Source organism: Elaeis guineensis, chromosome 13 (assembly GCF_000442705.2).
Source record: "Elaeis guineensis isolate ETL-2024a chromosome 13, EG11, whole genome shotgun sequence".
NCBI classification, from domain to species: Eukaryota; Viridiplantae; Streptophyta; class Magnoliopsida; order Arecales; family Arecaceae; genus Elaeis; species Elaeis guineensis.
Window position 1 is genome coordinate 77785148 of NC_026005.2, and position 51305 is coordinate 77836452.

At 38.1% G+C, this 51305-nt stretch overlaps 3 protein-coding genes across 3 annotated transcripts; 1 reads left to right on the top strand and 2 right to left on the bottom strand.

The window, feature by feature from the left end:
- The first annotated feature begins 19438 nt into the window (after positions 1-19438).
- LOC105055836 (uncharacterized) lies at positions 19439-28259 on the top strand. The gene is made up of 17 exons (XM_010937833.4): positions 19439-19813; positions 20578-20940; positions 21024-21164; positions 21655-21787; positions 21898-22011; positions 22115-22188; positions 22297-22371; positions 22492-22584; positions 22719-22779; positions 22887-23219; positions 24378-24504; positions 24584-24683; positions 25366-25435; positions 25520-25672; positions 26288-26383; positions 26545-26867; positions 27700-28259. The coding sequence occupies exons 1-17, from the start codon at positions 19727-19729 to the stop codon at positions 27961-27963; spliced, it is 2607 nt and encodes an 868-aa protein (XP_010936135.2). The 5' UTR covers positions 19439-19726; the 3' UTR covers positions 27964-28259.
- Positions 28260-29283: 1024 nt separating this feature from the next.
- On the bottom strand, positions 29284-30376 carry LOC105055835 (pathogenesis-related thaumatin-like protein 3.5). The gene is made up of 2 exons (XM_010937832.4): positions 30218-30376; positions 29284-30141 (listed from the first exon to the last, which is right to left on the bottom strand). Exons 1-2 carry the CDS (start codon positions 30270-30272, stop codon positions 29417-29419), a joined length of 780 nt encoding a protein of 259 aa, XP_010936134.2. The 5' UTR covers positions 30273-30376; the 3' UTR covers positions 29284-29416.
- Positions 30377-33511: 3135 nt separating this feature from the next.
- LOC105055834 (probable 1-acyl-sn-glycerol-3-phosphate acyltransferase 5) lies at positions 33512-40643 on the bottom strand. The gene is made up of 4 exons (XM_010937830.4): positions 40506-40643; positions 37770-38577; positions 37340-37470; positions 33512-34020 (listed from the first exon to the last, which is right to left on the bottom strand). Exons 2-4 carry the CDS (start codon positions 38393-38395, stop codon positions 33578-33580), a joined length of 1200 nt encoding a protein of 399 aa, XP_010936132.1. The 5' UTR covers positions 38396-38577; positions 40506-40643; the 3' UTR covers positions 33512-33577.
- Positions 40644-51305: the final 10662 nt, after the last annotated feature.

Genomic DNA, 51305 nt, shown 5'->3' on the forward strand with positions numbered 1-51305 from the left:
AAGGATAAATAGAGTATCATAGTATCTGATCAGAGAATTGAAAAAATTTAAATTGTAATTATGCAAGGTTTTATGAATTATATTTGAAATTAATTATTATGGATGTTAAGGTTGTAATATTTATTTTGGCCTTGCATATTCTTTAGGGCTTGCTCTAAGGAGTGTGTGGCCATCACGTATCCGACCTGGGTATTGGGTTCGGGGCGTGACAGAATGGTATCAGAGCATAGGTTAGGATCATTAGGGATTATGATATAAGTGATTGGAATATGACAGAATAATATCAGAGCTTAGGTTGAGATCACCAGAGATTATAAAGAAATATTAAAACTTTATGTAAGATCAATAGGATGTGACAGAGTGGCATTTGAGCTTAGAGCTTAGGTTACGTTTATTCGGAGATAATGATACAGGTGATTAGGATATGACAGAACAGTACTAGAGCCCAAGTTTAAGGTCACTAGGGATTGTCATATAAGTGATATCAAAACTTGGGATTATAATCACTAGAGTATGATTGATAATATCAGAGTTTAAGATTTTGATCATTAAAGGTATGATAGAATGATATTAGAGTTTAGGTTATGATCACTAGAAAATATGATTTAAGTGGATTTAAGTTTAAGGTTATAATTATTCAGAATTGTAATTCTAGTGATATCTGAACTTAGGTTATGATCATGAGGAACATGATAGATATAAAAGAGAAGATTCAATATTTAGATTTCAAATCAATAGATATTAAGATGAAATTTATGCATAAGTGGCATATGTTATCTATAATAGAATTGATGAGTTATATCTTAGATTTCAATTAGTAAGGTTGACCTAAGTATGAAAAGAGTTGACCTTGAAATGAAGTGGAAGGTATTGATAAGTTATGTTGAATATACTAGATAATTTTGGAATGTAAAACTTATATGATTGAAGATCATGATATATTTTTTTTTTTTTAATTTCGATGATAATTGTCTGAGCATTATGAATTTTGGACTTATCAAAGAAAGTTAATTAGGATATGGTCCAAGAAGAAATTTCATCATATGAGAGAGAAATATTTTTGAGCATTAAACCTATAAGAGGATTATATATGAAACTCAATGAAAAATATACTTGAACTTTATTATGAGAATATGAGATATATATCTTGGTGAAATTTTTAATTATTCAAAATATCATATTCGGATGTGATTTTTTTTTTTTTTTATCTTTCAAGTTGCATTGAATTTCAAGTCAAAAGTTTATTTTTCTAAGTGGATCAAAAGTATTTTGATATTGTTGTTAAATTAAAGAAGAAAATTTATTGTGTCAGAGAATGATATACAGATTATGATGAAATCTTTTAATAATTCATATTACTATCTTTGGATTAGATTTTTTTGGTGATTATTGAAGATGGTGAAGTGTATTAATTATTCAAGTCAAAGTTCGAATTTTTTTAAATTAAATTAAGACATCTTGCTAATGTTAAATTTTGAATGACTTATATAAGGGACAAGATTTTGTATGGATTTATCGATTAATATTAAGGGTTGTGATGAAGAGAGCTCTATAAGAAATAATCAAGTTGATACTACTTAAGGATGTTGGCTTGAGTTCTTCTAGTTTGTCAAGTTAAAATTAATTCTTTTAAAAAGGAAGATTGATTTAGAATTATCTAAATGATTGTAAGGTAAATCTAAGGTTAACTCCAATTAATTCTAGACATGTTGGATTCTTGAAGAGTGATGAAACTTATGCAATGATTTCAAATATAGGAAGTGGATCAAGATTTAATTTTTATATGCTATACCCAAAGGTAGTAAAGATAAAGAAACTTAAAATTTTACCCTAAGTCTTATATGAAATTTGAAGGTTGGATCTATCCTGGATTGATACAAGGATATTTTATCTCTGATAGACTTATATAATTTGATAAATTAAGGTCAGAGTGCGCAGCAAAAGCATGGTGGGTTAAATTGATTAGAAATATTAATTCTTTAATTTTGAAGATATTATGGAATACATTAGTTGTTAATAAAGAATAATTTTTAATCTGATCATAGTCGGATAATTTTTGTTAGTAGGTTGCTTCATTATAGATAATGCCAAGAAAGTTTAGATATCTCAAGTTTATTAATAGCTTGATAGTTCTGATATTAGTTCAAACTTAGAATGTCCTAACATAGATCTCATATTTTTAAAATTTAATATTATTACTCAAACTGATATAGAAGATTGAGATTTTTCTTAAGACGAGAGTCTATATATAAAATTTATTGAAAGGTCAAGTGAAGAAAGAAATCGATGATTGTGAAGAGTGTCCGATGTTTGACCTTTATTTATTTTTCTATCAAGGATACTTTGAGATAATTATGAATTTCGAGTGAAATGTATTAGACAAATAATGGTAGTATATTAATACAAGTCCAAAATGTTACAGTTCTTCAAAAAGTTGAGAAATCAATAAGAAGGGATGAGTTTAAGATTTCAAATAATTTTTGTTATAACAAGATCATGAGAAATAAATAATATATATGATATTATCGTAAGCTTGAGAATGACATGAAGAATGTATACTTTGAAATAGATATCTCAAACGACATAATCTAATTTCGAGGACGAAATTATTTTAAGGAGGGGAGAATGTAATAACCCAGATTTAAAAAAATAAATAAATAAAAAATAGAGGAGGAAGACTCCTAGCCGGAGTCTTCTTCCTTCCCGTCTCCGGCAAAATCGGATCGATAGAGTCCGATTAGGGGTAGGAAATCACCTCTATAAAATCCTCTTTCCCTCCCTTATGTCTCTACAATTGGTTTTGGAGAGATTTTTCCAAGAGGATCCGCGGGTTCTTAGATGGGAAAAAGGGGTTCGCCGGAGCTTTTCTCAACCGCCGGAGCAAGATAAGCCCCTCCCCTTCTTCCTCTCCCTCTTCCCTTTCTCCCCTGGCCCAAAGCCTCACCGCCGGCCACCGTCTTTGTCGAAAATCAGTAGCGAAAGAATCCCCTGTTTTCTGAATCTTTCTTTGATTTTTTGTCGGTCGAACCTTGCCGCCGGCCGTCCATTGCCCACCGTCGCCTCCATCTGTTGTCGGATCTTCGGCCAAGCCGTCGGAGCCCGAGCCACCAAGCGGGGGGGGGGAGGACCTCACGGTCTTCCCCTGTTTCAGCCAAGGGAGGCCGCGGGAAGAAAAGAAGAAGGAAGAAGAAGAAGAAAAGAAAAGAAAAGAAAAAGAAAAAAGAAAAAGAAAAAGAAAAGAAAAAGAAAAAAAGAAAAGAAAAAAAAAGAAAAAAGAGAAAGAGAAAAATAAAAATAAAAATAAAATAAAAAGAAGAAGAAGAGAGAAAAATCTTTCCTCTCTCCTCTCTCTACTTTCTCTCTCTAGTTTCTCTCTCTAGATTTTCTTTCTATTTTCTCTCTCTAGATCTTTCTCTCTTTTTGTGAATTTTATCTCTCTAGAATCTTTCTACTCTCTCTGATTGCATCACAAACTCTAGGATATATTTGAATTAAAAATATGATGAATTGAGATTGCTCTGAAATTCGTGCAGTAGATCTGATCCCAGTCCGATCCTATTCGAAATTTGTAACACTTGATTCATATTAAGTCACCCTGATAGGACCTCTGATGATCTCGATCATGAGTGCCTCATCGAAAGGATACGAAGATTTCTCTCTCCACTTTCTCTCTCTAGAATTTTCTCTCTCTTCATGGATTTTCTCTCTCTAGAATTTTTATGGATCAGTGGAGGATCCAGATACTTAGATAAATCCTAATTTTGGTTAATCCTAAGAGAGGTCCTCGATTTGTGTTATTAAGATCGATTATCGATAATTTTCTCCATATATGATCTTTATATTTGATCAGGGTTATGAAGAGATGATTGTCTGCAAATGATATCGAGTAGAATATTTTGTTAAAGAATTCATAAATCAAAGAAGAACATTGATTTTTGTGCTTGGATCAGTCACCGGTAAAGGTAAGAATCTCTGTACATGATCACTATTATATATATGCTATTTTACTGTTGGTCTTGCATTATTGGTTTTGCATTGTCGGATTTGAGATCGATGAATTTATTATATCTGAGATACTGTTATTTGATTTTGAGCATGAGTATGTTATGTTAATATATATGTATCATAGATTGATGGCATGATTATATGGATATGACATATCTAAATTGATCATAATGCAAGACAGAATTGATTGATGAATACAACACATAATGATTAAATGAAAAGAAAGAGATATATGGTATGGACTAGCCTTGTCATGTGGAATAGCCCGCCAGGAGCTTATGCCTGGGACAGTCCGCTAGGAGCTTATGCCTGGGACAGCCCCCACTGGCTTACAGGTGGATCAGCCGGCTAGGAGCTCATGCCTGGGACAGCCCGCCAGGAGCTTATGCCTGGGACAGCCTCTCACGGGCTTTGGTACGTGGGACAGCCGGCCAGGAGCTCATCCTGAGACAGTCTTGAAAGACTTTTTTAAGTGGATTCGATCCGGATGATGACTGAGGTATAGACTTGGATAGTCCAGAGCCAGAAAGAAAATGTTAAAAATCATGTGATTATGAAAAGAGAAATGAAAGATAAGGCATGAAACAATTGTTGAACAAAAGTGTTTTACCTGTTAACATATGATGATGCATCTATTTTGACAAGACAGCAAATTTATGAATGTTTGCATTATTCTGGACATTGAACATGAGATTTTATATTTTATTGCTATTCTTTATTTTCAGACTATATTACTATATCAGTGTGATATGGAAATTCTTACTGGGCTGTAAAGCTCACACCCCTTCATCTTTCTTTTTCTTCTCAGAGTTACAGGATGACTTAGATTGGCTATGGCTTGGATTTACGGGTGAGCAGAAGGATAAATAGAGTGTCATAGTATCTGATCAGAGAATTGAAGAAATTTAAATTGTAATTATGCAAGGTTTTATGAATTATATTTGAAATTAATTATTATGGATGTTAAGGTTGTAATATTTATTTTGGCCTTGCATATTCTTTAGGGCTTGCTCTAAGGAGTGTGTGGCCATCACGTATCCGACCTGGGTATTGGGTTCGGGGTGTGACAGAAGAGCTGTGAAGCAACTTGCCCCCCCCCAAGTACAGGTGCACCCGATATATCTCGAATAATAAAAGCTACTACAGCCCGATGAGATAGAATGGATGCATCGAAATTTATTTTGGTTGCTCCATAAGGAGGGGATACCAAAACAATATTAGAAATAACATGATTTGGTTGAGAAACAGGGAGCACCTTTGTACCTGTTAGGTTAAAGCCTATGTGAAGAAGCCCAGCAGCTGCCAGGCCCGACCCAGACCCACACGCGTGGGCCGACCCAGCAGACATGCAGGTGCAGTGTACTGCAGCTTACCATATTCTCGCAGTCCACGATGGGTGCGTAGACCGAGCGCTCGTTTTCAGAGCGTTTCTCACGGTCCATGATGGACCGACGTCCATTTTCTTGACGTTTCTCGCAGTTGTCAGAGTAATTTATGGACCAATGGCACGATTGGATGGCTCCTATTTATCTCGATGATGATCCAACGGCTGATGATGATTTCAGGGCTGTTTCAGGTATTTTCTGTGCTCGTTTTTCATCCATTCGATGGGGATCTAACGACAGGCTTCAGTGTTTCAATACAACAATGAAACGGAGTCCTATTTTGATGCGATTTGGCCTGGTTCCGAGCTCTATTTAATAGAGATCTCGGTGGAGGTTCTAAATACGTCGACTGCACAGAGAGATTTGAGAGCAGCAAACAGTAAGTGCATCTAGAGCGATGCGAGACTCTTTGAGAGAAAAAGTGTGTTTTTCTTATAAAAGAGAGTTTGTGTGAGCTTCTTATTTTTTTTTTCAATTTTGTACTTCTTTATACCGTGGATTATTAATAGAAGAACATTGAGGAGGTTTTGTCCATAGATGTAGGCCAACGATCAGGTCGAACCACGTAAATCTGATGTACTTTCTTTTCTCTTATTTTTATTGCTTGATTATCTCCTCTATTTTGTGCTCTACGTTTATTCTAGTTATCTTTCCTCTACAAAACGATCTTATTTTCACCGTGTTTGTGTACTGTGTGGATCGAGGTATGCTCGATTACCCCTCGGCCAATCCTTTCAGTTTGGTATCAGAGCCAGGAGATTCTTTTGTAGCTGATTTGATTTGAAACAATAGTGAACAAGGTGATGATAATAAAATATGAGATACCGAGATTTGATGGGTCAAACTTTGTATTTTGGAAGATGAAGATGCAGGCGGTATTGATCAAGGATGGTTGTGAAATTGCTTTGCAAAGAAAAGAACACAAATCTCAAGAGATGACGGATGGGCAATATGAGGAGAAAGACAAGCTGGCAATGGCGAACCTCTATTTGGCATTGGATGATTCGGTATTGCTCAATATCGAGGTCAAGACTACCGCAAAAAGGGTTTAGAAAAAAATAAAGAACCTCTATGAAGAGAAATCTTTGGTAAATAAAATCTATTTAAGATGGTAATTATACAATCTAAAGATGAAGAACAAGGCATCAGTTCAAGAGTACTTGGGTGTATTCAATTCCACTGTGAGCAAGCTTGTGGCCCTAGATGTTAGAATTGAAGATAAAGAGAAGGCTAGCATTCTACTTTATTTTATGCTGGAGTTTTGGGATAATCTTATTATGAACTTGAGTCATGTTGAAACCCTCAAGATGGAGTCAGTTGTTGCATCATTGCTTACAGAAGAGATGAGACGAAAATCTAGTCGAGAAAACTTTTCAGGGGAGGTCATGATAGTATGGGGCAGGCCTTTCGAGAGGGAACATGGTGATCGAGGGAAGATAAGATCCAAATCCAAGAGCAAGAAGAAGATGAAATACTGGAATTATGAAAAATTAAAGCATGTAAAGAAAAATTGCTGGGCTAAAGGAGTTGATATAAAATTTGAATCGAAAATCTTCTAAGGCAATATAGTAGAAAGTGAAATTGGTTCGGCTACTTCAAATGATGAGGATGCATTGATGGCATTGGAGAGATCCGAGCTCGCAGGTTATTGGATTTTGGATTCGGGGGCATCTTTTTACATGACTCCTTTTAAGGAGTAGTTTCATACATACAAATCATGGGATGGAAGAGTTATCTATTTGGATAACAATACAACTTGTCCTATGATTAGAGTGGGAGATGTTCGGATCAAGATGTTTGATGGTTTAGTTCAAACAGTTTCTAATATATGGCATGTTCATGCACTTCGCAAGAGTTTACTGTCACTTAAATAGTTTTGTAAGCAAGGCTTAAAGTTTGTCAGAGACGAAGAACAATTGAAGGTATCCAAAGGATGTTTGGTCATGATAAAGAGAGTACAAATAAGTGATCTTTATAAATTGATGGGCGAGACTCAAATGAGAGAGGCGGTAGTAGCAAGTACAAAGATGGTGTCTCCGACGGTTTGGCATCGATATTTGGAACATATGAGCGAGCGTGGGCTACAATTATTATCAAATAAGGAGCTTCTTTCGGGGTGCAAGTCAACGCCATTAGAATTTTGTGAAGATTGCATCTATAGTAAATAAAGAAGGATCTCTTTTTCTTCATCACAGCAACGGAGTAAGAAATTTTTTGAGCTAATCCACTTAGATACTTGGGAGTCGCTTGATAGATCCTTGGACGGATGTTCCTACTACGTCTTCTTCATTGATGACTATTTTCGAAAGGCTTGGATATATATTCTAAAGCGAAAATCCGACATCTTTGAAATCTTCAAGAAATTCAAGATTTTGGTGGAAAATAAAAAAGATTTGAAAATTAAATGCCTACGTTCTAATAATGGAAGAGAATATTGCTCCAAAAAATTTGAAGAGTTTTATGGTGAGCATAAAATTTGATGATAACTTACGGTTCCTGGGGCACCATAGTAAAATGATGTGGCAGAGAGATTTAATAGAACACTCATGGATAGGATCCGTAGTATGATGAGTACTGCAAAACTTGACAAGAGATTTTGGGCAAAGGTTGTAAGCACGGCTTGTTACTTAATCAATCGAGCACCAACAAAATCTCTTGGATTGGAAATTTCAGAAGAACTTTGGAGCAGCAAGCCAGTAAATTATTCATATTTTCGTGTCTTTGGATGTGATACATATATGGAGATTTCAAAAGAAAAGAGGATAAAATTGGATAGAAACTCTAGGAGGTGCATCTTTCTTGGCTATACTAAAGGAGTGAAGGGATATCGGTTGTGGGATCCTACTACCTACAAGATCATTGTTAGTTGAGACATTATTTTCAATAAAGAATCTTTTCAAGGAACCAAAGAAAAGCAAGATGATGAAGCCATTACTTCTATTGAGTTCTTTGATGCAGACGATGAGGCGCAAGCAGAGCAAGCACAGGTGAACGATGAGATAGTTGATGATGGATCGGATGCAGAGTCTTCACAATCATCTGAGGATGCTATCTTATTGGAAGAGCCACCAACGGAGTCTGAGCGGTCTAGGAGGGTCATTAGACCTCCTGTCAGGTATGATGATTATGTCACTTCTTTCATTTTTTTCGCTAACCATATTTGTGCTTATGTTGCTTTGGCAGAGGAGGATGAGCCAACTTCATACAGGGAGATGTGTGAGTCCACCAATGCTGGAAAGTGGTATTGTGCTATAGAGGAGAAGATGGAGTCACTTTGGAAGAACAAGACTTAGGAGCTTGTAGTTCTACTAGAGGGGAGGAGTCCGATCAAATGTCAGTGGGTCTATAAAGTGAAGAAGGATACAGATGGAAATGTGAAGAGGTTCAAAGCGTATTTAGTGGTGAAAGATTATGCTCAAAAGTCAGAAATTGATTTTGATGAGATCCTCACTGGTGGTTTGTCTTACTACTATCGGATTGTTTTGGCGATCACGGCAGTCATGAATTTGGAGCTGGAGCAGATTGATGTAAAGACGACTTTCTTACATAGTGACTTGGAGGAGGAGATCTATATGGTGCAACTTAAAAGTTTTATTGAAAAAGACAAGGAAGAGTTGGTTTGTCGGCTAAACAAATCATTGTAGTCTCAAACAGGCGCCGAGATGTTGGTACAAGCGATTTGATTCTTTTATTGTAAGTTTGAAATTTGATCAACTGGAGGTAGATCATTGTGCATATTTCTACGGTTATGATGATGGAAGTTTTTGTATCTTACTATTGTATATTGATGATATGGTGGTTGTAGGGAATAGCAAGAGTCGGATATCAGATCTGAAAACTCAGGTGGCTGGGGAGTTTGAGATGAAGGACTTAAGAGCCATAAACTAAATAATCAGGATGAAGGTGCTACGAGAGAGGAAGGATAGAAATATTTGACTTTCACAAAAGAGATATGTTGAGAAAGTTCTGTGGCGCTTCAATATGCAGAATGCAAAGTCAGTGTCTACTATGTTTTCTATTAAGTTGAAACTGTCAGCAAAACAATCACCCAGCATGGAAGCAAAAAAGGCTAACATTGCCTGAGTACCATACTCATCAGCAGTAGGGAGCCTTATGTTTGCCATGGTATACACAAGATTAGACATTGCACAAGCAATGGGAGTTATGAGCGGGTATATGATGAATCCAGATAGCGATCATTGGATAGCAATAAAGTAGATCCTCCGATATCTGAGAGAAACGACTGATTATTCACTCTGTTATGGTTTAGTAGGTTTGGAGTGCATTGGGTATGTTGATTCTGATTTTGCAGATGATCAGGACAAGAGGAGATCTACCATAGGCTATGTATTCTCTATGGGCGGCGGTGCTATAAGCTAGGAATCTAAGCTTTGGTCAGTGGTGATATTATCAACGATAGATGTAGAGTATATTGCAGTGGCACACGCATATAAAAAAGCTATATCTAGCTCAAGACGCTTCTTAGAGACTTTAAGGTGAAGCAGGATATGATGCTGGTGAATTGTGATAGTCAAAACATATTGCACTTGACAAAAAATCCAGTGTTTCACTCTCGAACGAAGCATATTGATATTCGCTATCACTTTGTGAGAGATGTGGTTGATGATGGTCTAGTCTCATTGTTGAAAATTCATACTGATGCAAATCCAGTAGATGTGTTGACGAAGTCGGTGATTCGAGAGAAGTTCAATTGGAGCAAAGCTTCTTTCGATCTTGGAGCTACATGAGGAATGGAAGGTTGGCAAGGCTTCCAGGGATGACGTTCTTTGAAGTTCGGCACATATCTTCAAGTGGGAGAATTGTTAGGTTGAAGCCTATGTGAAGAAGCCCAGCAGCCGCCAGGCCCGACCCAGACCCACGTGCGCAGGCCGGCCCAGCAAATGCGTGGGTGCAGTGTACTGCAGCTTACCGCGTTCTCGCGGTCCGCGGTGGGCGCATGGATCAAGCACCCATTTTTAGGATGTTTCTTGTGGTCTATGGTGGAGTGGCGCCCGTTTCTCTGACGTTTCTCACAATTTTCAGGGTGATTTGTGGACCGATGGCACGATCAGACGGCTCCTGTTTGTCCCGATGATGATCCAACGACTGATGATGATTTCAGGGCTGTTTCAGGTGTTTTCTACGCTCATTTTTCGTCTGTTCGATGGAGATCTGACAGCAGGCTTTAGAGTTCCAATACAACAATGAAATGGAGTCCTATTTTCATGTGATTTAGTTTGATTCCGAGCTCTATTTAATAGGAGCCTCGGCAGAGGTTTAAATATGCCGACTGCACAAAGAGATTTAAGAACAGCAAACAATGAGTGCATCTAGAACGACGTGAGACTCTTTTGAGAGAAAATGTGTTTTTCTTGTAAAAGAGATGTGTGAGCTTCTTATTTTCTTCTCCAATTTTGTACTTTTTTATATCGTGAATTATTAATAGAAGAATATTGAGAAGATCTTGTCCATGGACGTAGGCCAACGATCAGGCCGAACCACGTAAATTTGGTGTACTTTCTTTTATTTTATTTTTATTGCTTGATTATGTTTTCTAATTTGCGTTCTACATTTATTCTTTTTATCTTTTCTCTACAAAACGATCTTGTTTCTGTCATGCTTGTGTATCGTGTGGATCAAGGTGTGCTCGATTACCCCTCAGCCAATTCTTTCGGTACCCATACAGAGACTGCGATCTTTGCAACAAGTGGAGTGTAGTAAAAGACATAGATTGGGCTTTCCGTACCAGATTTGATGCAGAGATCATATTAGAGTTGAACAACCTATGATTCCAAGATTGCCAAAATAGCCAAGAGACGTATGCCATGAGAGACTTCAATCCTTCCTCTATCCGGTCATCTGACAAAAAATCAAACAATGCCGGCAAGGAAATAGGAATGAAATTTACCAGACAACTATTACTCAATGACTGCCAGCGGTTCCAAGCAAACACACAATTTATAATCACGTGCTCAATGTCTTCCACAGCTGCTGGGCATAGGTCACAATAAGAGGCCATTACCCCAATGATGCTGTGGTGGGCCAATGTGCTTTTGCAAAGGAAGCCTTCTCCATTGAAGTTACCAAAGAAAAGTTTAATTCTTGGTCGCACCATTAATTTCCAGAGCCAAGCAAAGTAAGGCAAAGCCGAGGATGAGCTAATGGCTAAGAATCTATAGAAATCTTTAAACTTGAGTAGGGATGACTTAGACGAGGCCCATACTAACTGATCTGACCAAGATCCCGAGGGGATAGGAATAGTAAGAATACGATGGATAAGATCTGATGAAAATAGATTAGACATCACAGCAGTATTCCAAGTTCGATTGCTGTCAATAAGATCCGCAACTTAATTTGAGATTGTAATCTATAGCATCAACAAGATGCATTGCATGATGAGAGCTGCTCCGTTGAGGTTAGGCGGTAGAACAGAGAATGAGGACCATCTTCACAGGTCCTCTTCAGCTTCTTTTAAGTTGGATGGTGGTCTACGTTACTGGAATCTGCAGGCCAACTTGACCCAATTACGCGCGTTTAGTTGGACAAAGGTGGCAGGGTCGTGCCAGGTCGACCCTCTCTCTCTCTCTCACACACGCACAAGTCACTGAAATGGGTTTATGAATATAATCTACTGAGCTAGAGAGCAGTTCCGAATGGGACCGATTGCTCATAGATGACCACTTTGGACAACCAAAACAACATGAGATGTCCGCGCGCTTCTAGAAAAAGTGCTGACAACCGAAGAAATGGATAAAAATGGCTGAGGTTATTAAATGAGCATCACTTCTTTGCACAAACAGTGAAACTTACATTCATATTACTCAACGTTCTTGGATATATGCATGTTGCCAATGCCCGGCCATTCCCTGCTGTATGAGATAACGTTTGCATTGTAAATTCACAGAATGGCTTAAGGTCCATATATAGGTACCGCTGAACTAAAGATGGAGGAAAAATAAAGAAAAAGGAAAAAGAGATTCAAAGCAAAGATTCGAAGATATATATTTCTTTCATTGATGCCTTATGCATATATTGTTATACTAAATGCATCTTGTGTTGATATCGTAAACTAGTGGTGTAATTACAAAGCTCATGTACTAGAACATTCTAGATTTCTCGTTACTATCCTCTCAAATTTCATTTTTTGTTACACAATTTTTAATAATAACCTATTGTGAAGAAATTTTTTTAAGCTACATGAGAGTTCATTTGCTCACGCAAGCCCTTTAAAAAGGATCTTTGACCATCATGCAAAGGCTTACGCTCGTGAAGGTAGCAGTTGGAAACTGGCATGGTTTTCTCCTCGTTGGCGTTGCTCAGACAAACTTGCTTCAAGCAAGTTAAGATTATTTAACGCAAAAAAAATAAATAAATAAATCTCAAACTACATGGTTCGCCCGTGGGGTAACAGAAAATTGTATAGTACTTTGGTGGGCGCTACCTTGATTCTGTCACAGGGATGAACTTGATGCGGATTAGAAGTGATCTACAGGTAGTAGATCGAACTCACTTCATCAGCTTTGTCAACCACTCTCCGCTAGCTCCTCCGTCTGCAACCCTTTTGGTTGGCCATCAGAAGCTCCGGGGTAGCTCGCCATCCTGCAAACCAATAATTAATGTAGCCTTCCAACGACGACTTTTGGAAAAGCTCTCTCACTTCTCGAACCACTCTTATGTGATGTAGGTCCCAAGCAGGAGGCCTGAGGGAGGGGAACAAGGCATATGCATGGGCCCTTGCTTTTGATTAGGTCACCGGCCAGGATTCCCTGGTGGAATATAGATATTTTCATAAAGCTGGCACTAGACATGTCAAAGGGAAGCCTTAGAAAAGAAGTAGCTTCATGACACCCTTTGTCATTATTGCCTTCAGGATCACGGCTATTTGAGCTACGCGCTCAACATTATTAAATTGATAGAAATTATAATAGGAAACCTTTCTCAGTGGATGCTCCTTTTACCTAATCCAATTGTCGTATGGTCATTGGTGATTCAATCGGGGAGGCGAAAAAATTTTCTTAATCCATGAATCTCTCAAAAAGAATTTAGAAAGAGATAAAAAAATTGGCAAAAGTAAAGTTTGAATCCTCTTTTTTGTCATTGATAATTTAAAAATTAGAGAATATAATCTCTATTTTTAATAATGAGATTTATTCTTGCACAATTTATATTAAATTTCTCTTTTATTTTAAATAAAATTAGCTTTTTAAAAATCTATATGATTGATAAAAATAAATAAATAAATAAAAATTTTATAGAAGATAAATCTTGACTCGTATATCAATTTTGTTTTTCATCAATCCACTTAACTTTTTTCAAATTAAAAGATACGTTCAATCAAAATTTTTCTTGAAAAACTTTGGTTTAACTTGTCCATTTCGAAATCCAAATGATAAAATTTGGATCTAATCATTAATTGCACAACTCCCATTAGGAGGGAGGATGCCACATTATAGATTTCGAAAAATTATCTGATATTTTTTTAAAAAAAAGATCATCATTTTAATAGAGCATCTTATAATCAAGTTATGATTCCTGAAAATTTGATATGAGATTCAATTTCTTGATGTGATGGATCTCACTTTCAGATTTTGTCTGATCCTCTCTATAGCATCTAAAGTAGTCACCATAGTGAATCTAGTAATCCTTTTAGATCAATCAAGTGCATTGTAATAAGTGGGTTGGTCTTTGAAATTGCATTCAAATTAAAGCATGCTCTAAAGATAAGGATACCTCCATCTATATTACAAAGTTAAGAAGTTATGATATATTTCTCGATGTAAATTACAAAAAAAAAAACCTTAGATTAGGGATAAATTATACTTATACTCAATAATTTGAAAAATATACACTTACACCTTTGAGGTTTATTTTTATCCAACATTTTAACATATAACTGAACAGAACATTAATTAAACCGTCAACTTTAAATAGGATACAAATATCACATCAAAAAATTTTAAAAGTAACTAAAATAACTTTAAGTGATGACAACCACCTAAGAACATAAAAAATATATATCCTCCTCCTTTTTTAAGAATAATTTTAATTTTTTATATGCTATAAGATTTCACTAACATCGTTAATTTTAATTAGGTGTAAGTACAGATTTTATGAACTATTTGATGTAAGTGTAATAAATCTAAACTTCAAAAAAAAAAATTTATAATTTACTCTATTTTTTAATGTCTCATTCCATGTCATAATAGTGTCATTTTGATAAAAAGATTTCAAATGAAAGATGAAGCATAAGTCTATGCTTCTTAGGACATGTGTTCTCTTGAAGCCATTTTTTTTAACTATTGTTTGATATTATTTTTATTTTATTTTTTTAAAAAAATAAAAAATAAAAAATTATTATATCTTATTTTAAAATTTAAAATATAAATATATAAAATATAATTAGTTATTTTAAAAAATATAAATATGATAATGACTGCAAAGATGGTGACACTTGTAGCAAAGATTATGGAAACCATAATGGTGATGATGGTTATAGTCATGGTGGAGTATTGATGTTATAGTAGTTGTAACGATGATAGTAGTGATTATATGGTAGACTCCATGGGAGCGGCAACTACATGATGGAGGTGGTGCAAAAAAGTTCGGATGATGGTGTTGGCAATGACGGTGTGACGAAGATAATGATAGTGTAGATAATGGTGGTGGTGAAAATAATAGTGATAGTGGTGGAGATCTTATAGCAGCAGTGATAGCAACGATGATGATGGTAGAAATAATGGTAGCAACAATAATAATGTTAGTAGTCGATGGTATTAGTGATGGTGGCAAAAGATACAAGTTTTATTTTTTTTAAAAAAAAAGTGAATGCAATTCAATCTAGAAAAAATAATTTTTGATTTTGTTTTCGGACCATATTCGGCCATTTTCTTAATGGATAAAGTTGTTCATATCAAATTTGATAATCTTCATAAATTAAAAATTTCTTATTTTATTTCATAAAAATAATTAAAAAATAAAATATAAAAATAATAATATTAGATATATTATTTTATTTTTATTTTTCTTGTTGATTCTTTAAAACATCTTGAGATCACTTTTGCCAAAGAAAAAAAAAAACATCTTGAGATCACAACGTTTCTACGGTCATCAATTTTAAGACTACAACATGCCATGTTGATTCGTTAGGTCGAACATGCTGCGGAGAAACTTTGTACGGTTAGCTGATCCAAACATCATCCTTTTGGACTGTTGCCGCACTTTTCACAGATCACCATCAACAGAAAAAGCTTAGCCTATCTGGCACTAACTACTGAGGTAATAATGATTTTCAAAATTTCCAACTAACCGGAGGATCTTTTAAGCTAAAATATTAAGAAGGGTTTTTTTCTAAAAATACCCTTATAAAAATTTAAATTTATGTAATTTTCTTCTAAAACCACTAATTACATCTGTACCCTCGTCAAACTTTATTTTTGCACGAATGGTTCTAATATAACGATTCCGTTAATAAAATCCATAATTATTTCAATTTAAAATTAAGTAAAATTTTAAAATTATATTTTCATCATTGAAGGCCGTTTCTGGTCGCTATTTCCTTCTTCCCTATGTTATCGTGGTTTCCTTCTCCCCTCTGTTTCCGTGATCCTTTAAACAGCTATCCCCAGGCCCCAAGTAGAAAAGACCTTGAGAACTAATCCACATGATATCGAAATCAAATTAGAAATACGAACCTACCTTACCAATTTTCTCCATTTTCTGAGATCTATAAAATTTTCTTGGCAGTGTCCCTTTTAATACCTCAGTAAGCTTTGAAATGATGAACCCCTGATCATGCTCATCTCATCCTTTTAAGAAGAATCATCTACTTCTAACCCCCCCCAAAAAAAAAAATCATCTATGGCGCCTGAAAATTTGAGATCACACTTGTCCATCAGAACAAAGTTGCGTTCTCCACCAAATCATCCCACTCAAAATAATATTTTATCACAATTACTAACATGGAACTGACTCCTCTTTGAGAGCCGCTCCATCTTAAGAAGGTACAATTTAATCAAGCTTATCTTTCTCACCATCATCTACCTCATAGTCTGCATCAACTCGACACCAAGACTGATGCCTCCATTTTGATCCTGATTTTGATTTGGATCGTGAACCAAACATGTCCCGTGCTTCTAACCATTTGCATTAAATTATACCATACCGGGCTTTTGATTGTGATCTAATCCCAGAATTCGCTTCAAGAAATGATTTAAGCTCATGATGTTTTCATGTGTTTGTAAGGCAATTAGTCATTGTCCATGAGATGATTACAAGCTGGAGGCCTCTATCATTAATTCTTGCCATCAAATTGCCGCGGGAATCCAATTCTCTGATTTCCCAAAATACTCGCGGCCGATGAGAATGTGAGTGCGTTATCGGTGACCGACCGTTATATTGCTATATCGGTATCACGGCATGTAGCATTGAAGCCTCGTTGTGTCTGTAAAGAAAAGCAAAAAAAAAAAAGCCTTTATGTGTTTCTCCAGGGCAAGGGAACCCGCAGTATAAATGTGAAACCAATTGACGGTGTATATTCCCAGAATATCCTTATAAGGATAAAAAAGAAGTCCGGAAACAGTGAAGTGAACTCAATAACTTGCCATACTTGGATAATATTTAAACGTCCACGAGTACCGGCATGTGGAGGATGTTATTTTTCCAACACCTCCTGAGGTGCAATACAGCAATAAGATAAATTATAATAAATAAAATATTTAAATAATAATTATTTTTATATATAAAGTAATGAATTGTAATTATAATTAAGCAAAAACTTCCGCCATTAACATCGGATTCATTAATACTAATATCCATATCATGAACGGAAAATTCCGTACAAGTTGAACCTGCGTGTAAAATCTTCCATCACCCATGTTAGCCCTGTACGACGTGCACGGCAGTTTTTCCAATAATTTTTAAAATATAATAAGATAACGTAACATAATAAGTAATGGACTCTAATGATACTTGAGTATATTAATATAACATTTTTTTTGTCACAATTGTAATGTGGTATGTATGTGTGTTTGGATCCATTTGAAGATGCTTGCATGTTTTTTTTTCAGTTAAGATGCACTAGGTTATATCAAGCAAACGACTTCTTCCTTTTTTTTTTTGACAGAAAATCGAGGAAATAAATTACTCATAACCTAGTCGAAAAGCTAATCAGGCTTTGATGCATTACTCATATAATTATATATCTAACTAGAACGGGGTAGCCGAGCCACTGGATCGAAAGCATTTCAGTCCAGAAAGATTTTTGCTCGGGACTTTCCAAAGTGTCTCCATAAACTTTATTATAAAATTGCTTACCAAGACCCAACCCACACGCACTACGTTTTTTTTTTTTTTCCTTTTCTTTGGAAGAAGCACTATTCTGCCGACTTAAGCACCCGCGCGCTCCCAGACACTTCTCCACGAATAACGAAGCATTGTGCTTAAGTATTAACCAGCTAATTTTAGATTAATTAGTGCATGGAGGTAAATGGAACAACTGGAAGGAGGAGAGGAAAGGGAGTCGGTAGGGAAGCAAGTAGCACGGCAAATAAAGATGTGGTTTTCCTTGGAAGGGTGGGATTGGAGCAATACCAAACTTTTGCAAGGAGTTCTCTTTGCCCCTCCCACTCAGTCAGGAATTGTTTTAACAGTCATCCGGTCATTTCAAGCAGATTACATTTTTTTTATTATCTATGTTTTTTTTTAAAGGCTCCTGAGAATGGAAATGGAAAACACCCTTGAACTTATTGAAATTTGCATATATGCCGACTTTCAAATTAAAGACCAAGAGTGGTAGTAGATCTGTCCTAACAAGTTGCTGGTGGGTTTTAAAAAATTTGAAAGCTTTGCTACAAAATTACGACCTAATCCCACGAGTGGCTCCACGTAGAAAATATTGATGACACATCAATAGGCGAAATCGGACATCTTGAGCTACTCCATCTTATCCTTTTCCTTATTTATTGATTTGATAATGTGATGCTATTCATAAATATAACATCCAAGCTATGTTGTGCACTAGATTGTGAAGAAAAGAGCAAATATTAGTGAGTTCCGTTTTTGCGACTGGATGTTTGGCTGTTTTCGAATGCCAAAAATTTTTGTTCTTATCTTTTTTTTTTTTTTCAAAATTTTGTGACGCCGATTTTTGTAGAACCTCATAAATAATTCAAGATAGTTATGACCGTAAAAGAATAAAAATCAACTATGAAGAAACAATTAAAGAACATGACTTGGTAAACAAAAATGTTTTAATTTATTTTTATCATATTCCCTTGGTAAGGAATGGTTATTGCTTACTATTTTCTTTAATTGCTTCAAGGAGGAGAAGACAAAGTAGCTGACTAACGTTGATGAATTTTTTTGATAATCATAATGCATGTTAATAATATCTAGTCAAGTAATTGATGATGTCAACACGGTGTTCATAACATATGTTGTAAAATTTTGTTTATCTGTGTTAGTTGAATAACTGATAACATTAGGTTTGAAAGAAACATCTTTAGAGGGTTTGATATAAGGTTTAAATTTATTTAATTCTTAATAAATTGATCTCCAATACTAGCTGACTATCGACCCACCAACTACAACAACCCAAAAGAAATATCAACTTTTTTTTTTTAATGTAATAGGACATGGCATTTTGATATAGTTGTATTTAAAAAATTATATTACATGATAGAGGCACTTGCATTGGACTAACTATTAATCAAATAGACCATTACAAGCAACACCCCCTTAGAAACCAAGCAAAAATCTATACACATAGCAGGGGACCACTAGGAGCACCATGGGTGGTGTGGCTGTAGATAAAATCCAAACAAATATCCTATTATTGCACTAATCTTGCCTGCAGTTTAGATTTTGAAATTGTAAAAAAAAATAAATAAAATTGAAATTTTTAATTTTTATTTTTCAGCAAAAAGGAAAAGAAGTGACCGTATCGCATGCTCACGCACACTCTCTCTCCTCCTCTCTGAATAGACTAAAAACTTCTTTTATAAGTCCACTGGATTTTCTTCATCCAATTCCTCCTTTCCTCTCCCTTCCCTCTTTTCCTCTCCTCGGCTCGCCAAAATCTCTGACCTCCGCCTCTCGCCGCCGGAGCGTCGCGGATTGAATCCCAGCGCCGAATGGGACTCCGATCCGCTCTCAAGGTGGGAATTTGACGCGATCTCCGATGGGTTTGTGCCGCATGGAGGCCTAGGGTGGAGGCAGTGGCGGAGGAGCTGCTTGACGAGAAGATGAAGAGAGGGCGGCGGCTTCATTTGGAGCAGCGGATCTCGGCGGAGTTCCTGGTGTTTTGATGGAAGCGGTTCTGAGGTCCTCTGAGTCGATTTATGGAGGTGAAGCCCTCGCGTCCCTGTGGGGTGTGGTCGGGGGCGGCATTTCCGGTGCTGGCTCGATGTTTGATGGTCGCGATCGAGGTAAGTCCTCTCTGATCCGTTGCCTTGGAGCGGAGGGATGTTATTTCGAGTTTTTTTTGAATGTTGTCGGGGCGCTGATATTATTGGCGAGAGGAATTTGGATAAAGTGGGGAAATTGGAGAGACTCGTTGGCGTGCTAGGGCGTTTGCGTGTTTGATAGCAAGTCTAATGGTTTATGCAGATCTGGTGATAGGGACGGCGAAATTAGGGACTCTGTGGTTTAGGGTTTACTATTTTGCTCCCGTTTTTTCCGAAAAGTTTGAACTTTGATGCGGTTTCTTTTCAGTTACTGGTGGTGGAATTGTTACGAGAGGTCGTTTTTCGTTGTTTTCTGCAGTTTTTGAACCCTTCATGAGGTTTCTCATTTCGTTGCTTTTGAGTTTCGGATCGATCTTTTTTTGTTGCTTTTGAGTTTCGGATCGATCTTTTCCCTTCTTTGTTTCCTGTTTATCTGTTGTCTTTTTTGTACAAATCGACAGTTTTTTTTTTTTGTTTTTTAAATATTTTTTCTCACACTTACGCCTCATATCCGAAGGAGAGATCCCGGCCATCCTTTGATTGATGATGTTCGATGGTCGATCCATTTTGATTAATGGAAAGATCAGCTACTTCTGTTTACCACTTAGACTGGATTATTTCTGTTTCCACCTTGTGTGTAATTTTCTTTTTCCTTGTTTTTCTCTTTCCAGGCTTTAGCTTCAGGTCTACTGTATCCTATAATATCAATCGGATCTTAACATGTGCTTCCTTCTTTTCTGCATTAGATTGTGTTGCTTCTGACATGGGTTGGAGGGACTTACGCCAATTCTGAAGACAATAAGCCATTGCATTGGCATGGTCCTGAAGTAGGGGACAAAGATGTTTATCTCACACACTCATGCATCCATGATCAAATACTCCATGAGAGGCGGCGTCCTGGTCGCAAGGAGTACTCTGTCACTCCTCAGGTTTATGAGGAATCTGGTTTAACGAGACACCAACATCGGAGAGGAAGATCTTTGCTTGGATTGTCATCATCATCTTTGCTGGACAAAGATGTCCAGCAGCCCATCAGGATATATCTAAATTATGATGCTGTTGGACACTCTCCTGATAGAGATTGCCGAAATGTCGGAGACATTGTGAAGGTGTGCTTATAGTAATGTTATAAACTGTACACTTAAAGCATCACACTGTTTTTATATGGTAACATCAGATGGTCATGTCTCAGCTTGGTGAGCCTGCTGCAACATCAGTTCCTGGCACCCCTGTGTGCAATGCTCACGGAGATCCACCAGTTTTTGGGGACTGCTGGTATAACTGTACCCTGGAAGACATAACAGGGGAGGATAAAAAACAACGTCTTCGCAAGGTATCATTTCTACCCTTCCGCTGCTTCTGGCTATATTGTTGTTATTGTCATGAGATTGTTCACTGTTTGTACTTGTGTATCATCTGTTGACTTCCATATATATGGAAACATTTAAGTGGTTAATGTTGAAAGTGGAAGCTGTGTATATTGAAATGTGCATGGTGCTCCTCATCCAAGCCTCTAAAATTGTTTGAGAAAACAGACCTGTGTTCTACTACAGTTTTAAAAATGTTGTGTTGGAATAAAAATATATACTTTATGGAAATGCTTCATCTCCCGCAAACCTCCCTGAAATGGCTGCAACAAATGGTTTTCTGCGAACAATCAAGAGCAAAATTGCCACTTCGCCTCAAATTAACTATTGTGCCAAAAACTAGGTTTACCTTCTTTTTGGGAGGTTCCAGGTCATGCGATATGTATTTAGCTCTTACCTGGGAGGCTGGAATGACTCTCAATTTAAGGTTTAACACCTCAAAATGGTGCTGATCAGGCATTAGGGCAAACAGCCGAGTGGTTCAAAAGAGCTTTAGCTGTTGAACCTGTCAAGGGGAACTTGCGGTTAAGTGGATATTCTGCATGTGGTCAAGATGGTGGGGTGCAGCTTCCTCATGAGTATGTTGAAGGTACTTCTGCTACATGTACTTTTTGCTGGTTTAGTTTCTGTTAAAATGCTTGGCGTCTAGTTCCTTTTCTGCAAGTTTGACATTAAGAAAGAAGATTTTCTATTATGCAGATGGTGTTGCTGATGCTGACCTTGTTCTCTTAGTAACCACCAGACCTACAACTGGTAACACTCTTGCATGGGCAGTCGCATGCGAGCGTGATCAATGGGGTCGTGCAATTGCAGGTGTTTTATGAGTCAGAATATGCTCCACATAGATTTGGTTGCTATTAGTACCATCTATTACATTATCCTCTTTGAAATAATTATGATCTTGCATTATTTATAGGGCATGTGAATGTTGCTCCTCGTCATTTGACAGCAGAAGCTGAAAGTTTACTTTCAGCTACTCTGATTCATGAGGTTGGTAATCTACACATATATACATACATACATGTGTGTGTGTGGATTAATCCATGTAGTGAGATGTTGGCACTCACTACTCGTCTGGTGGCAATTTTTTCGTTGCAGGTCATGCATGTTTTAGGTTTTGATCCTCATGCGTTTGCACATTTTCGTGATGAAAGAAAAAGAAGGCGTAGTCAGGTAGTTGCCTTGTAGCTCGTGGTTTTCTTTCCTGAATTCTGTATTTGTTTTAACTAAACTGGATGAGAATGAGGGCCACATATCATGACTGTCAACTTTTTATCAATGTGCACCGTTCAGGTCACTGTGCAGGCTATGGATGAAAAGCTCGGACGGATGGTTACTCGTGTGGTTCTTCCCCATGTTGTCATGTACTCTAGGCATCATTATGGAGTAAGTTGTTGAAATTGCAACAAAACATGAAAACTTATTGTGAATCCATGGGTTAACACACACACAGTTGTTTCCTGGAAACTGGGAAGCATTTCTGCTGTCATGTGAACTCGATGATTGTGCTTTTGTGCCAGGCATATTCTGAAAACTTTACTGGCTTAGAGTTGGAAGATGGAGGAGGGCGGGGAACTTCAGGTAGTTACTTTTATGCAAGAAATGCAGGACTAGTGAATTTACCATATAATAGTGGTTCCATTTGATACATCATTGTCATTAATTAATATTGTGTGCTTTGTGGGAAGGTTCACATTGGGAGAAGAGACTTTTAATGAATGAGATCATGACTGGGTCTGTCGATACAAGATCAGTCGTTTCAAAGATGACTTTGGCTTTATTAGAGGATAGCGGATGGTACCAGGCTAACTATAGCATGGCAGACCGCCTTGATTGGGGTCGAAATCAGGGGACAGAATTTGTTACCTCGCCTTGCAATCTTTGGAAGGGGGCATACCATTGCAACACTACCCAATTGTCAGGCTGTACATATAACAGGGAGGCAGAAGGGTACTGTCCTATTGTCAGCTATAGTGGGGACCTGCCGCAATGGGCTCGATATTTTCCCCAGGCCAACAAAGGTGGCTTCTCTTTCTATTTGTGACCTTTCTTTAAAACATTGAACATCAAAATATATGCTTTATTTGTTGATGACATTATATTTTGATATGATTGCATGGCTCCGGTTACTTTCATTTACATTAATCCAGTGATATAGATTTTCTTTCGCCAATCTTTGTTTTAAATTTAATATTTCTTGGTCTGCTATATTTGATGATAATATTTAATTTAAATGTATGAAGTCTGATATCTTTCTTTTGCATGGTTATAATTGATACAGATTTAAATTGACAAGGCCAATGAATTTTGATTTAAACTTATGTTGGAAGCAGTACTTATGTCTTGGAGAAGGAAATTTTAACTTGTTCCTGGACTATTTATGTTTAACCAGGTTATTTTTATCATTCCTCAATGGAACTTATTGATTTTCTGCCCTTAGAAAATATAGCAAGGTAGCAGCTGTTTTTGCTTATCAAATTATCTCTCCTAATAATGGAATAGACTTACTAGTTATACTTGTAATTTGAAGTCTGGATAATATTTTAGTGATCTTGATCAATCAGTTTACTCAGCAGTCAAAAGACAATGTCAAACAACTGGGCACCATGACTACTGGCTTCCCAAAGAACTATTCCGGGGAAAATGTTATAAAAAGAGTGCTCTTTCTTTCTTTTTTTTTTTTTGTCCAAATTGTAGGTGTAGCTTGCTGCTTAGTTATTGCGACATGCTTTGAACTCCATGTGCAAAGAATGTGGTTTGGCTTAGCACAATCCATGGGTTTGGGCATTGGTCTCTTGCATTGTAGGTTGTAGACTATACTGAAGGTTTTTTAGTTGACCATTATTACATCTGTTTCTGATGTTTCTTATGCTTGTAGAAATGGAGCACATGAAGAATTTCCATGTCATTGTTACTTCATATTCCACAGGAGTGTTCTAGAATATTATATTAAGACTTACCTGCAATGGTTCTTCTTCTGATGACCAATGCTTATTTCTTAGAGCAAATGTTTCACCATAAGCCGTTTAAAGTTTATTTTCCTTTAGTTGAAACTATAGGTCATTTAAACATTGCTAACAGACATATAGCTTCTTGGCTTTTACGATGGCAGGGTAAACCTTTGTATTTCATTTAATTTATATTTTAAAGTTAATAACCAGTTCTTTTGGTTGAAGCAGGTGGACAGTCATCATTGGCTGACTACTGCACTTATTTTGTTGCTTATTCTGATGGTTCGTGCACTGATGTAAATAGCGCACGGGCACCTGACAGAATGTTGGGTGAAGTGCGAGGAAGTAATTCAAGGTTAGATAAGTAGGACATTTCTGTTAATAGTGAAAGCCTTCTTAATCTCTGTATTTCTAACCATTTGCTTTATATTTAGGTGTATGGCTTCATCATTGGTGCGTACTGGATTTGTTAGAGGATCAATGACCCAAGGGAATGGCTGTTATCAGCATCGGTGCACAAACAACACTTTGGAGGTAGATATGTTGCTCTAATTTCCATCAGTGCCAGGAACAATAGATTCTGATTTGCTGCATTGCAAATGTTGGTTCTTCTATTTTGCTCCTGCGAGCAGCTGTTGATGTAATTATGGAAACTAAGATTGAGATGAATGATGTGTTTTTTTGGTTTCTTTTAGTAAGCATTTGGAAGAAATTTCAGCAGCCATGTTCAGAATCTTTGTTGATGAAACCAGTCAGATTTCATCCGAAATATTCTGAAATGGATTAGGACACTTATATATCCATTTTGGCTCTATAGGCCAAAATTTGCTTGAAGTCGATCTTTAAGAAAGTACTTTCTTGTTTACTGCTGCTTATGGTTATCAATGGGTCATCAGTGACACAGTTATTTCTTTATACTTATGTAGCAAATTGGGTCTTTCTCGTGCATCTCTCCACCTAATTAGCTTTGTTTGAACCAATTGCTGGACATTATCAAATCTCACTTGTGTTCCACCTAAAATGGGCGGTGTTTCTTTTGCCTGCTTATACCTGGTTGGAGCCGCCTAATTATTAGGTCAATTTATGTGCTTTATGACAGTGCCTTGAAATTGGCAGTGCTGTATTAGTCCATGCATGTACTGCATAGCCAGATCTTACATTGGTTCTCTGAGGTCTTAATGTGATCCATGATAGATTTGACGCCTTTGTTGTATAGGTTGCTGTTGATGGGATCTGGAAAGCATGTCCTGAAGCAGGTGGTCCTATTCAATTTCCTGGCTTCAATGGTTGGTATTTTCAGAGGTTTTGTGATTAAAAATGGGGGTAGATTTTCTCTCCTGCTGATGGATTCTGCTGTGTTCTTGATGCAGGTGAGCTGATCTGTCCAGCATATCATGAATTATGCAGTACTGTGCCTGTCAGTATGAATGGCCAGTGCCCTAGCTCATGTAGCTTTAATGGCGATTGTGTTGATGGGAAGTGCCACTGTTTTCTTGGGTTTCATGGCCATGATTGCAGCAAACGTAAGTTTATAACTCCTGGTTCTTTAGGGGATCAATTCCTACCTGTTCTTTCTCCAGTTCCTAAATTAATGAATTGAAGCATAATATATCCCATATTTTAGATTTTGGGATTGTTTTAATAACATTTAATCCTTCAAAATGCTCAGCAAAGGGTAGAGTTATATGTCTCTACTTGTGATTGTTGCATGCTGCATGCTGTTGTTGGTGATATTGTATAGTATATTGCCAGCATCATATGCATGGTATCCTTTTTTTGGAAAAAACAGAGACATGGGTTAATCCTATTTGATCCTTTGTGGATGAACATGCAATTTTTGAATTACCATTATTATCTCTACAGGCTTATCGCAGTTGCAGTTTCTCTATACTAGCTTCTACATGAAAATGTTATCTCATCTTTGAAACATGACAGACATTTCTTTGGGACCTTAAGAGGATGTTTTTCAAACTAATGTAGATATATATACATTTTGTGATAGTGACAATGGTGTCCTCTCCTATTGCCTTCATCCGTCTCTTTTTTTCACCTTTTCATGTTTCATTGGTTATGAATCATGAACCATCTTTTGGTTACTATAATATTTACCTGTAAGCTATATTTTTCTTCTTTTGCAGGATCCTGCCCTAGCAATTGTAACGGACATGGCATGTGCCTCTCTAATGGGATCTGCGAATGTGAAGGTGGTCGTACTGGCATTGACTGCTCAACAGGTATTGTTTGCATTGTGTTGACAAACTGTGTGGATGACCCCATGAAGTTCATTCCTTATTCACTTTATATGATAAAGTGTAAATTTGGATAGCAATATTCATGGTTTGGAACAAAGAAAACCAAAAGAATGGATAGTTAAACCATCTTCGTTATCATGCAGCCATTTGTGATGAGCAGTGCAGTTTGCATGGTGGAGTTTGTGATGATGGTGTGTGCGAGTTCCGGTGCTCTGACTATGCAGGTTACACTTGCCAGAACAGCTCGACATTGCTGCCTAGCCTCTCAATATGTGGTGATGTGCTAGCTGGGGATGCAGTTGGTCAGCACTGTGCCCCTAGTGAGCCCAGCATACTACAACAGCTTGAAGCAGCTGTGGTCATGCCCAACTACAATCGTTTGATGCCGGGTGCACGGTGGTCGCTTAGTGGACTCTTTTCTAAAAGTAGCTATTGTGAGGCAGCTGCAAAGCAGTTGGCTTGCTGGGTATGTATTCTCTTCATTGCCCCTTTTTGTCTCCTGAAATATCCTTGCACATCTTGAAACCATTATCAGTATTGATAGTTCCAGCCTTTCATGATTCTTCTGATATATATAGTTTTTTAATAAAATAGCAGTCATTATCATCACAACCAAGACATACCCATGGAGATGGGCTAGACAATAGAGCACAACATCAAGCAAAAAAATTTCTGATCTGAAATTCATAGCAGAGAATTCTTAATCATTTAATACCCCTTACTGGCTACAGTAACACTTTGAAACAAAATATCAACACGAACATGCTTGAGAAATACAAAATGAATTTCTGACAATTTTCTTGATTAGAATGCACACTATTTATGTTTTAATTGATCAATCTGTTTTCATAAGTCATTTTTTGTTTGCTTGGTTTTCTCTATTCGTTGTATGAAAAGGAAATATGTGCGTATGAATGTCTAGGTACTGATCCAAATTGATTCAACCAACTCTTGGAATCGTATTTTGCTTATTTTGATCAAGATGCTTAATTCGAGCATCTTTATAGACATATTCCTTTAATTATAAAGTGTAATAGTTTTTTTAAAAATTAAGGTTTTTCTTAGTAATACTGCTGATCGCTGTAGCCTGTCTTCCACTACTTTGGGCAAAGAGTAGTAATCACCGCATTACACTCAGTCTCATGTGACGGTCTGCCTAAAGATAACCAATATCGTGATACGATCACTTGAGCTTTTAAATTTTCAAGCCATCTCCAAGGGGTGTGATCTCTTGCTTGCTACTGGCATTACCCACACATAAATGCGGTTTATGCTAATCATCATACATCGTGTTTCAGATCTCGATCCAGCAGTGTGACAAGGATGGAGACAACAGGCTTCGAGTGTGCCACTCTGCATGTGCTTCATATAACAGAGCGTGTGGAGCGTCCCTTGATTGCTCAGACCAGACCCTGTTCAGCAGCGAGGAGGAAGTGAAGGGGCAGTGCACAGGCTATGGTGACAAAATGCTGGGACATGAAGGGCCAAGCAAGGAACCACTTGGGTGGTTAAGAGGCTTAAGAATCTCTACTCGCAGCAGCTGGGGTAGCAGTCGAAGCTGAAATTGTCTGTAAATGCTTGTGTTAATGCCTGTGTTTCTTCTTTTTTTATGTATTTTTTTCTAGGCCTTTCATTGTAGGAAACAGCCACGCATGTGAGTTGCGTGCCAAAATGTAGGGTCCAGTTTCACCCAGGCATCGAATCCTTGAAGAAGGATTCTTGGGTGCTTGTGAAATTGAATTGGGCTTTTTCCGAAGGTCGAGCCCAAGCAAAGAAGAGGAAAATGTGACGGATGGAGAACTGGTGTGGTTGCAAAATTGAGAGATTGGAGGAAAGAAAGGTTCGCATATTTCATGTCCCCTAATGTCTCATTCTTTCTCATGAAGCTGGTTGAAGAATGGTGCATAATGTTTTTGGTCTTTTCTGTACGAGCTCTGGATGGTATGGTGTATTGGATATCTTGTTAAAGAATAATGTGGTGAGAGAATGTTAATGAGGGAAAGGAGATGAAATGAGGTGGAAGGTGGCTAAGTTCGCGGATGGTAAGTAATTAGCTGAGATTGTATTGAATTAGCTCTGGTTCTGCCTGATGGTTAGGAATTTGTCATGCTATACGAGAAAGAAGGCATGGTTCCGGTGTAAACCAGTTTTCTGAGGGGACTCTCTTTGCTGGAATTGGACCTCAACAGCAATAATCATATGGGATCTTTGAAATCTTTTTACATGGTTGGTGCTTGGTTGTGGGCTTACAGCTTGGTAAAATGCTCTCTTGGTCTACTCTTTTCCAGTTACACTGTGTGGAAAAAATGGCCCGAGTCTGCAGGGGGCCATTTTTCTCACAGAGCGCCGGCGTCGGTAAGATTATTTGCCGAGTCTATTTACCAAGTTAAATGGTTCAGGTTAAATCGAGTGGTCAAGTCTGCAGCTAACTTGGCCCTTTGGAACTGATCTTTTATTCACGATACCTCTCGCCGTTGAATTGAATTGTCTAAGGTTGAAAACTTGTTCGGAAACTTGTAATTAATCAAGTTGGTTGCAGTCTCTAGGAAATCACCATGAACAATTCTTCTCTTTTGCCACTCACGCATCTCTGTGCGAACGCTGCTCAACCTCTTTGTGTGAAGCTTGCTCCGACGCTTAAGAAGAAGTAAAATAATAAAACTATCATAGAAATATAAATTCCAGAAGAATTTGCCCTAGCGCATGCCATGGAGAAGGACATGAAGCAAAAAAGAAAAACAAATAAAAAAAAAAAAACCACTGCCACATACAAGCATTGTGTAAAACTGTTATATAACAAGCGAGACGGTAATTAGATTAAAAAAAATTTAAAAAATAGTTACAGAAATACAAAAACATTAGCAGAAGCAGCACATGTGACGAAGCCAGAGCAAACAAAGAAGTGAAGGAGAAAAAAAAGGACTTCCACAAGCCAGTACCTATTCTTAGCATCACGCTGTCATCACGAGTTTTTTTATTTTTTCTATATTTGCATCCATCATCTAAAGTTCATGACTAATCATCGGCGGCGGGGCAGAAGGTGATGAGGTACTCGGAGGCGGCGGAGCAGGTGAATGTGGAGGTGGCGTCGTCGTAGGCGTAGCTGTAGGCGGTGGGGCACGCCGCCTTGAAAAGCTGCGAGTAGCGCGTGGGCCCGCAGGTGCCCGGCGACCCGTGAGCCCCCGTGCAGCAGTACTCGGGCCCCCCAAACGCCTCGCACGCACTCCGGCACGCCACCGTCTCCCCCGTCATCCCCGCCACCCGCAGCTCCGCCGGGCACCGCCCGTTGAGATCCGCCACGCACCCCGCATACTTGCACCCGCTCGACGCCGGCGCCGGCCGCACCCCCATCCCCACGTTGTACCCGTCCACCAGGCTCACGTCGTAGAAGTCCTTCGCCGCACCGTTACCTCCGCCGGCGAGGGTGAATTCGGCGAGAGTGACCGGAGGGGTGCCGCCGAAGGAGCAGCGGATGGCGCCGCCGCAGTCGCCGGTGGTGCAGGAGCCGGAGACGCCGGAGGGAGGGAAGACGCAGGCGGTGCGGGCCCAGAAGCGGCCGGACCAGCCGGGAGGGGCGGTGAGGGAGACGGCGGCGTTGGGGGACAGCTCGAAACCTCCGCCGCCGAGCACGGCGGCGCCGTTGCCGGACAATGTGCCCGGCCACACCGTGTAGGAGCACTTGTTCTGGAGGGTGAACACGGTCGCTACCGCCTCCCTCCTCTCGGATGCCCATAATGCCCCTGCCATTATTTTAATTAATTAATTAATTATACAGTGATGGTGGGGGCATTTCCGGGAAGCAAATCAGAAACTTACCAACGAAGAAGAAGAAGAAGAAGGAGAAGAGGCAGCCCGGGAGAGGAGTCTCCATGATAAGCTTTACTTACCTTTGATTCAGAGAGAGAGAGAGAGAGAGAGTTGGGGTTGGGGGAGGAGTGGTGGGGTCGTTGCTCAGTGCTAAGTGGATCAGATATTTAGATTGGCCTCGGATGCACGTATAAATAGTCATGGTTATGGCTGGAAGCGCGCAGTGCCAGTGTTTGAGGTCAGGTCAGGTTCGTTCTTTCCTCTACTTCTAGTCCGGTCTAGTCTATAAATTGTAGATGCCTCTGCTAGTGGGCCTAATTTCTGAGGACGTACGCTTGGCATTACGTGGTGACTTGTGTAATTGGGCTTGAATAATGCCGGCTGATTCGTGCAAGTTAAAGTTACCTTTGCATGTGAATAATATAGTATTGAATATCCAGGCAAGGCTAATTCATGCAAGTAACACCACTGCTCTCATCCCAACCAAGTGGTACTAATATTTTATATCGTCTGATTTTGATATGAATCATTCCCTTGGTGGGTGAACTCAAGTGTAATTTATGATGAAATATAATTGAATTTAATTAAGTCTGGTTATCGTGGATGTCAACTATCAAGTCATGTGATTCCATTGCTTAGTTACTGGTCACTGTTGGGAGGCCTTTCCTTGACCAATGTGGAAAAGATTATTGTCCTTATTAGCTGTTATGGTTGATGCTGGAGATAGAATATGATGATGCAAGATGAAAGACCATTCCGTCTTTTGTCTTGGTCCAATGGCATGTTGTCCTGTTCCTGCCTAAGCTCTCTCTATTTGGAACTGATATGGCATAATGACACGTGTATTTCTTCCCAGGGCTTAACCGAAGGGAAGCTTTCATTAAGGTAAAAAAAAGGATTTTAATTGCCATTGCCATTGCCATTGCCATGTTTGCAGCAAGGGTGATGTGAATGGCCTTGTCAAGTAGTCCAGAAGGGGTTCATCTTCACGTGCCCCCTGACTACCTTTACATGTGAATTGCGAGCCAGTGACCACTTCAGTTCGCTTATTCCTTCCAACCAAGTCCTGACTCCATGCATCTTTCTCTCTGTTTTATTTATTTAATTGCCCACTTTTGCTCTCTTTTCCCCTCACTTTGTAGCAGTTGGTAAAGATTCCGTGTTGCCGGCCGCAGGACTGACGACATCCACGCGGCGTTGCATGCATGAAGGCTGGGAGTGGGAGACGGTTGAGCGCCACGCCAGCATCGTGGCCCCTACTGGAGCGCTCTCATCCATATTCCATATCCTGTTCCTAAGAAATTTTCCCCAAATAGCGAATTGAAAATTGCCTTCTTCATTTTTTTTTTTTGAAAAATAATAGCAATAATAAAAGCAATACTGGTACGTGAACGTAAGCGGGATAAAAACTGTAACAGTGACTAACTTTTTAACGGTCATATTCCCGTGGGCATTTAATTCGAACATGCTAGCAAGCCACATGAAGTTGGTTCGACGATGGTGCCAAAATACATCAAACTACACCTGCTTGGATTGATTGAGTAATCCAAACGACCGCACGTTACCTTGAAGCAGCCACCTGTACTGAACTCACATCGAACCACCTTGGATGAAATCTTTCAAGAAATCGGCTGCTCGTCGAGGGTGGAAATGTCTCAAGCAATCCTCCGTACGAATTGTGTTATTGGCTGCAAAACTGTAAACCATATTTAATTCCCCCAAGGAGATTGGTTTTGAATAGGAGTTGATTCTTGTTTGGTCTATCAAAATGTGTCAATAGCCATTGCCACCAGGTCTTTGGCACTTCTCTCAATCTATGCTTCGATTTGGTCGCGTGTCCCTTTTTTGTTTATATATATATATATATATATATAGGTACCTGTTGATGCGAGCAGTTAGGGCACCCATCACGACGTTTGTACCTAATTGTGGGACGGAATTAGGCGACCGCTCACCTGCCTACCTTTACCATGCCTTTCTTCAAGCCTCCTGCTTCACCAAACGAAGGTTTCCCTCCCCTGGTAATTGTGATCATGCATCTTTTTAATCTTCTTGTCAAAATTAAACTTTATGAAACCATTCTTGGGCTGGATTAATTGATGTTTGGTTGGAATAAAAAAAGTCCGACGACAACCATCTGTTCTGGTTACGATATGGTCAGCTAACCACTGAAAAGAGCAATTGGGAAAACAAAAACTCATGCACCATCAAAGAAAGCATATTTTTTCTTCGTAACCACAAGACATTCACCATCATCCATACTTCAGATTGCTGGAAGTTTACGTTATAAAAAAAAATGTCTCTCAAGCAAAAGACCGTTCAAGGTTGACGCCTTACATACCATACATATTATATGAATATCGATTAAATTGATGCAATCAGAATTAATTATGTATGGAGACACAAGACTCACTCACTCGGCTTGAATCTTGATGCCATCTTTTTTTCGCAATCTATCGAACAACAGCATGCAGCAGAATGGACATTTTGGAGTGGTTATTTCTGGAGTACTCAAAGTCTCCAACTTCAAACACAATAGTTTCTGGCCAACGCGTTTTTCTTTTTGGAGGATTCCAGCTAGTGTCGCTCAGACACCTACATATTTCTGATTCTAAACCAGACAATGACAAAAAGGTTTGCTGAGAGAAGATTTGCACAAATTTTGTGGCTGAAACTGTAAACTACAGGTTTTCTGACTTTTTGTGGAATATATCAGATCAATATGATGTTCAGTCTAGCTTACACCGAAAATTATCATGTTATGGTATGTATTATTTTCCTGTGTCAACTTAATCTAGAACGAATTGGACGTTATCTTGTGTTAGCTTCTGGATGTGATGCATTTCACTCACGGTAATAACTATCGTCAAGCATGTTTAAGCTGGCATGGAACGTACAACTTGCTTAGAAGAGTTAAGATGTGATTTTCTTGTTCAACATCTAGTTTACGAAGAAATTGAAATTAATCTACAAAAAGAACATAAATTTCCTACCCATGTGGCTAATCAAGGCTTGTCCATCTAACAGGAGCCGTGCACAGGCATATTGAACATTCCCTCGTGCGCGGCAACCCACCAGGCAATACCTCAAGGAAAACCTCAAATGTATTTCTGTCTAAAAAAATGCAGACAAAAATAATTTTAACCACAAGAACAAGGTTCTCAGGCATTTGTGTTTAGAATTCCAGATGCATCTCTTAGCTAACAAAATTTTTAAAAAAGGTTACTCTGCATTGATAAAGTCAACAAATTTGGTGCTGCAACATAATGACACCAGTAATACAAAGAAATTACTTCACCAACCTAGTAGCACCGAAATAACATTTTCTGGTTGAAACACAAATAATCAGATAAAGTTACATGATCTGATCTAGCATGCTTTCTTGCCACAGAATAAGCCCTTCACATAACCTAATACTGGTTGCGGTTGTATACCAAAGTAGGTTATAAATGAAAGATAAGTAAAGCTTAATGATACATAAATTTTGAACAGAACAGATGAGAAGAGTGTAAGGTATATGAATACGATAGTCAAAGTAACTACCACAAAACATTTCACCAGGCATGTTGGTGTCGATAGATCTCCTTCGGTTCCTTGATGAGGAAAATACCCTAGAGTGAGAAAATCAGAGAGGAGTTGGTCCTTGAGCCTGAACCTCTCCATCAACCATGCAGTTACCTCATTTTCAGATGTTGGGATTTCACGAGGCAGGATGCGTTGGACATGCATATGGACTTCGGAAGGATCCACACCAAACACATTGTCAATAAAAAGTGGACAACGGTGTTTATAACCGATGGTGATATCGTAAACTGCATAGGATCAACAAATACAGATGTCATCATGTGTGGACCAAAGAGAGGGAGGGGATCAAGAACAGTCCAAAGATGAAAGATGTGGTTTTGCATTGTTGATAATGAAACAGTTAAGTTTCATCACTGACCACAAGGAAAAATAAAAAATGTTTAAATACAAAGAATAGAACATCTCCAAAAAGCAAGTACTGGGGCCAACGTCAAGCAACAAAGGGTTGCTTCGGCAATGAAAATTCTTAAAAGTATGACAACTCAAGGATGTGATGAACTTTCTCACTAAGCAATCAGATATGAAGAATTGACTGTAAGCTTCACATAATGCAAAACATTTAGCACCATGTTGGCTCCGAGCAAAACCTTGCATATCACAAGCCATTCTCAAGTAACATTAGTTATTTTAAAGGAGTGATACCTCTTCTCGGGTATTTTTAGTGATTCTCTCAAGCAAGAATTGCTCCAAAAGCAACATAAACTGTTAGGCAATGTATTAAGTTACAACGTCAACAACATTTTAACCCTTACTAACAGTTTACATGATAATTTATCCAAGCATAGTCTGACTACAAATATAATTAAAGCCAGGGAAACTTTGAATAGTGAGAGTTCGAGGAAGCACATTCTGCACTCTTACTGTCATAATAGGATTGATATACTTGATAGATTTAAGATCTTCCTAAGCGTAGTAAGAGATTGCATGGATTTAATGGGGGAATAGGCAGACAATGACATAATGGATAAGCATGGATTATGTTCATACCTATTAAATGCTTGAAAACCTACAGAAATTTATGATTCAGCTACAAGTCCAGTGCATAGTCATTTACTGAGATTGTACTATAAAATATAAGCCAACCACAACCCCAAGAACTTATGAATGTAAGTGTAGGTGGACAACAAGTTATTCATCAATTTAATGAAAAGAGGAAGGAGGGAGGGGCAATTTGGTTGATCCAAAGTTTTGCATTCCTTATGTCCAAAGACAAGGATACCAAGGTCAGCATATGAGTTACAATCATAAGTAAATTTCAAAGATACCAAGCCAGTCACCCCTGACAAAAAGTTCTTCAACAATCAATCAACCTAAACAAGACTAATTGTCAATCATATCATATCTGCAAAATAATTGCAACAACCTGCAATAAGCAGAATATGAGATGCTCTTGCTCACTTAGAATTTGACTACATATTATTATGCGCATTTTGATACTAAACACATAGGAACATGTACCTTGTACAGAAAAGGACAGAGGAAAATGTACACAGTACTCTTCATCAAGAAGCCTAACCATGGATGAAAGAAAATCCACCTACAGGGTTCTACGTAATGGCGCCATTAGTTAGAACTTCGATTCATGCAACATATTGCAAACTTGTAACTCTTTATCTACATCAGATTTGAAGGTGCAAGTGAACTAGAATGGAAAGGTGCAGGCAAGGTAATCCATTTCGCAGGTTTAGGAGTTCAAATGCTAAAAATACATGGTTTCTGCTCTACCAGACAAGACCATCAATGACTAGTTTTAAAGAGAAAAATAAAGAGACTCGGTAACAGATTTAGGAAGGGAGCAAGATAGGATGGTTCTTGTGGAATTTAGAGTTTGACACATGAAGCTTAAGACAGAAATTTGAATTTTATAATACAAATAAAGAAAAAGCAAGCCATGGAGCAACTCAAAAGGATTATCAATGCAGTTATTAACAATAGCAAGCCTTTATAGTTGAGGGCGAATGCTTTAGAACTGACTATTGATATTCTGAAAAGGACCATAAGGTTTATATTTTACAAATATGGTGTCAATTAATGGAAGATAAATGAGGGTGAATGCTTGAAGTTTGAAGTAGAGCTTTTGGGATTGCTCCTGGTTGAGCCAAAACTAAGGTTTTGTTTGGGATTGCTATTGGCAGTAGAGCTTTTAAAGTTTTTGGAAGTAGAACTTTTGAGAAGTAGAGCTTTTAAAAGTAGAATTTTTACAAAAAGCTATTTGCTGTTTGGTAACCACATTTAGAAAGTGCTTTGGAACCTTAATATATATTTGATAACTAAAATAAAAAAATATTTTTGATATGATAAAATGATAATAAAAGATATTCCATAGTATTGTACAGTAGAGAATAATATAATATAATTATAATATAATTTATAATGTAATATAATATATTAGTTATAATCTAATGCGATAATAGGTTATAATATAATTATATTATATTATTATTGAAATATTATTGTCATATTGTATTATTATAATATAATAATATTATAATAGATTCTATTATATGTTTATAACATAAATATTATTACATTTTAAAATATTATTTTATTGTATAATATTATTATCATATAATGTAATATAATATAATATATACAATAATATAATATTATTATAATTATGATGTAATATATAATGTAATATAATATAATGGATTATAAATCTAATCTAATAATAAATTATAATATAACAGATTATACTGTATTATTATATTATAATAATATTATATTATTAGTAAATATTGTTATATCAAATTATATATTAATACTACAATAAATTATATTATATATTTATAATATATTATAATATTAATTTGTTATTGTATGATATTATATTTATAGTATAATAATATAATATGATATAATTATTAGATTTGTTAGTAGATATTTTTGTCATAAAAAAATTTATTTAAATCAAAACAGCTTTCCGACATTAACCAGAAAGTACTTTTGAAGAAAGTTTCAAAATAGAGCTTTCCCCAAATAGATTTTTTCAGCTTTCTGACAAAGCTAAAACAGCTTTTTCATTTTTTATCAAACATCACTATATCATCCCAAAATGATTTCTGAGGGCTAAAAAGTGCTCTCTGGCACTCTAAAAGTTTAGCCAAACAAGACCTAAGTATATGAAGTATGTAGATAATTTAGCAACAACCTTGCTCAAGAAAAATAAATAGAGTTAAACTGAGTGTGATGAAGGCATGCATGAAGGCTTTTTTGGGTAGAATATCAGAAGGCTATTTGGTCATCAAACTTGTGTGCAAGTGTGTGTGCATGCATTTGCAAGCAAAAGCCAAGGAGTTGAAGAAACAAGGTTGACATGATGCAAAACCAATTAAATTATACAGGTTCTATTCAATGAAGGCAGGAACAGGCCATGATGATGCTTATGGCCGTACAATAGGACAACTTGTACATGCATAAATGTGCATATATTTAAAATTTAGGGCACAAGAATGACACTGCCAATTCAAATGCTGAAATGGGCCAAGACAAAGACAGCACATTCTGCATGAAAGAGAAAAAAAGGAATGGAAAGAAACAACCTACCTGCATCTAAGGAGTTCCTGAGAGATTCCAAACAAGAATTGAATCCCTTTGTTTTGGGAAGAAGCACATTTCTGAGGATTGGTAAGCCATTCTCAGCTGCGAATTGCTGGCTTTTAATGCACTTCTGTTCACTGCGATAGGAAAACAATTAGAGGTTGTATAAATAGAACCTATTAGCTGGTTTCACACAGATATTGTTATTTATTAGTTAAGATGTTGACTGAGCAATTAAAATCGTTGGTTGCAAATAAATGGAGGAAAACCTTGTTTGCTCTTATAATTTAATATTTCTCATAGTTAATGTCTTTCAGAAAATGTATAAGATACCTAGAAGGACAATCAGTTTATTCATCCAGAGGAGTAATATTTTTTTTTTTTTTAGCATTTCTGCAACCAATGGATGATAGAAGCAATGGAAAGGAGATATTACGTATAGTCTGTGCCCTCTGGAAAAACCGCAAGCCAGAGTGGATCTTGGGGATCTTTGAAAGCTGAAAGCTTTTTCCGCATGATTGCTTCATCAACTTCCCACTTTCTCTCTACTGGAATGAACTCTAAAATGTGAAATCCCCAGCTAAATATAGGCAATTTCATCAGACTGCTCTTAAGTATATACTTGATATATCCCAAGCGACCCTTTCTCAATGCAAGATCCCACAAATACATCCAATCAACTTCTGTTCTGTGGTTAGCAAAGAGCAATACTCGCTCCTTTTCAGGAACATTTTCACCAGAAAAAACCACCTTTGTCTTATTAATTTTCTCGAACAAAAAAGGCCACAAAGATAGCCATGTTCCAAATAGGATGGATGTTGCCTTCCTGCTGTAATGTACACTAAAAAGACGCAATAAGAGACAAACCACAGGGGCCCAATATATTAACATCATAAACGCAGTTGAAAGCAATATCACCAAACATAGAACACCCCTGAATACCCTCCATGGAGTTAAAGTGCAGTGTTTTGGTCCATTTTTTGAATTCAGAAGCTCAAAAACCTCAATCTGCTTCGGGTTTCCGTTCAATGATTTTCCTTCATTGGAAGAAGAACCATTCATCTTGAACAGCCAAAATTCAGGTGACAAGTCTAACACTCACTGTTCTGATTAAGTGAGAATCCCCCAAGTTAATAATGCCAAATTAAGTGTGCATAAATCTGGCCATGCCCCTTAATCTGATGGTTGTGCCAAAACAAGACTAAATTACATGCAGAATAAGCAAAGCTGGAGAATCTTTTTCCCTGCATAAAATCAAGAGGGAGGAGAGGATATAAGCATCCTGGTTCTATTTGAACACCAAAATAACCACATATGCAAAAATAAGGCTATACCAGTGGGTATAAAAAACAGAAGCTACACCAACTTAAATAATTGTTCATGAAGATAATTTGATCCTTTAGAAGCACAACTCAGGATAAATATAAAAATGGAAGCTAAACCAACTTGATATATTGTTCATGAAGATAATTTGATCATTTAGAAGAAAGGTAAAGAAATATGACAAGTTTAATGTTTGGACATAGGTCACAATACATCCTAATACATTAAGGTAATATGTCCAATATCCGGCAATATTTGTTACCAGAAAAAATATCTCAGTTCCAGCCAACGTTTGGATCGGTGGGCTTGAGATTCAAGCATGCTACTTCCCAACTTTTAAAGGTAAAAAAAAAAAATACAAATAGATGGACAATGTAGGCTATGTAAGTATCATCAAGTAATTGCTCCTTGATATTAAATAAATTGGCACCAACATTGATGATACATGGAAGATACCTCAGCTTATGGTGAACTCAAAACGACTGAATTGGCAATGTTGAGTATACTCTAGTAAAACCTTATTTGTGCAGAATTCATTATAAAAAGAAATATATTCAGCTGCTTGGGTGGACCAAGTACAAGTTCATTAAAACCTTTTATAGACTTTCTCCATTTATTGTAAATCAAGCTATCAACTGTGTTAATACAGCAAAACATTGACTTCTCCCTAAATCCAATAGCGTCTATTATAACATGGCCAAACAAGTAAAACTCATAACCTCAGCAAGAAGAGAAACAAGAGAGACAAAATATAACCAAAAACTACAAAATCGGCATACTGTTGTCATGATGTGATGGAGACATTTTAGATTCTGACAATCAACTCACTGAAAAACGCAAATACAAATCCCCATAATAAATTATATATTTTGTAGATGAAAGGAAAAGATTGAATATCTAAGTGCATATGAAGAAAGACTAGAAATTCTTTATGCATGTCTGTCACGTCTCACCTTTGTCAACTACTCTCGTCTAGAAAGGATTAGCCATAATTTGTGTGCAAATGCACATGGCTACCACTAGAGATTTTAGATACAGAGTAAATTTTAAAAAGATGATAACATATAGAATTTAGATAAGCCTTGGTTTTGCTATGCGCAACCAATCATTATCAATTTGGATATTTGAAGCATATAGAACTTTTTATCATACAAAGAATCATAGAAACATCCCCACTCAAGGAGACTTTCTCCCTTGGCCGCCTTCCCAAAATCCAGCAAAGTTAGTATCGCACACACATACAAACACAAATTAGCATGATTTAAACATCTATGAGAAAAATTTAATTAGAGTATATAGTTTTTGAATGAAGATTGATAATATGGGCATCAAATTAAATTTATATATATATATAGACACACACACACACACACACCTGATCATTTTTTTCCCAAAAAGGCAAGGAATAAGATCAAATAATATCCCTAGTAGTTTTGTCGATCTATCTTATTTCAACTATCTATGCGGATGGATTTACATGCAGCTCGAGTACCTAAACCTGGTCTTTCTGCTTGCATATAGGTCGTGGATTTGTTCGCATAGATAAATAGAGAACGAAGCTATACCGAATCAAACGGAAACAAGGATAAAAAAACATAAAAAGGAATAACGGCATTCATAAGTAGCATACAACAAAGAATTTGGACACACAATGAGAGTGAATCGTCGGCCGGAGGAGAAGAAATCCATCGATCTGAGAGGAAAGGTGGGTAATCAAGGGGCAGATGATAGGTAAGTGGGTGGGCTGTTGATTGATAGGAGAAAGGGAAAGAGGATCAAAAAACCAAGGGTTTTTGGTTGAGCCTTCGGAAATGGGATCGGTGGCAGATGCGATGAGGGAGGGACTAACCTCGTGAGAGAGGAGGAGAGAGGCCGGAGATCTTGTCGGGCTCGGAGGTCCGAAGCAGCAGCAGCGACAGCGCACCTAGATAAAGGCGAGGAGATCGAAACCGAGGGGCGAGGGCACCTACTTGCATCCAATGTGAAAAAATAAAAGATTAACCATAAAAGGAAAAAAAGCCCAACTAGTTGGGAGTTTTTTCGACTTTATTCTGAATTTTAATTCAGTATAATCAAACAAATCAATTTTTAAATTCATGCAATTTTAGATTCTAGCCATAAATTTTATCTGGCTGCTACGGGAGAACTATGGCATGATATCATCATCTTCTGCCACACAAATAGACCACGTGATATTATGGGACAATTAGAATCCATCGTCAGATCTTAATTTAAATAAATTTAAAATCCCCACATCATTTAAGTTTTTTTATATAATTAAATTAAAAAATATATATATATAATAAAAGAGCCCTTACCCCAATTACAAGGGAAGCTTCCTTTCAAAACAAGCCATCGGATGCCACCACGGCCTTGATTTTATATTGCTGCGGATTCATCCTCATCTGCATTTTGTTTTTGGTCTATTGATTTCTCTTTCAACTTCTCATAGAGCATCGGAACGTCAAGAAAGCCGGCATGCGGAGATACATTGAGTGCATAAGAATGCCAAGAAAGCCGATCCGCGGCCTCGATTTTATATTGTTGCGGATGCGGCCTAGATCTGTGTTGGGATATACCGGCTGAATCTTGTACGTCGACTCACCGTCGGACCGATCCGACTGATCGGACCGACGGACGACATCGATGGACGACTCCGACGATGGCTGTCGACAATAGCTACCGATAATATCCGACTGAAGGTATATCGGTCGAACAGACCTATACTGTTCCCGACCGATCAGACGACCAAACTCGTATCACCGACTCACTGTCGGGGGTGGCAGCTGACGTCCGACTTCCACAAGGCACCAGATCAGCCGACGGTATTCTCGAATTATCATCCGACGTCCCGACAGTCGAATACCGACATATGGTCGGCTAGCCCGTCTAAACGCCATACAACCACTATGGGCAGTTGTCCTGTCAAAGACATGCGGTATGGCTGCCCTGGGATATTGTCCTGTCAAGGATGTGGATTATTCCCAGTGACTTGACAACTCACGGTGATTTGATAGCCTCCGACGATTTGGCAACTCCCCAGTTGTCTGTACCATTAATGGCGGGACCACACCATATTCTACTATAAAACGGGATAAGGCAACAGCTTTGGTAAGTTTTGAGCAAGATTCCTCAAGCTCTCTGAAGCGCCTCTAAGCTCTTGAGCTCTCTCTCTCTCGCTGAGCCCCTACTTTTCCACTGTTGCCTAGTCTCCTCTCTGACTTGACCGTCGGAGGGTCCCTGTCGGAGGCATCTCCGGTCAGTGAGGACTCTTTTTGCAGGTATGCGACACCGGCGATCGGACGACGGGGGGATTGACCGCAATAGATTTGGCGCGCCAGGTAGGGGCTGTCGCAGAGGTAAGACAACGAGCTCCACAAAGCTTGAAAAATCTTTCGACATGACGAAAATCAGAGCTCAGCGATCGAGAGCTATCGGATCGGCAAGGCACTCTTCCCACCGGGAAGAGGCCCCTCCTTTGCCCTCCATGGTGGAACCCAGCTCTCCACATCCAGTGGTGACCACGGAGGCACAGATCGCGGCGATCGTGTGGCAAAAGACCGTTCTGACGGACGCGGTCAAAAATCTCCAACAACAACCGACTCAGTTGCCGCAATCACTGGCGGAACAACCGACGGCGCACCCTATACCGTCCAGAAGCAGCCGCCGACGTCTGCGTCAACTTCTGTCTCCTCCTCAAGAGCAGCCGTCTCAGCACTCCCACCGAGAAGGAGCAAGGCGGCCACGGCACGACACCCATCGGTCTCGACATCTTTTTTCTTCCCAGCTGGAGCGGACGAGGAAGGAGAAGCGGCTGTAGACACCATCCACCTCACTTTCAAATTCATCAAGAGGTTTGACCCTTGGAGTTTCTCAACACCGACGGTTGGACGACTACGAACGTAAGTTCGAAGAAATTGACTGTCGGCTTATCCAGATCCAGACGGATGGTCAGAAGTCTTCGAACGACGTCGACTTCCAGATCACCCAACCTCTCTCCTGATTTATCCTCAACGAATCGATCCTTAGTGTGAAAAAATTCAGTGCAGGGATAAAATGATAATTTTAAAATTTTTTCAAAATCACTATTTTATAGTAAAAATTATTAATTAATCTAATTAATTAATAAAAATTTATCCTACACTAGGATTTAAATATGATATATAGCATGCATGCATTTAAATTTGAAATTCGAATTTGAACAGTAAACACTTTACTGTAATGTGTTCAAAACACAATACCTTTGTGCGGATAGTAGATCACCGTAATCTGATCACCGTTGGGAGAGTCTGATCATCACGATGCAGCCACACAGTGTGTCTGACCTCTGTGGATCGTCCACACGAAGTTTTCGGTCTGATCGACTCCTCACGAGTGCTAGCTCGTTGTAGAGCCCTTTCGACGGTCGATGCTGATCGAACTTCTTCGATCGATGTCTGTCGATTCTTTGGATACTCTGGATCATCAGTAGACATGCTTGAGAGCATGTTGAAGATCTTCCTGAAATTTGATGGGCTCACGACACTCGTAGCTCACCTTCTCACTTCCCGAACTCCAGGCTGAAACCCTAAAGAACTCACTGAAATCCTACGCACACTTTTTCTTTCTTTTCTTTCTTTTTCTCTCAGAAGGATATAGACCTTTACCTTGACACAAGGATTCCTCACGCCCAGATTTTCTCTCCAAAATTTTTCTTACACACGCTCCACTCTTCTCCTCCTTTTAAAATAATGTCAAACGTCTTATCCACATGAGAGGATAAAGATGAGTAATTGCACATTTGAATTCAAATCAAATTTTGAATTCAAATAGAAACCAATTTATCCCTATCCACTAAGGACATGAGAAGAGGAGGGCATGGCTTAATTTGTGCGTGAGTGATTTCATGAGAAATATTTTCTCGTGTAATAAATAGGGTGCTAAAAGAGGATAAGGTCAAGGCGCTAAGATTGGTTGCTCATTTAAATTCAAACTTTATTTTGAATTTGAATGGCCAATCAATCATCCTTATCCACTCATTTGGCACATTAAAGTAGGGCGTGAGGAGGGCTTTGTGTGAAAAAAAATTCATGAGAACTTCCTTCTCGTGAATTCAAATGGGCGCAGTGGAAGTGAGGTGGCGCAGGGAGAATGGGTCAAGGTGGTTTCATTATTTAAACCAACCTAATTGAACCAAATAAGTTAGGCCCAATTAGACTAATTTAAATCTAACTTAATTAGGCTTAATTAGGCTCAATAAAATCTTAATCAAATCAGAAATTGATTAAGCCCAACCCCTGATCAAATCAGGGACCAAACCATCTCGACGATTAGGTCAACTCTTAACCTAATCGGGTCAAACCCAACTGAATCCAATTCAATTGGACTTGATCCAAAAATAATTACTCAATCAAATTGAGTTAATTAGTGATCAAATCACTAATTAAACCTCTCATAAATATTGAGTCCAAATCCGATGGATAATCAGACATCAGAATTCATCGATATGTAACCCTGATCGAAGAGTCCCAAATCAGTGGGACTCTTGACCCCGGTACCCAAAATATGTGGGACTCATGATCAAAGAATCCTGATTCTCGATCACAGAGTCCCAGACATGTAGGAGTCATAGTCTACGAGTATTATGACTCTTCATCAGCCATCAGATCAGATAGGAACCTCTAATGTGTGTGACCCCGCAGGTTCGAACCTAAGCCGGTAACATAGGAACCAATTCCTGTACTAATCGAAGTGACCATCTAGCAATGGTATCCGACGATCGGATAGGTCGAATAGTCGCAATTGCAACACTCAGAACCTACGTGAATATGGTTACTGTATAATTCATCCTTTTGACCTCTGTGTTTAGGATGACTCCGGGTTAAACTGTCAACCCTGATTAGATCATCCGAATCGTGCTCAACTCAAACAGTCCTGTGACTCCTCACAAAGACTACCCTGACTAAAGTTTTGCTAAATTGAAACATGACTGTACATAACTCCTGAACTGGAGTGGTCAATCCCATCTTGATACACGCACCGATAAGTCAAGTACTTGACTACACCCAGCAGCCTTCCGTCACTGAATTAGAAATTCAGATAGTCCAGTGCCTAAGTGCAATGAGTTGCTTGCAAGTCACCGTGGCAGTCTCAGGTCGGAGGGACATTTATACCCATATTCTATCGGAGCAAATCTTGACAGCAAAAATAGCTCCGGAGTCGGTCACGTTCAGTGCAAATATACCCTTACATCTCACCTGTATGCCATACCAGTGTCTCCACACTCATTGGTTAAGAGGACAACCAATCTATATGGCACACAACGACCTATGCTTGATAAACGTTATCGTCCTTGGTAACAACGTATCATTTAGTCGCGAACAGATTTAAGGACTAAACGACAAATCCTCCTTTGTCGAGTCTAAATAGTCCTAAGGACTTCACCACAACATAGGAGTTCATTAGAAGATGAAATATTTTATGATGAAAAATATCAAAATAATTTTTATTAATTCATAATTCATGTACATATACAAAAATGAGCACAACCGTCAACAGGCTGACGATTGGCTTTGGGACACTATTCCCAACAATCTTCCACTTGGCCTAAAGTCAATCGGTGCAGTATCTAATACCCATCTTCGACTTGTAGTTGTCGAACTCCTTCACCGCAATGGCTTTAGTGAATGGGTCGGCCAGGTTCTCCTTTTCGTCGATCTTCAGAAGGTCGACGTCACCTCGATCTACAATTTTTCGGATGAGATGGTAGCGGCGCAGAATATGCAGCGACATACTTCGCCTCGCAAACAGAATCAGCTACTGTGTGTTGCTTGGAACTCTTCCAGCGGATAGCCCCACCATTAAGGGTAAAAATAAATTCTGACACACTTTTGCTGTCATCGTGATCAGACTGGAAACTAGAGTCTGTAAATCCTATAAGTCTCAAGTCCGATTCACCATAAACAAGCCACTGGTCCTTAGTATTTCTTAAATACTTCAGGATGGTTTTAACAACCTTCCAGTGATTCTCTCCTGGATCAGATTGGTATCTACTCACTACCCTTATTGAGTATGCCACATCTGGTCGTGTACATATCATGACGTACATGATAGATCCCACTGCCAAAGCATATGAAATCCTACCCATACGCTCTCTCTCTTGAGGTGTTGTCGGACAATCCCTCTTCGAGAGAGAAATTTCATGGCCTATCGGTAGATAGCCTTTCTTGAAATTCTCCATGCTGAACCTCTTCAGCATAGTATCTATGTACGTAGACTAGGATAAATCAAGCAACCTTTTAGATCTATCCCTATAGATCCTCATCCCTAGGATGTAGGAAGCTTCTCCCAAATCTTTCATGGAGAACTGTGACGACAGTCAAATCTTTATTTCCTGTAATGCAGGGACATTATTCCTGATTAAAAAAATATCATCCACATACAATATAAGAAATACCACTACTGGACCATTAGCCCACTTATAAATGCAGGGCTCTTCTCCGTTCTTAACGAAGCCATACGTCTTGATCGTCCTATCAAAATGTATGTTCCAACTCTGGGATGCCTGCTTAAGTCCATAAATGGACCTCTGTAGTCTGCACACCTTAGACTCATCAGTGGATATGAATCCATCAGGTTGTATCATATACACCTCTTCATCCAGCTCTCCATTTAGGAAAGCTGTCTTCACATCCATCTGTCAGATTTCATAGTCCAGATGGGCAGCTATCGCAAGCATAATCCGAATGGATTTGAGCATTGCCACAGGAGAAAATATCTCGTCATAGTCTATACCATAACGTTGACGATATCCCTTGGCAACCAGACAGACTTTATAGGTTTCTACCTTTCCGTTTGCGCCCCTCTTCCTCTTGAAGACCCACTTACACCCTATGGATTTTACTCCTTCGGGTGGGTCAACCAATGTCCACACATCGTTGATCTTCATAGACTTCATTTCAGATTTCATGACCTCTAGCCATTTTTCAGAGTCGGGTCTCAGCATTGCATCCATGTAGGTGATTGGATCCTCATCGTTTTCATCAAGTTTGATAGGATCGTCGTCCCGGACCAAGAAACCATAGTATTTGTCTGGTTGACATGGTATTCTACCAGATCGCCTTAATGGTGCTTGAACAATGGGCTCCGGATCTGATCTAATCAAATCCGGTTCCGGTTCAGCAACTTGTGTCAGTTTTTTCACCTGTCGAACTTCATCAAGTTCGACCTTAGAGGCAACAATCCCTTCATTAAGGAACTCTTTTTCCAAAAAGATTGCCTTAAGTCTGACAAACACATTTTGCTCATTAGCCAGGTAGAAATAATATCCTTTGGTCTCTTTTGAATATCATATAAAATTATACTTGTCAGACCTAGGTCCTAGTTTGTCTGTAATTAAATGTTTAACATAAGCCAGACACTCCCAAACCCTAAGGTGCGAGAGTACTGGCTTACGTCCTATCCATATCTCATATGGCGTTTTGGTTACAGACTTACTCGAAACTCTGTTTAGAAGGTAACAAGCCGATTCGAGCGCATATCCCCAAAAGGAGATCGGCAGACCAACAAACCCCATCATGGATCGAACCATGTCCAACAAGGTTCGATTCCTCCTTTCAGATACACCATTATGCTGTGGTGTTTCAGGAAGAGTCTATTGAGAGAGAATTTCATTCTCTCCAAAATATGTCAAAAACTCATTGGAAAGGTATTCATCTCCTCGATCAGATCGAAGAGTTTTAATATACTTTCCAGTTTATTTTTCTACCTCATTTCGGAATAGTTTGAACATTTCAAACGACTCCGACTTATGCTTCATTAAATAGACATACCCATACCTCGATAGGTCATCTGTAAAGGTTATGAAGTAGAAATATCCATCTCTTGCACTTGAGCTCATGGGTCCACATACATCAGAATGTACCAGACCCAAGAGTTCACTGGCTCGCTCATCTTTTCCAGTAAAAGGTGACTTGGTCATTTTACCAAGAAGACAGGACTCACGAGTTGGAAGTGATTCACAATCACCTACTTCAAAAATTCCTTCTTGAGCCAACCTATTTATCCTATTCTTATTGATATGACCTAGCCTGCAGTCCCAAAGGTAGACTTCTGACACATTATCTATTCTAGGGCGTTTATCGAAGGTTTGAACCAGATTAACAGGTTGTGATAGAAAGTAAATTTCATTATTAAGTTGTCCAACAAACATTGTAACACCATTCAAAATGATATTGCAAATATTTTTTTTATTAAAAATTGATAACCGTTCATGGCCAAAAAGCCTACAGAAATAATATTTAATAAAAAGCTTGGACAATAGTGACATTCACTCAGAATTATTTTTTGAGAATTGATTACAAAGTTCATGATTCCTAATGCTAGAACTGGAACTTTACTTCCATCTCCAATGTTTAGGAATCTCTCGCCTTCATCAAATCTCCTACTGACCTGCAGACCTTGCATCGAATTGCAAATATGATAAAGACTTCTGGTATCCAATACCCAGGCAGTAGTATTACAAATGAAAAAGTTGCAAGGTGTTATCATATAAGTACCTTGCTTCTTCTTCGGCCTGTTCGGGTCCAGTGAGGCAATGTATAGAGGATAGTTCCTCTTCCAGTGCCTCTGCTTCTTGCAAAAGAAGCACTCCGCCTGGCTCTGGTCGGGCTTGCGCTTCTTGATCTGACCCTGTGCAGACATCCCAGCATGCGGCTGCACCTTCTTATTCTTCTTCTTCTTGTTCTTCTTCCCTTTCTTAAAGGGTCGACGACCAGAAGAAGACCCTCCCACAACATTCACTGACTCTTTGTGGAGCTGGTGATCCTTCTCAAAGTTCTGCAGCAACCCCAACAAGCCGTGGTAGTTTACTGCAGGCTTTGTCATTCGAAAATGAGTAAAGAAGAGAAGGTAGGACTTGGGCAGAGAATTAAGGATCGCATCCTTACCGAGCTACTCGTGCAGGGGTAAGCCCAATTTACTTAGGCGCTTAATCATTTCGATCATGTACAGTACATGATCAGTGACTGAGGCTCCATCCCTCATCCGAGCATTGGAAATGGCACAACTAGTTTTGTGCCTTTCAACATCGTCAAGCATGCTAAAAGAGTCGTTCAACATTTGAAGCATCTCCTATGGCTGGGCGTTCTCGAACCTGCAACTAAACTCATCATTCATTGCCGCCAGCATTATGCACCGGACGTTGGTGCGGTCGTTGAGCCACTTCTGGTAAGTGTTTCGGACCGTCCCTCTAGCGTTCAGGGCTGGCTTCTCAGGTGCCGGATCCGTTACTACATAAAGGATCTGCTCATGCTCAAGGATGATTTTTAATTTTCGATACCAGCTATCGAAATTAGGTCCCATGAGCTTGTCATTATCTAATAATGACCGGAGCGACAAGGTAGTGGCCATAGCTGCATAAAGAAAAATCAGACCTATATTAGTACATAAATTATTAATACTAAAGACTTGGACTTTAGTCTAAAGTTTCTCCCAGTATTTTTACGAATTGGTAGCCTCAACCTCCAATTCGAAGAATTACTTTAATTCCTTAGTGGGTACTAGAATCCACACAGACCACACACGAGCCCAACTTTGGTTGGTCAACCCATGTGCATCTATGGGTAGGTTCATAACCAGTTGTTTCTCTAAACAACTTCTAGTAATTGATTTTGCCCCAGAACCTAATCAGTAGGCTTTGGCCTCCACTGAAATGATCTGGTTAGGTCCAACCATTAATATGATTTGATTTGATGAATCGGATCAATAAATGATCAAGCCCGACTTTGATCGGCCAACCTAACCACCATCAGAAAGACTCAAACCAAATTATCATACTATGAATGATAATTCCATTAGTCAATAAGCACCAGGCCTTAGGGCCTCCAATGATTATTAAACTAATGGACTCATTATCAGTCACTTAATGGGAGGCTATGACTTAGTTATCAATATAACTTAATCATTTTTAGGGCCTAATAATTTTTGAAAATTTTATTAAAGAATAGATGAGAAGATAAATTACCAACCAATTTCAATCTTCCCACTGACTTCACCGAGTCAGATTAAAAAAGATTTAATTAAGCCAGCATTAGGAGCACCTAAATCAGGCAAACTGATTTACCTAATGATATGGGTGAGCCCTAATCACCAAGTGATCTAATCAAAACCTAATTCACCAGGTTGGTCAGGTAAGTGAGATCAGTGGTGGGGATAAGCCATTAATTCGTCAGAGATCGAATCACTGCGAGTAGCTCCCGTTTAAAAATCACTGGTCAAACTGCCAAACTTACCTTAGACACCAACCGATTCATTAGTTTTAATTTGATCAACTTAGTAAATAGGGTTTCACTGCGTAGCCATGAATTAAGTCCATCTTGGTCTAGTTAAAGACATGGACCCATTCAACTACAACTATTGAAGTTGAGTCTAGAGTATCTTTGACATAATCTAATTCAACTTTTGATTAGATTTGATCAATTACTCTAATTTTATCCATTTTTTTAAGTTAACCTTAGGTCTAACCCAATTATGGACCTAATCCATCTAACCCATTGACCCACAAGTTTATGCAATTGTCTTAGATCTTAATTCACATTTCTAGATCTACTAGACAACACTTAATTCTTTTAATTAAGTATTTGGACTGATAGGTCAGGGTTTAGCATTTCGAAAATAATTTTTAAATTTGAAAGATTTTATTTTCTGTTCACCAAATATGTTGACTCATTACACAAATAGATCAGCACATTTCATAAATAGCAATCCTATTGCTAATTACATAACAAAAAATAACTCAATCAAAATAAATCATGAATATTCCTTTCGCTACTTTATCTGTATGGGATATAATTGCATCGGTACCCCTACCGCCATAGGAGACCCCACCGAATGGGAAGAGAGGGTCTTTAAACCCTACTTTTCTCCTATGACCGGAAGGCCATGGCAACCAACCTAATTTGATTACTTGCTATTTGGATCAAGTATATCTAAATATATCAATTTCAAAATTTAAATTTTAAATTTTAAATTTTAAATTTTAAATTTTGAATTTCAAATTTCAAACAAATTTTAAATTTTAAATTTCAAAATTTTGAATTTCAAATTTGAATTTCAAATTTTGAATTTCAAATTTTGAATTTTAAATTTTGAATTTCAAATTTAAAATTTCAACCAAATTTCAAATTTTGAATTTCAAAATTTTTGAATTTTGAATTTTGAATTTTAAATTTCAAAATTCAAAATTCAAATTTTGAATTTTAATTTTTTTTGAATTTTGAATTTCGAACAACTTTCAAAATTCAAATTTTAAATTTTAAATTTTAAAATTTAAATTTTAAACTTTTAGATTATAACTTAATCTACACATGCAAATATATATATCATATCTAAGAATCTGCTCTGATACCATTTGTGAAAAAATTCAGTGCAGGGATAAAATGATAATTTTAAAACTTTTTCAAAATCACTATTTTACAGTAAAAATTATTAATTAATCTAATTAATTAATAAAAATTTATCCTATACTAGGATCTAAATATGATATATAGCATGCATGCATTTAAATTTAAAATTCGAATTTGAACAGTAAATACTTTACTGTAATGTGTTCTGAACACAATACCTTTGTGCGGGTAGCAGATCACCACAATCTGATCACTGTCGGGAGAGT

Bases quoted from the DNA above. Each gene is read 5' to 3' on its own strand.
- LOC105055836 (XM_010937833.4), top strand. From the start codon at position 19,727: ATGGAGGTGAAGCCCTCGCGTCCCTGTGGGGTGTGGTCGGGGGCGGCA. The intron at 21,788-21,897 runs GTACTTCTGCTA...TCTATTATGCAG, and splicing joins TCCTCATGAGTATGTTGAAG to ATGGTGTTGCTGATGCTGAC. The intron at 24,684-25,365 runs GTAGATATGTTG...TTTGTTGTATAG, and splicing joins GCACAAACAACACTTTGGAG to GTTGCTGTTGATGGGATCTG.
- LOC105055835 (XM_010937832.4), bottom strand. From the start codon at position 30,272: ATGGAGACTCCTCTCCCGGGCTGCCTCTTCTCCTTCTTCTTCTTCTTC. The intron at 30,142-30,217 runs GTAAGTTTCTGA...AAATAATGGCAG, and splicing joins CTTCTTCTTCTTCTTCGTTG to GGGCATTATGGGCATCCGAG.
- LOC105055834 (XM_010937830.4), bottom strand. From the start codon at position 38,395: ATGAATGGTTCTTCTTCCAATGAAGGAAAATCATTGAACGGAAACCCG. The intron at 37,471-37,769 runs GTAATATCTCCT...TTCCTATCGCAG, and splicing joins CCAGAGGGCACAGACTATAC to TGAACAGAAGTGCATTAAAA. The intron at 34,021-37,339 runs GTAGGTTGTTTC...GATCCTATGCAG, and splicing joins CAGGAACTCCTTAGATGCAG to TTTACGATATCACCATCGGT.